This window comes from Magallana gigas, chromosome 1 (assembly GCF_963853765.1).
Source record: "Magallana gigas chromosome 1, xbMagGiga1.1, whole genome shotgun sequence".
Lineage (NCBI taxonomy): Eukaryota > Metazoa > Mollusca > Bivalvia > Ostreida > Ostreidae > Magallana > Magallana gigas.
Window position 1 is genome coordinate 38493860 of NC_088853.1, and position 72089 is coordinate 38565948.

The 72089-nt window shown below is 33.5% G+C and overlaps 3 protein-coding genes across 3 annotated transcripts; all 3 read right to left on the reverse strand.

Annotated features, from left to right (window-relative positions):
* Positions 1-2949: 2949 nt before the first annotated feature.
* LOC136270148 (multiple epidermal growth factor-like domains protein 10) lies at positions 2950-45896 on the reverse strand. The gene is made up of 10 exons (XM_066066815.1): positions 45654-45896; positions 44034-44168; positions 18235-18372; positions 11391-11528; positions 10881-11018; positions 9576-9713; positions 7495-7632; positions 7020-7151; positions 6738-6869; positions 2950-5432 (listed from the first exon to the last, which is right to left on the reverse strand). The coding sequence occupies exons 3-10, from the start codon at positions 18245-18247 to the stop codon at positions 5287-5289; spliced, it is 975 nt and encodes a 324-aa protein (XP_065922887.1). The 5' UTR covers positions 18248-18372; positions 44034-44168; positions 45654-45896; the 3' UTR covers positions 2950-5286.
* LOC117682698 (uncharacterized) lies at positions 20689-23942 on the reverse strand. Its single transcript, XM_066066732.1, has 2 exons — positions 23688-23942; positions 20689-23199 (listed from the first exon to the last, which is right to left on the reverse strand). Exons 1-2 carry the CDS (start codon positions 23796-23798, stop codon positions 22897-22899), a joined length of 414 nt encoding a protein of 137 aa, XP_065922804.1. The 5' UTR covers positions 23799-23942; the 3' UTR covers positions 20689-22896.
* On the reverse strand, positions 41192-43047 carry LOC105320616 (uncharacterized). The gene is made up of 3 exons (XM_066079114.1): positions 42541-43047; positions 41456-41523; positions 41192-41346 (listed from the first exon to the last, which is right to left on the reverse strand). Exons 1-3 carry the CDS (start codon positions 42756-42758, stop codon positions 41267-41269), a joined length of 366 nt encoding a protein of 121 aa, XP_065935186.1. The 5' UTR covers positions 42759-43047; the 3' UTR covers positions 41192-41266.
* Positions 45897-72089: the final 26193 nt, after the last annotated feature.

Sequence of the window (72089 nt, forward strand, 5' to 3'; positions counted from 1 at the left end):
TCGAAATAGACACTTGAAAATGTTTAAGAGTCTGCAATTAATTATCTTGTTAAACTTGGATGGTTTTTATCTGGTTGTAAGTGTACTTCATAAAATCAATCTAATTTGTTTTAAAAAAGTACTTGACTTAAACAATGTATCATATTGTGCTATATTTGGGGGGAAGTGCCAATTAATTTCAAACTTTGACTCATTAAACAATTGTTTTAAGGAAATTAGCATTTTTTTAATATGTAGGTTTAAGTTTGTGAATAAACTCCTCTAAATGGTTTTTGAAGTGTCCTCGAACTTTGAGTCTTAATTAAGGTTTGGTGCAATTTGTTTAAAAGACGCACATAAAAAATTGGCACTAATAAATAACGAAGTAAACCTAGTGAGTACATGTATATCGTATTAAAGGTATGAAATGGGTATATTCAAGAGTACCATCATCCACAAAACACATTAAATATCGAACAACCCTAGAACTGCAAAAAAAGCATGTCCGATAACTTCATTTCATTTTATTTAAAAAAAAAAGAAAGAAAGAAAAAGAAAAAAAAAGAACTTGTAAAATACGTTACTCTATAATTTAGCATCTAGTTATAAAAGTAATCTTTACATATTAAAGTTGTTCATCGACTGTTTGTTATCCTGTCAAATCCAGTCATAAACACATCGTCACAATTTTGTTTCCATCGTTTCTTTTAAAATCAAAGTTTTTTTTAGCTTCTAATAAAAAAAAAATGTCAACTCATCGTAAGAGCCTCGACCTTATCATTTTCTTATTAAGTAATCTTTATCCGAAATGTGTTTTCTACTGTTGTACATCTAACAGGCCTGAAGTTGTTTCTTATCAAAGTTTTAACTTGTTGAGCCTGTAGATCTCTTTCACATTAATAAGCCAGTTGATAATATACTCAACATTGCCTGACTGTATTTAAATTAACATATTTTGGATGAGGTTTATAATCCATTCATTTAGTAAGAGTTTTTTTTAAACATGAATAAAACTTACCAAAAAATGAATTGCATTAAATAAACTCATTGATTAGCAATAACGAGATACGATGCAGTAAAATGTAACATGAATAGAAATAACCTATGTCATGGTGTTGTCGTTTAACTTTTACACCTTATATAAACAAATCGACATATATGTATATAATTACATTCATTATCAAAAAATAAAACAACAATCACAGAGACAATGAAAATACAATGTAATATTATGACATATCACACTAATGTATATCATAAACAATATTCATTTCATATCCACAATTTTATTATTAATATGTACAATATCCATCTATTTTATTTTTTTAAGGAAGTAGCATGTTTCTGCAAGTCCACTAGACTGATTGTGAATTTCGATTTATTGACATCTACAAGTATTTAAGTAAATCATCTTAAGGTTTTGAAAATAAAAACAATATCCTTAAATTTGTTTTTTTTTTAAATACATGCAAACGCTTTCATAATTGCTTCTCTGTTAGATCCACTGTCTAAATATCTTTATATTTCACATATTTTTTTAATTCGATCAAAATACTGTTTTTTTTTCTATAAAGATAAAGATGTAGAATAGATAATGTGTGGATTTAAAAAAAAAAATGTGGAACACCATCCATCAATTGTTCCTAGGAGTAAGCATTCGTAAAACCATGCAGCTGCTTGATCAAGACTTGTTGAATTTCAGAAGAGATCACAGATCATTTTTAATACATGCATCGTGTGTTAATTGCGTGGACCTGAGGTCCACGCAGAAAATATATAAGCGAGGTTAAACCGGATGCTATGGAGAAAATTTAGCCTGCGCATGAGTTAGCCTGGTTCCTGTGCGTAATGGGTAGCTCAGGGAACCAGGTTAGCACACGTTTATCTGAATCGGGATCGGGATTCCGTGCCATATGCACACATAAGTTCAAAGGCACTGTGATCGTACAGTTGTCAGTAAACAGTACAGAAACAAAGTATTCCTTTAAAAAAATGATTGGCATGTGATATGAATTATCAGTATTATGAAATAAGTTAATGTTATGCCGAAACTACAACATGCATCAAATAGCATAATTTGCAATGTTTTGTTGTTTTCCGAATACACATGTAGCTTAACTTTACTTTAATAGTAGGCGGGGACTATAGAGAACTTCCCGATTAATGTTTCTTAAGCATTTAAGAATGATTGAATAATTATGTCACTGTATAAAAGTTTAAATCTCAAGAAAAATGCATCAAAATATGAAAGTTTTAATTTACAAAAAGCTGTCACTGCATAGAGTTAACAAAGTAGTGCGAATCGTAGTGTGTGCGCAAATAGTAGAATTCACCGAATGCCTGATACTATACATGCAAATTTTATTGATAGATAGATCATAATTATTTGAGAAGTATGAACCCTTTAAATTCTGAGATAAAAAGTCAGGACTATACATACATGTATACACAATAGAACGTACAAATGTAGTGGTTTAAAACAGAGGGCAAGAGTCGGTGTAATCTCTGATAATCTTAAGGCTTTCACGTTTTCGTTGGAAATACATGCAAATGGTCCATGTATTGTAGTCCTATTTTAAAGGACAGCAACTTGTTGTTTCCTTAAATGTCCCTTGTTCAACGCAGTATTTGGATATATCGCCAGTATGATTCTTTCTGCTCGGAGGATTTTTAAACCAGTCTTCCTCGGGTTTGCTTGAGGAATTGTGACTCTGGTCTTTCTATCTGCTTTGGACCTTTGTAAAAAAAAATATCATTAGAATAGTACCAATCGTACACTAATTAAACAAGAGAACAAAATACCCACATATACATTTAAAAACTATACAATTTACATGTATATCAATTTCTTCACAAAAGTTCCATATCATTTGTTATTTGCTATTTGCATTATTTTTTTCTATGTATATTATGTTTAATTTTCAGTTTTTAAGGAAACTTACTAAGGAAATCCTCTCGTTTTCTTTATATTGTAAGTTCTTCTGAGCATTCCTTTAAGCAAAGGTTACATATATTTAAATTTATAAGACACCTGGTCTCCCTGTAAGCAAATTGAAAGTTGTAAGTGAGGTAAGGAAGACGAAATGATCGCTGTTCATAAAACTACGTTAGATTAAATCATGATAATTGTTTTTAATTCCTGTTCATACTATATTACTGTTTATAATAAAATCAGAAGATTTCATTTTTGAAAATAGGCAATCACCATCCGAATCAAAGAATTTTTAGACCTATTCAATTGTTCAATTTGTTCTAATATCGATGCATATATTTTCTTCATGTTTAGCTCACCAAGCCTATTTGAGTACAAACATACTTTTTATAATTTTCAAGAGAAGAAACAAAACCTGGAAAAAGAGAAATTGATTAATATAAATGTAGAAAGATTTTTTATAAGTGCCACATTTGATCAAATACCTGCCATTGTCAACAAAGTCATCAGAGAAAAAAAATTAGATAACATTAATTTTAAGAATATACCGTTTTTGTCAAAATAATAATAAAGTTGTATTCAAACATAATATTACAAATATTAATACTTTACTTTGATGATTACACATGTAAATATTTATAAAAACTTGTTACTATGAACTTCTGCATCTAAAATGAATTAATTTTTTCTTTAAACGTTAATTTCGACTAACCTTTAGGGCGTTGCGTTTATCTGAAACAATATATATCATTTAAGCCATTGTTTATAATACTGGTAAATTGAAGTAAAAACAAAATGATATCAACGTCAAGGAAAGATGTTCTTAAACATCAACAAGTCACACTTGATATCACATTATATAGATAATCTAACTCTCCATTATATACAAAACGTATCAACTTTGGTTTCGTTTTGTTAGTTTTGACGACATACGTTTCAGTCGTAGACAGTACAGTGCGCAGAATGGTATTTGTTTACGTGTATCATTCATAATCCTCTTTAATCATCAAGATATTATATCTTTGCTTCCCAACTATCACTTTTATCTGATCATGCTAAGAAAAAAAAAATCACTTACCATACATTTCCCAAAACTGCCGTCATTACAATGATATCAGCTAATTTGTTGTTTATTGTTACATTGCGCATAACATGCACCATTAACGGTCTCATTCACTTTTTGTTATTTTTTAATTGTACACAAAATATACAAAACGGTTTGTCAAAACATCTCAAAATATCAAATACCGGAAGTTGAATTGATTCGTATATCAGCGATATATATTAAGATCGGATTAGAGATTGTAAACATTTATGTATATTATATACGTACTTACCTGCTTTGAGGACGAAAGCAAGTTTATATTTCCCCAACACAGAAACTCATTCATCTGGCGACGTTGCGAAGAATTATTGCTATCGAGGGGAACATTAACTTTCTATTGTCCGAATAGTCAGAAAATATATTGTTTTTTATTATGAAGAAAACTGTATTTGTCATCAATTAATGTTTTTATGTTTAACAAATTAGAGTAATCGAACTTTGAATTTAATTTGGCAACTTCAATTACACCATGCATTTTCCTATATTAAAATCGAGAGAAATCAATTCTATAGGCGTAAAGTTTCGATTATTATACACCATGGGTATTGAAACTTTTTCATGATTCTATCGAGTAGCAGTTTTTCCCTCGTAATTTTACATAAAGAACATTCACAAAAAATGAATTGAATATTAATAAGTCAAATAACTAAACCCTGTAATACAAATATTATTGATAAATTGTTGAAATTTAATATAAAAAAAAACACAGTATAAGTCGTTATAATCAAAATACGATAAAACAAATTCTGTGCAACTTACGTTGTTTAAATTTATTTTATTTTAGTAACCTTAAAAAAGGTATATTACTCAAAACAAACATGGTAGATATCTGGTAAATTTCCGTTTTATTGGACTTACTTTGATTTCTGTTCACTTTCTCTTCATTTTTGTATTGACAATTTCAAATTTACATCAGTATTAACAATGCAGTGTAAAACATATGAATAATCTATTTAAATATCCATCTATGCTTAATTTCAGAGATGGTCTATGTACTCACGTACGTTACACATTTCTCCTTGATACATATAACCTTTTATAACATTCAGTTAAGCATGCTCCATTGATATGGAAATACTGACTTATTACGTTACTACAATGTATGTTTGCCACAAATAACACGTAAATATGTTTATGTTATTACTACTACATTTGTAATCGCATCGTGTAATTAAAAAAATGTTTTTACAATATGTTTTTTCAGTATCACTTTTTAAGATATTCTTTTTATAATAATAAGTTGCTAGTTTCGTCTGTACTTGGTGTTTGTCTACTCACGTGATTTACATAAGTCCCCTTCATAACCAGCATCACACCCAGTCAAGCAAGAGCCATTGACATTGGAGCAATGTTTTACATCACGACAGTGTCCACATGTTTCATTACATTCAATACCATACGATCCTTTGTCACATTCTTAAACAGTAAAAAGGTATATAAAGATGTTAATTGTAATATTGTTTGTACAATGCATAGTGGCGCAAAAACAGTATTTTTGCTTTAATATTATGTATTATGATGTGGAATAATGAGGTAAAGAGGTATTATATTAAGCAGTTATCTTTTTAGATTATTCATATAATTGAATATAATTGAGGATTTAACCAACTTTTAAAAAATAAAAAAGCCCGTTTGCTTCTTTAATTTATTTTTTATCTTTTTTTTAGTGAACCATGAACATCAGATTGCGTTGACAGCTAAACTGTATATAATATATTTCTATGAATAAATGATAAAGGCATCAATGGTTACATTGCCTCCTGACGTTGCCTCCTGAGAAGGGGAAGGAGGGAGAGCTTGTATTATATTTACATATAGGAACATATTAAGGACAGTGTTAATTAGGAAGTGAATGCTCATTTTCGGATGTCGACGGTCCTTTGACACACCAAGCGGTGCATACCAAGTTAGCGTGGTATGATATATTGTCTGCATCGCTTAGTGTGTCATAGGACCGACGACATCCAACAATAAGCATGCAATGCTTATATTTTTATGTCCATTCTGATGTCTTTTTATGTATCGCCGCTATAAAGCCATTATTTACACTGTTGGTGAGGGATATGAAACATATACGGAACAGCCATATTAACATGTTATTTAGAAAGCTCCCGCGACAAATCTTTTTTTATTAGTGAGTAGATATATATTAATGTTTTTTTTTTTTTCAAAAGTACATATGAAATATGTTATGTATGAATGAAAGTCTCATTTAATCTTACAGAAATATATATAGTCAAAACATGTGAAGACATTTATTTTTGTACTCGTGGGACAGTGCAGCAAAGCGTATGCATAAAAATTAACGTCGCAGGTTTACAATGCAAACATTAGGGGAGATAAACGCTGAATTTAAACATAAATATTTGTGAAATTTAACGTATCTTTTTTTTCCTGTTTTTTGGGGGGAGTTTTTGTGTTTTTGTTTATTTTCTTCTTCTTTTTTTGGTGGGGGATACAGTTTTAGACTGAAATTTTTAATATCATTAAGATTATGAATAAACATTTGGAACTGTGCTGTAATTTTATGGGATGTTTTATTGTAAATCAACTTTCATTCGCGTGCGAAAAATTTTCGGGAGGTTTGCTAGGTCTTGTTTGTTTAAAACTAAAACGACGGGTACTGTTTTATTCTTTTTATTGATTCCATTTATTCGCGTTGTGGAGTTATCACTTGCTACAGCGATTTAACCTAATTCATGTTAATATAATGAGCAAAACCTTTATTGCAGAAGTATCCTATCCAGCCAGGTGTACGTCCAAAGTCACACAAACCATTGACATTATTACATCCACTACACGTGTCGACGCATTTCTTAGAACAATCTTGCCCAAAAAATCCAGGTTGGCAACCTGGTGAAAACGAATAAAAAGTTATATGTTTCTTGAAATTATGACATACCTATTACATTGTATCAATACATGGATACCTTTAAAAAAAAATGAACTTGTACATTTACACATTGATATATATTAAAAACGTATAGCTAAATTTGTACTCACGGGTTTGACACCGATTCCCAATATAACCAGCTAAACATCCAGTTAAGCATGTACCGTTTACATGGTCGCATATATCACGACAGTTTTCACATGTTTCGTTGCATGAGACACCATAAAATCCTGAATTGCACTCTAAAATGTATAAACCGTATTAAACTTTTCATGGTTTTTGTGAAGACAATGAATGTTTGTTGTTTTTAAATTATTCATAAGGTTTTTTTTAACGGCTTGTATAATATGGAACTATATATTTCTTTTAAATCGAAGTTTTCAATCAACGCCATATGAAGAAATTTTATAACGTTTTTAATAAAATGTTTAGAACTTGATATTTTCATATTAAATGCTATATAAACGCTACCTCAAAATGTACTTTTCTGAATATTACTACTACAATTACCTCTTCGTTACCAATCGAATGAGAAATTAATTAAACGATAGACAAGAAAAAGTGTTTTTCAAATGTGTTACCTACCAGTTTTACACAACTCCCCTTTATAACCAGCATCACATCCGGTTAAGCATGTCCCATTGATATGGAAACATTGGTTCACATCACGACAGTGTCCACAAGTTTCGGAACATCCTATACCATACAATCCTTTGTCACATTCTACAATGATGATATATAATATTGAAATGGCTTTCTTTTAATACCTTTATACACAATGCCGCATATTTTGGTTCTTTAATAGTATTATAATTTTGTCCACGCCAAACGTTCAAATGTGAATGTCCTTGTGATTTATGATTTTAGAAGCACTCTTTGTATTATGTATTATGTATACAATTTGATATGGATAATTTAATTTCCAAAAAACAATGCAGGTTAGTGGTTGCATTATTATAGATTGTAACATATTTCTTTTCTAAAACGCTATAGTATAGCTCAGCGTTTTATTGTCGTTAAACTTCTACTTCCGGTGCATGGAATTACTACCCCCTATGAAATATGTGAAATATATAATATTTATTTATAATATTTATAATAAATATTAATCATTTAAACTGTTTGTGGAACCAGTTCAAGGGGTTTAAGCACAAAACTGCACGGGCTGTTGTGAATCTAATGTGCATGGCTTACGTGCATCATCGCAGGGGCTGTTACGCAGAGATTAGTCAGCCCTTGGGCTGATTAATTAAGTTGTGATGAATCCTCAAATGCGCTTGCGTAAATTATAATTCTGGGAAGGAAGTACTTGACAGTCCGTGTTCGAGAAATACGAAGACGTTATGAAATTGGTGGGGTTTTTAGGTCAAACTGCGCATCGTCTCATTGCATACATGTACGTGTAAACTCCTACACATTTGTTTCCTCAAATACAGTTAAAAAATAAAAGTACATCCCCATGTTAATATTGAAACTATTTATATCTTGTATTTTTATAAATTGTGTAGTCTCTTGTAACCTGAAATTTATATTCCACTAGATGACTGTAATGGCTTTTTAAAAAGGCTAACCTTGTGAAGATATATAGTGCGTAAACAGAAGCTGAAATGTAGAAAATCAAAACGACTAGTAAATAGCCACATGTAGTTCTTGGTGTCTTGATCTCAGAACAACAATTATACTGGTTAATACAATACACTGATAAAGAAAATGCATGTATTAACAACAATTTAAAGTGCAAACATTAGACAAACGAACATATTTAACACGTCGCACACAAGGTCCAGATGTGAAATAAAGTGAAACAAAATCAAAGGTTTTTATAAATCATTATTCAGATAGGTGTCCATTTACAAGTCGTGATTACCTTTGATTTGAATTAACTTTAGATATATAATGATAAATTATAATATACATAAAAATATTTAAAGAAGATGTAATTTCGACAAAATTTTCTTAATTAAAATTGAATTGAATGAAACTTCAACCCCATTTTGACCCTTCTGGCATTGGATACTTTTAATGTATATTTAACAACATTGTTTAATAAGTCTCATTTCTACCTAAGCTTGCACAAAGTAAATTTCCCTAAAAACCATGCTAGGTTAGCGCTTTTAAGTACTTTCAGTACATTGATTTTATATAACAGTTGTGCCAAAAATGTTTGTACATGTAGCCTTATTAAACCATTAGCACTCTGATTGTAACCATAGATACAACCAAATTCATACAAACCATTTGTATCACGATACTCGTTAATGCAACATTGAATTGCTTATAACATTTATTTCCAAAATACACCCATATACTTGCTAGGGGACATGTAAGAAAAATATTGATACAAAAATATGCAGTTTAGAATTTTACGTATTTTACAATCATCTCTATGGTGACCTTTATCATAAACAGTTAAGAATTTTTAATTTGTGTCAAAGCCTTGGTCAATATCACGACAGTTTCCACAGTTTTTGTGTGTATTCAAAGCCCTATAACATGTTGTCACCAAAAAAAAAAAAGAAAAAAAAATGATCAACATCGGTGATATATACGGTTGACACATATACGTTTTGATGTTTTGAATAGCATGATTATTAAGATCGCGGTTTTCGAAAAAAAAACAAAAAACAGAGCGATCTCAACATTTGTGTCAATATCTGCATACTAACGTGTTGTACACAAGTCCCCTTCAAAACCAGCAGCACATCCTCCTATGCATGTTCCGTCGATGTTGGAACATTGGTTTACATCACGACAATATCCACATAATTTATTACATCCAGTACCATACGATCCTCTGTCACATTCTACAATGATTAAAAATAATAGTTGTATTTATTTTTATTGTACATGTACATAATGGCGCGCATTTTTCGTTTTTAACTTTACAATACCTATATCCACTCTCAAACTTCATATGTGTTTGTCCAAATCATTTATCTTTCAAAAACTAATTATGTACTATGCACAAAATTGTGTGTCGATGATTAAGTTTCCGTAACGTGTATGTGCATGTGTGTAGTTGCATCTACGAAGGGTGACGAATCTATTAACATTATCACACCCGATACATGTATCACTGCATTTCTTCTTAATACCTTTTTTTTTTTAGAAAAACTACTAAGACATGCTTATGGAAATATAAGATGAAATTAATCGATAGAAATGACGCAAGAATGTTTTTTTTTCTCTCTCTTAATAATTGCATTGCCTTTATTTGATTTCTACTTTTCAAAAAAAAAAATGGTTTGATAATCATTAACATGCACTAATAAATATCCAATGCTAATTTGTTGTGAATAAATAAAAATGCTTTTTGAATTGTGTAAGGATATTCATTGTTTATTTTAGGGTTTATATTCTAAACATTATAAATTATTTTAGGCCGGCATCTATATTATACCAGTGTTATTGATTTTGGAAAATAAAAGAAAACGACTGATTGGGTTCATCTTAAACAGAAACGGTTTGATAGAATGTGTTGTCATTCCTGTATCTCTAATATTCGATACTGAGTGCGCGGTCATCCCTGCTTAATTCCGCCTCATTACAGGAGTGCGGCCATTCCTGCTTGTGTTCGTGGTGGTTGCAGCGGAGTACTAGTGTGTGTGTGATTATCCTTGCTTATGGTCATACTATTGTGTCGCAAATATGCGGCACTCCCTGCTTGTGTTATGTTTGCGTTGTTGGCGAAAGTGTGCGATACTGTCTGCTTGCGTAAGCGCTGGTACCTGTTGAGTTGCGCATGCTGCAGTCATCACTGCCTGCATAACATAGAATCCCTATATAGGTGCAGGCGCGCGTATCTCGAGCACGGGCCTGCGAGGGAACACATGCAGCGACCCACTTACACGTTATACAAAACCATACAGTTTTATTTGATAAAGACAGCAATGACTCTACAAAGAATGTGTAACCATTTTATAATATTACAAGTACTTTTAAAATCTACCTGCATATTTACAAGCACTCACGTGTTTTACACAAGTCTCCTTGATAACCACCATCACAACCAGTTAAGCATGTTCCATTTGTATGAAAGCATTGGTCGATTTCCCGACAGTTTCCACATTTTTCTTTGCAATCAAATCCGTATGAACCGTTGTCGCAACCTCAATTATGAAAAATTATTCGGTTGAAAAATTATCAGCATATGTGATACATGAATATACATACATTCTAATGTTTTGAAAAATATGATAAAATATTTGATTGGACTACCATTGCATATATTTTAGACATCCTAAGACGCACTTAACAAACGTTTAAAATGTCACTATTGTTCTGTTATATAATGATCCGACACAGTGTTTTATGATTCTGATACAATTCAATGGTGTCTTGTAGCTGCATAACGAGGTTTAAATCAATCTTCATTTATACAACTATAGAATTTAGGTAATTTTTAGCAATCAAATGCCTTGATTTGACAAAAAACCGTTAAATTCCAAGCTTGGCTGGTACCTTTCCAATTTTCTACTCACGTGTTTCACATAATTCTCCATTAAAACCAGCGTCACAGCCAGTTAAGCAAGAGCCATTGACATTGGAGCATTGGTTGATATCACGACAGTGTCCGCATGTTTCTTTACATTCAAGACCATATGATCCTTTGTCACATCCTTAAACATTTATAAAGGCATAGTTAGGGTTTTGTGTCAAAAAGGTAAGGAAAGCCCAAATTAATCTTAGTGTTTTTTTTATATATACTCCTATACCAAGTATGTGTTTATTAATAATTAGGATATAAATTAGTGTGCAAATTGGGCTAATCTTCAACTCTATACACTAACTAGCTATACTTAAAAAGATTGCATAGCCGCCTCAGTAAAAAAAAAAAGAAAACAAATTTAGCTTCTAGAGAGATATCGATTTCTGAAAAGAAACCCACCCCATTAAAACAAAAAAAGACCAAACAAACAAACAAAAATAATAACCAACAATAACAAAAACAAAACAAACCAAAGAAACCATGATAATGTGTTTTTCTCCTTCTAGATGTACGTTTGCCAAATTAAACTATAATTAAAGTATACCGATAAAAAATTCAATGTAATCTGATTTCTTTGCTTATTTTGTCTTTTCATTTTTTATCAAAATAACAGAATTACATCTACATATGACTCATATTTTTTTAAAATGTAATAAATTGACGTCTGGCTACTTTTATTATTCATTATATTGTATAACAACATAACGCCGTGTTAATCATCAGTCATACTGGCACTGTACCAGTTATCGGCTAAAATTTAACGTTTTCTTTTCGTAATTCCTCATTAAGGTCTTCCGTTTCCAACGGAAGACCTTATTGTTTTCGTTCGGTTTCTTTTTCCCTATTATTATTATTTTTTTTCTTTTTTTTTCCAACCAATTTTGTGTACGCGATTTCTCTGAATCTACCCGACCGATTTACATGAAACTTTCAGGTCTGATGGATAATGATCTGAACCTTATTGGAAATTTTTTTTAATGATGACGTTACTTCCGGTTTTGAGTTATTTACAATTTAACGATTTTCAGAGGGTCGGCTTGTCCAGGGGTAAACTCCTAAACGATTTAAGATATTGAGTTTAAAATTGCAGGGATTGTAGACAAAAGGTTGTATATCTGACATGTGGTATATATATTTTCCTGTGACCAAAAGCGCCGAAGCTCGCCCGAGCTCGAAAATTACAGTTAAAAAAGCGTCGTGATTTTTCGTGGTTTTCTTTCAATATCTCTTTCCTCGATTGTATTTTGTTATAACATGTAGAACAAAAAATCTATATAAAGTCAAGAGCTTTGATGTGACATCAAGAAAAAGGGGCTGACCCTTCAAATAAGGGGCTGAGGGGGCTCTAAAGTCTTTAAATGATAACTTGTTACCGTGAAATATTTTGTGATACGTTATAGAAGCAATTATGTTTATTCTAACGTTATCCACCTACACATGGCAATTATTTACTCCTATGTTACGTAATTAGGGATTTTAAGGGGCCAAAAGTCCAAAACTTTCATCCTAAATATCTCAAAATGGAGGAAAATTTTGAAAAGCAATATTGAACAAAAGATGCTCAAAATATTAAGCTTAACAATAATTAACAATTATTTCTTTGTTATGCGGTCCCTAAAAGGAGTTACAGGGTCGGCCCCTAAAAAGACCCTCTCAAAATATCTCGAGAACGGTACAAAATTTGTAAACACATGTTGAACAAAATGTGTTTGAATTGATTAGAGCTTTCATTTAAAATCATGAAAAAGGGGCCGGCCCTTCAAATAAGGGGCTGAGGGGGCTCTAAAGTCTTTTAATGATCACTTTTTACTGTGAAATATTTTGTGATACGTTATAGAAGCAATTATGTTCATTCTAACGTTATCAACATATACATGGTAATCATTCCCTCCTATGTTACGTAATTAGGGATTCTAAGGGGCCAGCAGTCCAAAACTTTGATGCTCAATATCTCAAAATGGAGGAACATTTTGAAAAGCAATATTGAACAAAAGATGCTCAAAATATTGAGCTAAACAATAATCAACCATTATTTCTTTGTTATGTGGTCCTTTAAGGGAGTTAAGGGTCGGCTTCTAAAACGACCCTCTCAAGATATCTCAAGAATGGTACAAAATTTGTAATTACTTATTGAACAAAAAGTGTTTTAATTGATTAGAGTTTTTATTTGAAATCTTGAAAAACAGGCTGGCCCTTTAAATAAGGGGCTGAGGGGGCCTTAAGTCTTTTAATGATAACTTTTTACTGAGAGATATTTTGTGAAAGGTTATAGAAGCAAATATGTTTATCCCACAGTTATAATATATCCAAGCAATGTAATGATTTTTTCATGTGTTACGTAATTAAGGGTTTTTAGGGACCAAAATTCCAAAATTTTGGACACCCATATCTCAGAAAGGAAAAATATTTTGAAATGCAGTACAGAAGAATAGTTGTTCAGAATGATGTTCTTAACAATATGTAACCTTTAAAATTTCGTTAAAGGGCCCCTTTAAGGAGAAATGGGATCGGCCCCTAAAACCTCCTTTCTCATATATCTCCAAAACGGTAACGAATTTTTGAACATTTGTTGACAAAATGTGTTTAGATTTAAATGTCCTTTCATTTAATATCAAGAAAAAGGGGCTGGTCCCTTAAATTAGCGGATCAAAGGGCTCTAAAATCGTTTATCTGTAGCCCTTTCAAGAGAGCCATTTTGTGAAAGGTTACTAAAGATAGATTAGGTCTAATACGTTATTATATACATGTACTAACAATATAACGATTTTCTCTTGTGTAACCCAATTAGGGTTTTTAGAGACCAGAGGTAAAGAAGTTTTAATCTTTTTTATCTTAATTGGAAGAAATGCTAGTATTCAATAAAACAATGTAAGAGAACTTATAAAAAGCGGTACAAAAAAGCATTAGTACTTCACTCTTTTTTACCATATTATGTTTTGTTGTCGAAATTCAAAGTCGATGATGTCATATTTCCTTCAGAAAAATCGGACGGAAGACCTCCTCGTTGCTCGCAACGAGATCGTGTCTAGTTTCTTCATATTTTTGGATAAAACTTGACATACTTTAAAAAGTGAAATCCTTATTTATCAATCTGTTAGTTTATATCATTATTTAGAACCCAAAACATCTTGTTTTGTGCTTTTAAGCACGCCCCGAATTTGCCGAGATTTTACGATTTACTGTATCAGTTATCGGCTTCGTGATAATAACAAAGTAAAAATCCGTGTTCATGTTGATTTTATACTCTGCTGAATGTAGTTTGAATTATGCCCCTTTGCTAGATCAGACTAAAGTATTCGGGGTCATGATACATTATAAACAAAACTCATCAAATAATTCGTTTATTATCATACGATAATACACCAAATCGTATACTATTCAATACATAATTGTGCAATCAAGTGTCAATTGCGCTACGAATTTCTCGGAAATTCGTGAATTCCTTTTGTTTATACATGTTAAATGTATTGATGTTATATGTCAAATCAAAGAAGGGATATAATAACGTATCACAAAGAGGTAATATTCTATTGTTAACTTATTACGTCACTTCCCCCACTGCTGAAAGTGCAAAGATGTAAAATCAGCGGTAAACAATGATCGTTTAAGCTCATGTAAAAAACATATTCAAGAAAGCTTTCAAGCGAACTTACTTTTCTTTATTCGAAAAAGACGACTGAATTAAAAAATCTTGGATTGTCGCGTGCTATAAACCCGAACTCTCAGTTTAGACGATAACTGGTCTCAGCCGATAACTGGTACAGTACATTTGTACCAGTAGAGTTAAATATGTAAGGCATGTTGAATTAAATAAAATGTTACACATAAGGAAGATTTCTGAAAAAAGAGTGTTTCGGAAAAAAACAATAACAATCCGAATCCTTAATTATTATAATGGCACACACTATTTATGATCGCGGCAAAGGTACGATAAGGGTTAACACTCCGGACCGTTAATTATTCTAACAAGTTTCACAGGGTAACACACTCACGTCAATGTTATATTTATTCATTGACTTTCATGATTCCAATTGTTGTAGGAGAATTGTAATGAAATGATCAAACATGCCATTTATTAAAGTGAAACGTTTATGCTCTTGGAAGTATTCATGTATTTTGTATATTATGTGATGGACATGTATCACTGTATTGAACAGTACACCCTCTAATTAATATCTATTTTGAACAATCCCTTTATTGCAGACGTATTCTATCCAACCAGGCATGCATCTATAATTACACTAATTTTTGAAGTTTTTATATCCTGCACACTCATTTCAATGTATTCTTATACCATTCTTTTTTAAATAATCCAAGAATGTAGGCTAGATCAACAAACGATATTTACCTTTATGTTTTTATGGGTTTTTTTTAAAGAAATTATTATCAATTATTTTCCAATGACTGTTCATAACAAGAGGTCCATGAGCCACATTGCTCCCTTGAGCAAAAATTGACATAATAAGATCAACTTCATGAAGTCATATCCAAAATATCGGAAAAAAGATCCTGTATTAAACGATTTTCTTTTTTTTTCTTAGATGTCCTTATGTTGATCCTGTTTTGTAACTGGATAAATATCAGGTAGCAGGTATATCAGATATTGAGCATTGCCATTCTAAAAAAAAAGATCTTCAACAACTGTTTATATAAATATAAACCTACATCAAACTTTGAAGTTTTTGCCAAAGAATTATTTAGGGCCACAGTCTAATCAACTTAGAATCAACAAGTGTCAATATGCTTGTATATTAGTAATACTATTATACTATATATTTTTGAAATATTGAATATTGTTTCTTAAGAAAAAATTTAACCACCCCCCCCCTAAAGAAATAAGAGTGATGTCATCCTATTTTATATGGCATTTTAATATTTTCCCTATTTATAACCATACCTAAGAATGCTTTCAAACAAGTTATAGTTTTTCTGCTTAAGGATGACGTTTACTCAGAATGAAAAAAAAAAGCCACTGATGATAATGAAACCCCATCTATTGTATGTTATAGACCTTTGATTGTAGTTTTATGTTTCACTTTCAAAAAAGTAGGTCAATGAATGGCCATTGAATTTTTTTTGAAAAATCAAGAAAAATCCCATAAAATGTTACACTACAATTGAAATTTTCTTATTTGTAAATATATTTCAAATAATAAAGCACTTTAAAAAGTGTAATACATTTTATGAACGGCAGTGGCACTAAATAGGTACAAAACATTAAGATTTCGGCAACAATTTGAAAAAAATATTTCAGTCCGAATTTCCTCTATCAGTTTTCAAATTCCTACCCATTTTTGATCTAAGTTTACAAAAAATTGAATGATGATAATACAAAAACATTTATAGCATTGAACTACTTATATTGACCTTATTCTGTTGGTATAAAATTTTCATGAGGTAAATGATCAAAATTTTGAGATATGGTGTCTTTTATCGTTTTTAAGCATTTTTTAATATTTTCGCAATTCGTGCCATACACTTATTTTAATGAATAAGTGAGGTAAAACCAGCAGAAAATATGAAAAATTATATAGACTAAAATATAAAATCTTAACTTTCAATATTAGAATACTGCCAAAAATGTTTTAGCGGAAAACAAAATCCGCAAAATTTAGTCCGAATTTCCTCTGTTTGGCTAAAAGTCTATTTTTGTTTGAGCCTAATTACGTAATAAAGTAAAAATATTAAATGTTTTGTCAATAATAATTCATTTCATTAATACTTTTTTTGTTTAGAACAAATTTTACTCATTACATTGAACTTTATAACAATCCTAATTTGAGAACTCAAACCCTGAGTAAACAACACCCTTAATTGAAAAAACAAATTCTGTTTACATCCCGATGTACATGTAAATAGTCAACCCCCTCCGCCCCCCCCCCCCCCCATGGTGGTCTCATCCTGCTTCGTGGATCATGGTTTTAAGAAACGAGAACCTATACAAAATAATGATGCTTCCACACAAGTTACAGCTGTTCTAGCCGATTGCTTTTTAAAAAGGAAAATAATATTATAGATTTGACTCTTTATATTCCTATGAAAAAAGTCGACCCCCCCCCCCCCCCCCCCCCCCATTTTGGGCCCACTGTACCACTGGGGTCATGATTTGAACAAACTTAAATATACACTACCTCAGGGTGCTTTCACACAAATTACAACCTTTCTTGCCAATTGGTTTTTGATAAGATTTTTTAAAGATTGTTGTAACCTCCATTGTAGTCCCACCATACCCCAAAGGATCATGATTTGAACAAACTTAAATATACACTACCTCAGGGTGCTTTCACACAAATTACAACCTTTCTTGCCAATTGGTGTTTGATAAGATTTTTTAAAGATTGTTGTAACCTCCATCGTAGTCCCACCATACCCTAAAGGATCATGATTTGAACAAACTTTGATGTATACTAGCTGAGGATGCTTCCACACAAATTACAGCTTTTCTTGGCAGTTAATTTTTTAGAAAAACAAGTTTTAAGATACCAACAATTCTGTTTTTATATTTCCTAATGGTCACCCTAAAAAAAAAAGGTGTGTGTGTGTGTGTGTGTGTGGGGGGGGGGGGGGGGGGGGTAGTGAGACTATTTACTTTAGCAGACTTGACGCCACCTTACCTAAGAATGCTTTGTGTCAAGTCTGGTTCAAATTGATCCATTGGTTCGAAGAAGTCGAAAATGTAAATTGTTTACAGACAGAGAGACAGACGGACAGATAAACATACAGACGGACGCCGGACAAATAGTGATCAGCTCAGATGACCTTCAAAAGTAAGTCAAATTAGGCCATGCATATATATGTTAAATATTGTATTGGTTCCTATGTAAATGTCTACATACGTGTTTTACACATGCTTCCCTGATAACCAGCTTCACATCCTGTTAAACATGTACCATGTATATGGTGGCATCGGTATATTTCCAGACATCGTCCACATTTTTCATTGCAGTCAACACCAAAAAATCCTATGTTGCATGCTGCAAATATTTGAAATACATTTAAAAGAAGTTTTGTGTAAAGCGTATTCCTTAGCGTAGAAGAGTAAGTAGTACAACTAGGGACACCAAATAACACCCTCTTACGCCAATATGCTTATCGGAATATAATAACAAGAGCTGCTTCTTTGCGCTCATTAGTCACTGTTCATCATTTTGCATTTTATAGAAAAAAAGGTAATGAAAATCGTAGACAATCAAAACTATTTGAACTGCTTAAAATGCATTGCCAATGCTTTTATGATATCATAAAACTTACAGTAACACATGCATGTATTTCTCTGAAAAATGACGAAATATGTGCAAAGGAGAGCCAATATCTAAAATCTAATCTATGATTTGTGTAATCACGGCTACACAACTATCACTTCAATTATCAATTAATGCGATAGCAATGGAAAACAGTGAGGCCGCTATGAAATACAGATAAGAAAACAAAATATGTAGGGCTTTACATGTTACAACATAGTTAAACATTGTGCAACCACACCTATCTATGACCATCATAACTAGGCCCATGACGGATCGCAACTACACAATGTTGCACAGAAACGTTTGATTAAAACAAAACCTTAGGAGAACATAAGACTTTTTGCAGAAGAATCGACAACTTGCATTCTAACATTATGAAAACCAAATTAAAAAAAAAAACAACAAAAACAAGCATTCTGAGAGTATTGCATAATCAATACACGTCCCCTATTGGTTTGTAGAAATTTGTGTAAACGATGCACTGTTATGCAGAATATAATTTCTTACCGTCTTCTGTACCCCGAATCAACAGACCCACCCGATAACAAATCCGATTGTAATAATACAAAAACAAAACAAAAACTAAAAGAACAAAACCTGTCGATTATATTTACAACACAATGCTTGACACTATTTCACGTAACTTATTTGTTTGTTTTTTTTTATAAACAAAACATGGAATGGTCTAGCTGCAGGTCTGTAGCTCGGTCTAAAAAAAATCGGATGGACGACCTGGGAGCTACAGTGCCTACCATAGTAAAAAAAACTGCAATTTAATGCGCATCAAAAATTGTGCTAGTTTTGGACTAATAAACCGACCTCGGAAAAAAAAAAGTATATTATTTCACGTCATGATCGAGAGTCGCCATTTTTACATGTAAACAAACTGCACCACTTCATTTAACAGGGCTGGTGATCGTGTTTAAAAGAATATCAGAGGCAAGTGAAGTGACGATATCTGTAGTAAAATGTCCGAGAAATTTTTGGAATCAAATATTTGTATAGAATATGTTCGGAAATGAGATTAATAAGTCCAAAACTAGCGCAATTTTTGTACGCCGTAAATTGCAGTTTTTTTTTACTATGGGAGGCACTGTAGCTCCCAGGTCGTCAATCCGAATTTTTTCACACCAGGAGCTACAGACCTGCAGCTAGGAGTGGTCCAAGTAATGCACGATATTATTACTGACTACATACTTTCCTCGTTTATTCAATTCACAGCGAACCCGATAACGAACCCAAACATAAAAAAATGGAATATAAAAAAAAATAAAATAGTTCTCTCGAAAATATGTCAACAAAACGCTACAAAAGTGTAAACTTGATCTGTAGTTTGACATTTTGAAGCACTTCAGGAACTTATATATAATTCCGCAAACGCATAAAGAAAAAAGTGTAGAAAACTGAAGTAGGACAAACAGACGGACACACCGACAGACAGACAGACAGACGGGCGGACGGACTGACGGACGCAGAGGAAAGTTATAGTCCCCTCCGGTGAAAACCGGTAGGGGACTAAAAAGAAAAAAACAAACTGATTTGAGTTTTGTATAGACTGCTTTGTTCTTAATGAAACACGAATTACTTATTTCCGTTTAACTTAATGTGCTTAGTATAATAGACAAATTAAGTTTTTTATTTTTTTTTTATTTTAAAGGAATACGTTTTTACATGTAAACCTGTTCACTGCAAAATGTGTGTAAGTCGCGTGTATGATACATGCACCTCATGTATTGAAGTGTCTACTGGGTATCTTATCATAACCTCCAAAAAAACATCCAATATACTAATCAAAGTACTGAAAGTACTGAAAAGCGCTAATCTTGGATGGAAACTAATTTTATATGTAAAGCTTAAGAAATATTTTATAGATACAGCAAGTTCAGATGTGAAATCTGTAAGATCAGTATAAAATTGCTGCCAGGCATAGATTCATCCGTCAAATAGTCGTATACATGTATATGATTTACATTAATTATGACTGCTTGCTGGTTATGTGTTTTCGAACTTCAGTACAAAAAAAAACAACAACAAAGAATCAGACAATGTAGTTTGACACAGTTTTTAATTGAAATGCATAGAACATGAATAGGCATACTGCATTAAGTTTTGTACGTTAACAAAATTTAATAAAGATTACGGGTGTCATTTCGATAAAATGGTATAAAGTAAATTTTGGAATGAATGGTAACTGTGATTTGCGTTTTTGAATATATTACTGCAGTTTATATACATCAAGAATGTGACAAATTAAAATGAACATGAACCCAAGAAAGAGAAGTCACAATGAAATCTACACAAATGATTTGCAGATCCACTGACTACTTAAAGACTGAAATATGTACATCACTTACATGCAAAAAAACTTAAAAGACTATAGCAAATTAACTACTATATAAACTAAAAAAAATGTTACACAACATGTACATATTAGTGTCAAAATATTCCAGATACAATAATAGTGTTTGCCTTTGTTAAGGGATTTTAAGTACATGTTTTAAAGCCCAATGGAATTTCGAAAGTAAAAAAAAAATGAAAACTACACAGGAAAATCTGTTGAAAATTAAGAGTAGATTGCTTTTCAAATGATACAGCATTACTTTATTTACTTGTACACACTCATGGCAGTATATTTCAAGCATATTTACAGTACAAGTCATTGTCAGGGTTAATAAATCTTGATGCAAACATCAAGAAATTCAAAACGAGATTGCTGATATAAAATACAGTTGCAGGAGTAACAAAACAAAACTAACTATTCATAATACAGTTGCTTAACTTACAAAACAAAACTACCCGTAAAAAATACCTGTGCAAACATCAAGAAATTCAAAACAAGATTGCTGATATAAAATACAGTTGCAGGACTAACAAAACAAAACTAACTATTCAAAATACAGTTGCCTAACTTACAAAACAGAACTACCTGTAAAAAATACAACTGAATGACTTACAAATCAATTTACTTTTCTATATTTTTGATTACATACTCACGGAAGAATATTTCAAGCTTATTTACCGGTACAGTTTGAGTTATTGTGAAGGTTAATCAAAATATTGATGCAAACATTCAGAAAATCAAGAACAAAAGTACAGGTACAAAGTACAGTTGCATTTTTTCTGCATCCTTCAGAGAATCCAAAATAAAACTACCGGTACAAAATACTTTTGCATTTTTTACAACACAAAACTACATGTGAAACATACAGTTGCATGACTTACAAATCAATTAACTTTACTATATTTATGTTTACATACTCATGGCTGAATATTTCAAGCACATTTATAGTTTGAGTTATTGTGAGGGTTAATCAAAATCTTCATGCAAACATTTAGATTTTAGAAAATTCAAAACAAAAGTACAGGTACAAAATACAGTTGCAATTATTACAATACAAAACTACTTGTACAAAATACATTTGTATGACATAGATATCAAACAACATTACTATATTTACTTGTACATAATCATGGCAGAACATATCAAACACAATTAGAGTAAGAGTCATTGTGAGGGTTAACTAAAACATCAAGAAAATCTAAAACAAGACTGTTGGTATAAAATACACTTGCATGACTTACAAAACAAAACTACCCGTACAAAATGCAGTTGCATAACTCTCAAAACAAACATTACTTTATATACTTGTACATTCTCATGGCTAAATAGTTCACCCATATATACAGTAGGAGTCATTGTGAGAGTTAACAAAAATCTTGATGCAAACACCCAGAAAATCCAAAACAAAAGTACCGATAAAAAATACAGTTGATTGAGTTACAATATAGAACTACATATTTGTACAAAATAAAGTTGCATGATTTACAAATCCAACAGCATTTCTATATCTCTCGTGGAAAAATATTTCCATCATATTTACAGTATGGGTCATCTTAGGATTAATGAAAAATTCTAATGCAAAAATCCAGAAAATCCGAAATATAAGTACCCGTACAAAATACAGTTGCATTTTTTACAATACATAACTAACCATCCAAAATACAGCTGCATGACTTGCATATCAATATATGCAACATATATGCAATATATGTTGAATATTTAAAGTATGAGACATTGTGAATGTAAATCAAAATTTTGATACAAACAACCAGAAAATCCAAAACAAAAGGACAGGATCAAATGTTTTTCCCCCAAATTAATCAACACTACCTTACTATGTGTACATGGTCATGACAGAATATTTCAGTTACATTTTCAGTCTGAGAATGTGTTGAGTTATAATTGTAGGTTCTTTACTGTTCAGCATCATAGTCCATACATCCAGCTGGTTGTTCAATCAGGTGCATGTTTTGTAGATTCGATCCTTGAACAATTAGTTCAACTAGAATTGGTAGTTTCTGAAGGAGGTAGTTCTCCAGGTCTTCAACTCTTACTTGAAGAGTATCTGGGAATACACTTCTGATGATAGCCAAGTCAACAGAGAAGTCCTTATATTCTTCTTTGGAATTTTCTTTCAGGGCAATTTCCACTGCAATGTCATTGAGTGTTATGGAGTCGATGTTTCCTCTCACTGTTGTTGTTAGTGGTTGAATTATCTACAATTTTTTTTACAGTAATTTTAATGCAAAAACATGCCAAAAATTTACAGTAAATTATCTTTATGTCATGATGAGTATCAAGCAGTTTATGTTAGCTAAAACACTTTTTATGAAAAATGATAAATAGAGGGAAAGAGAGCAAGTTAATGTATATACATCACAATAACACAAGTATCGTCTCCATATCAGAAGTACTAATGTAGTTAACTTTGAAAGTGTTCAGTATCTTGAATTTGGCTATAACACTAATCAATGTAAGCAATAAAATAAACTTTCCTATATAATTACAAGAATATGAAAGTTAAATTTCAATTCTTTAAAACAAAATGTTCAATGCATGTACTGACAGTGACATTGATGAATTTTAAATGTTTATAAGCTGTAATTTCTGAAATAATGGTTTAAGAAAAATTATTGCATGAAGAAGTTCAAGAAAAAAAATTAGTTTTAATTTGATTATTGCTTAATGGCGGGATGTTGTTTACCTGAATCTTTGAATTACGTGTTGTGTTCAGACTTCTGTGTAGTTGCCATTCATTAAGCATGCAGTGTGAAATGGACAAATATTGCCCAATTTTCAAGTCTTCCTCCGCCATTTCCCGCCAAAGTGTGACATCGATTTTTTTCCCATTTTCTTCTATACTAATTGTTCTGATAACTGTGTCAGTTCCATTCACTTTCACAGTTTTAGTAGATTCAATCTAGTAAAAGAGAAGAATATCTTGAATTGTCTATGGCACAAGTGGCAGATCACATTAATATTCATCAGACATGTAGCAAAGGTTTGAGACAAATAACTAAAGACAGAACATGTTTTATGGGCCTAGAGTTGGTGAAACGTTTAATTATAAGAAGCATTATGTATATATTGACTCAAACTCATGTCAAAAATTTTACTTACATTAAAATTTCTGCTTATTTCAAGAATTGGTGTCCACAATTTATCACAATTTTCGTTGTACAAATGTGCATACTTAGTACGTGCTTTTGACCCAATTTGTTGGGTTTCGAATTTAACCCAAATTATGCTACATCGATTTGAGTTTAGTACTCTGAAATCTAATTTCTTAACTAAACAAGTAGTTCCATTAGTCAGACCATCTTCAACATCAATATTTAAACATATTTCAGCTGGTAGATCTTCAGCAATGTACAAGTTTCTAAATAACCCCATTGTTTTTGCAGGATCATCTGGTATTTTATCACTAATTTTTTTCTTAGTGTCTTCATTAACATCTCCATTTACAATGTCTATTGCTGGAATAAGACATTTATGCCCATCACATGCATTTTCAAAAGCCTGCATATTATGCAAATCTACATCAACATTTCTGGTGAACAAGTGAGGCAATGATGATATTGATGTATTATTTGCTGATGTCAACCTTTGATTTAACATTGCAATGTCACTGTCTGTGTGATTACCTTCTCGTAATCTGTTCAAAAGTTCGGCAAAACATTTGTCATCTTTTTGTCGCATGATATCTGTCAATTCAAAGATTTTGAAGAGTTCTTGCCACAGATTTGTTGCTAAGGGTTCATAACCATCTTTTAAATGTTGGAATATCCAATTATCAAACACTGGCTTCAATTGGAATAAATCACCAATAGCAATAATACTTACACCTCCAAATGGTTGCTCTGTTGCAAATATTTCCTGAAGTCTCAGATTTATATAATTGAACATTTTATTGCCAACCATTGATATTTCATCAATAAATATTACTTTCAGAGATCGGAATTTTACTCTGAATGTATCTAATTGTTGCACATCTAATGGTTTGTATTGCAAATTTTGGTTAGCAGGAATACAAAACAGTGAATGTATTGTATGACCACCAATATTGTGAGCTGCTTTTCCAGTAGGAGCACAAAGTACGGCTTTAATTTCATCAGGACACATTGATAAACACTTGGAATAATAACGTGTTATGGCTTGGTAGAGAGCTGTAGTGACAACACTTTTTCCAACACCTGCACCTCCTGTTAAAAAGCAGTAAAATGGCAAACTGTCATTTTTAACCTTGTGCAAAACATGATAGAAAAAAGTTCTTTGTTTTTCATTGAGATTTCTTACAAGACTCATGAATGCATTCTGATCCAGTGAATTTACTTGATATTCACAATCACTGATTTGTTTTCTTGTGATACCAATATCTAAGCCTAAGTCATAATCATATCCCATATCTTTCGGATTGAAACAACCATGGAAAACACCGGTACTTTGATTGCTTGATTGTTCATTTGAATCAATTTCTTCGTTATGTTGAACTTCAGCAGCCACAACATAATTATCACCATTGACTTCTTTCAAGTTATTTTCCAAAATCTCAGTTACACCATTGTCCATTTCATATTTCATTCGATTGACATTAATTACGTCAATTTTTTCATTGTAGTGATTCTCATAATTGTCAAATGCTCCAAGTAAATCTTCCTTCTCTTTTCTCCATGGGTAAAATAGCATTAGCTGTTCCCTGAAATAGTTTTCTGGATCTTGATCCTTGTTATATCTGACATAACGAAGTACCTTTGGTTGATTTCTCTTTTTAAGTATTGTGCCATCTGCCATAGGTATTTCTTCATCACTGATACTCATTTCTTCACTAGTATCATTTGATGTCATGACCTCATCATCTGACTCATTTTGCTCATTTTCTGGTAGAAATTCTTGCTCTGAATTTTGTTGTTTGCATTTCTTTGGAAATACAACATTATACTGACATACAAAATCTGCTAAACAACAATTTCTTAGGACTCTAGGTCTCCTTTCATACCTTTTTAAAGCATTGTCAGACTGAATATCAGTTGAATTTTCAGGCATGTCACACAGGACTTCATAGGGTTTCAATAGAAATGTCCTCTTGTCAGGTAATGAAGTATTGATAAATGCAAAAGATCTGGTACTTGAACGCAACGGCAATTGTAAAATCAAGTAAACTGCCTCCTGTGCACAAACTTCTACATGTGATAAGAATTTATTTCCAATGTGTCGTACTTGTTGCTGTAAATTCTTGTTACCATGTTGTGCTTCTTTGCATGATTCTTGCATTAAATTTGACATGCCCCTCTGTCCCTTTGAAATGTAGGAAACAATGTAAGCTGCACATGCATAAGCATCAAGAATGAATTGAACATCTAGATTAGCCTCCCAACATCTTATCATCAGATCATTGTAAGGATTTACACGAATTTCTGCCACATTTCTTTTAAGGAATAACTTGGGAGCTGTAAGAGATGATCTAACTGCAATAATGTAAAGATCTTCTGTCAGGTTCAATTTTTCCAGAAATTCAGAAAATGACATTTCTGTTGAATTTATCTTCAAATCTGTTAGCAAAGCACAAGCTCTTTCATAGACATTTGCAATATCTTGATACCCCTCTTTCTCTGATTCTGTGAGTGGTTCTAATACTTGAGTTCTTGACATGGGAGGAAGAGGAAAATTGAAACGGCATATTTTCTTTCCTTTCCTTCTGCATGTTTTGGCATGTCTATGAGTTTGAATATTTATCAGGTTAGGAATTTCATCATTTTTCTGGCATGTTGAGTGCTTATCTACAAAATCTGATATCTCTTGATTGCTATTTATTCCATATTTTGGTGCATTCTCTATCCACACAAGCATGTGAATGTGAGGAGAACCTCTCTGTTGAAACTCCACACGATAAAAGTAATCTACAATTTTTCCAAGTGGAGCCAACGATGACTTTAATACATCAGATATGAAAACTTGGACTCGATGGTTAAAATAACGAGTGCATGTCACAGGATCAGACTTTATCAGCTTGCATTTCTCCTGCCAGGTTAAATTCTCAATGTCATCATCAGTGTAATCTTTCTCATTGACCAATTTTCCTAGAATTTTCAGCAAGTCTGTCCATCTACTCTCAGCTGCTGACAAGGAGCAAAACCAGGTAGGAATGCCCAGTTGTCTTATCATAGCAAACAAGTCTTTCTTTGCACTTTCCCAATAAGCAGGTGATCCTCTTAAATTTCTCAATACTCGGTAGCCTTCATTTAGTCTAACAATGTTGTCAAAATCTCCAGGGTTTAGAACATTACCAACTGTAACTTTCTTTCCTTCAGTTTGACATTTTCTCATTGCCAGTGATACCTTATCTTGGATCTGTTTAACCTGAAGTTTCTTAAGTTTGAAAAAGATGTTTGGAACAGAACATGCAACTCGTCGGTCAACACTTCTCAACTCCCACTTACATACAGTGCTGTAATGCACTGGAGTTTGACGATCTTTATTTTCAGGACGTGTTTGACCACAAAATATTGCAGGGAAGGATAAATACTCAGCATTTTTGTCTTGGTATAAACCAAGAGGAATCTGTCCTTCACCTGGTGCAAATGACATTGTTTTACACAACGAGCGTACATCAATGGGATGTAGCAATGTATCTGTGTTACCTGTGAGTCTATTTTCAAAATTTTGATCTTCTGTCCATCCATCTGAACTTGCATCATCTGAAATGCATTGATTTTGAGTGACTTCAGGTTGAGATGCACCTGCAGAACCATCGTCTGTCTTGTCTTCTGTACGCAGTCCTAGCCAATCTGTCTGTTCAGTTTCAATTGACCAATCAGCATTGAGAGAAATACCTTCATTTTGAAACAGAACACTATTGTGTAGGAGCCATTGCAATGCTTTAATACATTTATTTGGCCTGATTGCTTCATGCAACACACTGTGTTTAAAACTGCGTTTTCTCTTAAATTTAACTTGTATTGTTTCAGAGTCTGCTAAAGTTCTTGGAAGCACTGTGACTGTGGAATTTACATCTGATGGTACATTTACCACATTTCCTCGTAAACTCTTTTGCCCTCCACGAGGTTTTTCAACAAGCTGCATGAAGGGTATTCTGGGACTGATCAATCTTTCTTCCAATTCTGTTATGTTTAAATCTGGAGGCTTTTCTGGAAATCCCATACCATTCACAACAGCAAACGAAGGAATTTTCCCTGCCTTTAAATTTCTGTGACATGTATGACAAATCCATTCAGTATCATTGACACTTTTGAAACCAGTCAAACAAGTTGAACCTATATTTGTTTTTCTTAATTGTTCTGCCTTTAGCACACCATCTCTAAACCATGTCTGAGTACAACAAGAACATACAAACATTGGACCTTTAGATACTTTTTGGTGAAAGCTCATCTTCAAGACATTTGCATCTGATTTTGTCAAATCTTTTTCCAAGGACAACTCTGTTATGCTTGATGAGGGCTTTGATTTCTCTAAATGTCTACTCATTTTGATTAACTGCTGAGTGTCAACAAAATGATCTGAATTCAAGACATAATCTAAATCAACCACATTTCTTTTCCGCTTTTTTCCAAAACTAATTTGAAATGAGCACATTTCATACTGCACTTGCTGAAGAGTTTGATTTCCACATAATGACAAACAAAGGTTTCTTAAAAAATAACACAGATCTTGTAAAGATACAAAACCAGATAACACAGCTTGTCCTTCGGGCTTACATAGCCCATCTAGTCCTCTACTATGAGAATCGAAGACAAAATATCTACCAGACTCATGATGAAACTTAATTGCAATAGAAGCAGAATGAAAAATAACCATGCATGCATTTTGCCGAGAAGCAACAAAAACTGCATTCAAGCTTGACTCTAGTGGCAAACCTAAACCATCTATTCCACCTTCTGTAGACATGCTTCCATATGTAACTTTATATTCTCTTATGGTAAAGCAATTGCCATGATACATAATAAATTGAGGCAAATCAGAAAACTGCAACAGCTCATTAGATTGACCATTTTTTGGTAATTTCTTGTACAATACATCACCCGCAATTAAAACCATGTTCATGTGTGTCCTCCCAATTGTTGTTACATCTGTTAGACATGATTCCATAATGAAAGTGATACAGTTGGTCATGCATTGTCTACCTCTTGAATAAATTGAAAAACGAGTATCACCCTGACAGAAATCAGCAAATACAGTAATTGATGGCCTAACCAATAAATCCCTCATTGGTATGTTTTGTTCCATATTCAGTGGTAAAATTTTAAAAAATTACTGACAACAGAAAAAAACTTGTACGCAATAAGCAAAAACAAAACTTATATGCTTTATGTACTCAAAGCATTTCAATTTACTTATTGACTGTTCTCAAGTTTTCAATTTTACATGTCATTTTTCAAGAAGGTTGTTGAAAATGTTTAAACTCTAATATGGAAATGAAATGTTTCATTTTTTTTTCTCAAATTGTTGTTTATATTTTATATATATTTATATACACAGTTAATTTCAAGTGCTAAACTTTTTAAACACAAACTCAATACTACAATTTGTCACTTTTCAAGTTTCACATTCAGTTATTCTCATTGTTTTCAGATATATATAGCAATGTTCAATGCATATTAAATTGTTATTCAAATTCACAAATTTATGACGTACACACAGTCTCATAAAAAAGTTTTCAAATCTCAATTTTTAATCATTGAAGTATCTCAAGATAATGTCAATACAAGTATTTCTCACTGCATCTCAAAAATTCACTCATTCTCATTTGTTATTGTCATGTAATCTCATTTCTCAAGTTTCTCATTTTGTTATTCTCATGCTTCTCATTTTTCAAACAGAACAATGTGTCTCATAAATTCTCAAATATTTGTCACATTGAATATCTTGTCAGTGGAAAAACGTTCTCAAGGTTCATATACCTTTCAATATTATGTCAAATAATATATCAATGTATCTCAAATTACTGGCTCTAAAATTTTCTCACCTGGCTGACTACGGATTGTATGAACAATTAAAGGAATTGTAAATTTTGTATATAGATCTATATATATATATATATATATATATATATGGTTACCATCCAGTAATACACATGTTCAATACAAATTAACCTCAGAGTGAAAAAAGAACTTCAACATGAAGTTAAGAAAAACCAGTGAACTAATCTTGACAATCAAATTCTAAGTTTTCTAACCGTTTTTAAATTAATATTAAACTATATTTCAATGGAATAAACAACGTAAGTACTATCTAATCTACTTATAGGCCTTGACAGTTAAAATTGTTTCAGATCAATATCATGAATAGCAACACTAAACACATTAAAGCTGTTCCTGCTTTGTGTCAACAATTCTAAAGAGTCACATTTCTAATTAGTCCTACTACCAATACAATGTATACTGTAATATATTGCAATAAAAAAACTACACAGTAGGCCCTACTGCTTTACTCGCTCGCTAGAACTACTTTACACTTCATCGACGCCGTTTCTTTTTTACTTATCTCATGAATGCGATTTTCTAATCAAATAACGACGGCTATATTCTTTGAAAACTTGCAATGTTATCTATAAATTTACCTGAGCTGTGAAGTCAAGTGTGAATTAGTCCCGCCTTCTTTGCTTCAATCTTGATGTCGTTGCGCTGTGTTTACAAAATGCCGACCCACGCTTTCCTTTGTAAATAGTGTATTACTACGCGGGTAAAGCTGCATATAATGTTGCAAGTTATATTTTAAGAAAAATTCATCAGTTTATTCACGTAATCGTATTTTAGGTAAATGTTTTAATAAACGATCTGATTAACAAAATGTGAAATCCACCGTGTATTGTCAGTTCTGTTCTAGGAATTATTTTGCCTTTTTACCGATATCACAGCCCGTGAACTTCTGTATGGAACCCCATTGCAACATGTTGTTTACAAAACTACGTAGGTCCTATTCTCTTTGACCTTAAAATTGCACTGTACTGATAAATATTCTTTTATTTTAAATCTTTGATGTTAAAGAAAAATATTATCGTGATTATTTGTGTGCTGATGCAAATAATTAGAAATATTTTGCCTTAAACACCGATACTACACAAATGCTACAGTCGAGTAGCCTACTTACTTCTTTGCATTCTATTATTAGACATCGAGTCATCAGATAATTTTAGATGATTATAGGTGGCACTTATTCGGAAGTGGCATCCCCGAAAAGCAATGCCAATAAGCGCTTTGCGTACTGCGTACGCTTAGCGCTTAAAAATGAGACCTTTAAGCACTGTGCTGGATAATTATGCCAGTACTAAATTCAAATATGGCATATAGGGGACCTAAACTTAAAGAGTTTACAACCACATTTGTTATCGTTTTATCTCACCTTGCAGGTGGGATATAATTTTTTAAAAATAAAATCATACGAGAGAATAATTCTTTACTAAAGGAAAAACAACATTCCTAAAAGAAATTGAAATTTCCTATCGGAATACAAAAACTTCCTATACATGGAGGAATTTCAATTTCGATAGGATGTGATTAAATCCGATAACGAATCTGTATTTCCTATAAGAAAACTACCTGTATGAATCAAATCCCTAAATGAAATGCTATTCTCCTATGGGAAATACACTTTTTATATGTACATGTATATCAAAAATCCTATGGGAATGTCAATATTTCTTGAAGGAGAATCATTTCTCTTATTGGAATTATCATTTTGTCATAGAATATTGATTTTTAAAGGTAAATGTATGAAGTATGTATGAATTTTTTTTTCAAAACTGCATCTTAAACGGGTGCAAACATGCCATCTTGGCACTGGCGAAATTAAACAGCATTATTGTTTAATCATCTTCGATAAAAAAAATCGCATTGAACGAACAAACCAGCATAGAACGCGGGTATGATAAGGCAACTCTGAGAGTTAAATTTCTCAGATGGATATGACGTCACAATAAGCACATGATGTCATATTTAATCAGTAACATGTCAATTTTTACTTTACATGTATATCTGGCCCCGGGGCCATAAAACTTAGCTAGCTCAGATCTGAGACCGAAATTTGAGACGGTCTCAAATTTCGGTCTAAGTCTCAGACTTAGTGTGCCATAAAAGATTCTCGTCTCGTTGTCAGTCTCACTTTCTTAGTTTGGTCTCACTTTTGAGCTCAGAAAGTTAGACAAGTAAATAGGTGTCTAACTTCTTAGTTTTTGCCCACTTTCAATATGGCTTCCGTGGGTGCGAGATTGAATTTATGCAACATCATTCAGCGAAGAAGAAAGACGTCCAAGAGTTTTTAAGGACAGAAGCAACCCACTGGAAGAACTCCCCGCAGATGAAGTTTTTAGGAAGTACCGTTTTAGGCCAGACACCATTCTATTTATAGTTGGTAGGTTCTTCGAAGACTTGGTTCATCCAACATTAAGAAATTCCCCTCTCCCTCCTTTGCTACAAGTTCTGGCTGCCCTGAGGTTTGTGGCGACGGGATCATTTTATAACTTAGTTGGAGAGTCCCTGGGTGTAGCCAAATCTACTACTGGCAGAGCCGCACGCTATGTCTGTCATCTTTTGGCAGGGAAAGCAGGGAATTACATAAAGTTTCCGAGGGATGTTTCGTCCTACAAGAGCAGATTTTTCAAAATAGCAGGTAAACTTTCATTACTTATCTTCTCGTTTATTCTCTTCGGACGCCCTGACTTCGTGGTCATAGGAGCGGATCGTCCAGCCTCCGTAATGTTTACATACATTTTACCCCAATCTTATCCCTCATATGAAAGACAGTCATGCAAAATTTTCCGCTTAAATTTCTGTCAAAGTTGGCATTTCGGTAGAAAAATACTTAATAAATAACTATTTAAAAAATCAGGAAAATTCATCGATAGGTAATGGAGATAGAATATTTTCTCCAACAAAATGGACTATAAAGATTAAAATAATATAAACACAATGTATCATTAAGTTAAAATATATAGGATGAGCCATGTGCGGATCCAGAAAAAAACATTCCGGGGTGGGGGGGGGGGGGGGGGGGGTCAATCCCAACCCTTTGGTTCTGTGCATGTGTGCATGCGTTCAAGATCATAGCTGCTACATTATAGGGCTATATATGTACGTTGCAGCCTCAGTGTTAAACAGTAAGCTAACCTACCCACTACATGTACGTTGATATTTGTAGCCTGAATATTTCATGCAATGAATATATTAATCAAATTCACGATGGCTATCTTAGATACCACTTCGTCACAGACATGAAACATGTATATTTAGTGATACTTTGTTCATCCTATAGGTTATGAAGAATTTTTGCACGTATATTTCAGCTTAAAATTAACCAATTATGTCCATGTTATTATAGTCTGTCCCAAATTATTGCTTCCATCATTTTTTGATTATTTTTAATAAAAATACAGATATGTGTGAAAGAAGTACAGTAAAAATCAATGAAATGAAAAATATCCAAGATATCTTCATAGACAAATTATCCCTTTTCACTCATAAAATTTCACAGGAACGAAAACAAATTTCAGATGGAAATTTATAATGGGAAATGTTTACACCTTTCTCCATTCTCCAAGTACTCGGGACACCTCGCCCAATTTTTCAATGTTATCACCCAAGCTTATAAATGGCTGATGCAATGCAAAATCCCTGTAGACTTTCTATTTTTGGATGTGTATTGAAACCTGAAGCGTAGGGGGCGTTTCAAAACAGATAATCAGGAAATTTTTCATATTAATAGATGAACGTAGTTTAAGCACAAAGGTATTTACTATTTATTATTATTCCAACTCCAAATCATAGACCTAGTGGCCCACCAAGCTGCTGTTCAATATACCTAGACATCTACGGCCTAGCCGCTAGGCTAGCTGCGATGATCTTGAGTGCAGCATCTTATCAAGATGGTTCCACATTTTTATTCATACCATATTATTCACCAAATTTCCCAATATATTGTTAAACTTTCTTAATTATTATCTAGCAGAATTTGCTAAACAGTATCTAGTTAATTACAACTATTTCATTGGACTCATTTTTTCAAAATATTGCAGATGGTATGTGGCCCTGATTTTTGCATCACAAATGTTGTCGCCAAATGGCCAAGATCTGTGCACGATTCTAGGATTTTTAAAGAATCTGTATTATGCAGAGAGTTTGAAAATGGTATGTTGTTTGGTATGTTCTACCATGTTGTTATTATATACCCTCACCATCTATCTGAAAAAAAAAATTATAATAATAAGAATTACTTAAATAATTAAAAGGGGGTAACAATTAAAGGCTTTGTTCTTTATAATTCCGATTTAAATTATTGCACCTTTATGACTGTGTATTCCATCAAATTGAAAACTGACTATTACAAATAAAATTTATGCAGGACACATACAAGGGATGCTGTTGGGTGACTCCGGATATTTGCTCAAGACTTACTTGATGACTCCATATTTAAACCCCACAGAGGCACACATGCAGCGATACAACACGGCACATTGCAGGACAAGGGTGCTAATAGAGCAGACTTTCGGGATTCTAAAAAGAAGTTTCTCGTGTTTGCACAGCGAACTGCGATTATCACCACAGAGGGCATGTGTTGCAGTAGTTGCCTGTTGTGTGTCAATCAACAGAGGAGACATCATCTCAAATTCCGATGACAATGATCTTAATGTCGCTGAAGATGTAATAGATGGTGTAGTTGACATGGGGGGCAATGCGAAAACTGTGAGGGATCATATTGCTCGTAATTATTTCTGAATTACCAGACAATTAATGACTTTGCATCTTTTAATTCTGGTAATTCATTTTTTTTTTATCAAATCAAATTGATAAACAGTTAATTGTAGAATAGAAAACTTGTAACCAATGTTATTTGAGACATACATGTAGTAATATTAAGGCAGATATTTTCAACATGCAAAGAACAAATTTCAATATTTTATAAATATACAAAGTTGATTTGATTTGATTTATGATAAAAAAAAATCTCACAAAGCAAGTTTCAGAGAGAGAGAGAGAGAGAGAGAGAGAGAGAGAGAGAGAGAGAGAGTATTGGTACATATGTATTCGACTACCGTATGTTTTTGTTGACACTTTTTACCATATCTTATTTTAACTGCCTTTACCATCTATACTTATAAATTAAGGCATTTTGCAAATAAACTATAAAACGCCTGCACCAGAGTACTTGCTTACACCTTTGGTATTTCAACACATGCGTGATGCTGTCCGTAAGGTATAATTGAATTTTAACTGATAAGTTATTATTGTGAAATTAATCAAAAACCTACTTTCATTTACGATAAACAAGCCCGAAATATCAAAAATGAGAGTAAGGTGGTGGACACGCTTTGGCGGATCCAAGTCAGGGACAGTTTGCATCAAAATATATAATTGCAATGAAATAATATTGAATGATAACGTAAAGAGTGAATATATTTACTGTGAGCCTATTTAGAGAATACATTAAAGTTAAGATTTGACAAACGTTGAATAAATAAAATGAGTAAATTCGTTTCTTTAGTGGGCGATTTTAGTTTTGATACCCATTCGCTTGAGAACTTTCCAGAACGGGGTAACCAAGAACGCGAATGGACTAATTGACGAAAAGTGTAGGACGGGTTCATTATGCATCGCGGGCAGATACCTTGGATCGGACTTCTATTAATACAAAAGTTAATAAATAAAATGGAACAATTAATGCTATTTTAATATTAATGAAAAGAACTTTCCAGAATAGGGTGCCCAGAAACGGGTTGACTAATTGACATCATGGCCCTATACATAGGGCGAGTTAACATGTCATCCAGATACTTTGAACCTGACAAGTTTGGTTAAAAAATGTATGCAAATGGATAATAATGCATAATCTAACGTGTTTTAATTTAATTTTATACTTTTTTGTATCACGACAGATGTAAACCTAAGACATAAATTTGTTGAAAAGATAATTGTATTCTACGTAAATGTTTAATAGGGATGCCCCCCCCCCCCCATGATTGTTTTTTAAAAACAGTCTTTTATCTGAAGTGCTGATTTTTTATCCCCGTCCGTTCCTCTAAATCTGCAATGCAGTTTGGTGGTTTTTTTCATTTCAATTTTAAAGAAAAATGGGACAAAGATAATACAAAAAGGAACAAAAATATGGTTCAACATATTAAGCATTATATGATAATAATGTGTAAAGTGTTAAATCCACCGATTGAGCGGGGTATCATCTAGTATTAATAAAATGAGCATGAATCTGGGAGATTGATATTACATGAATGGAATTAAAATATCTTATCAAATAACATGTTCCTTTTTAAAAAGCTATAAAACCATATGGTAATTTTAAATAAATGTATGATCAAACAAAAAAAAACCCCAAAAAACCACACACAAAAAAGGCAAAAATATCAATTACTAGCTATGAGGAAAGATTTTTTTCAAAATACTGGGTTAAAACTGCGTTAAACTTCTGAAAATGGAGAGAGAGACAAGTAGTTCAAAGTGCCATTTCTTAAAGAGTTTTTCTGCATCTCGATTAATTCCAGTTCTGCAGAAACCTTCTTCATTTTCAGCTTAATGTAATCAGTCTCCAATCTTAATTTGTCTTTCTCAGCTTCCAACACCTCCAAGTGTATCTCGCTGATGTCCCTACTTCTCTTTCTCTTGGGAGGATTCCCGTCAGCCATCTGCTGGACCGGTACACTTGTACTGGTACATGCAGTCCTGCATGAAGCTTCCTCTGATTCTGGAAGTTGGGGTTGATCTCCTGCAAGAAACATCCCAAATCAGTAATGAGAACTAGACACGATCTCGTTGCGAGCAACGAGGAGGTCTTCCGTTCGAATTTTAGAACGGATTTGACGTCATGGACTTAAATTTTGACAACAAAACATGATCTGGAAATAGTAGTTGAGTACTAATGCTTTCCTGTAATGCTTTATAAGTTCTTTTACGTTGCATTTTTAAATGCTTGCAATTCTTTCAATTGAGATAAAAAAAAAAGATTAAACGTTTTACCTCTGGCCCCTAAAATCCCTAATTAGGTAATGCATGAGAAGATCATTAAATTGTTAGGTTAAATAAAAAAAATTCAAACTGCGTAATTTTTCAAAGTGCGTTGCATACCTTATTTTGCTTTTGAAACCTATTGAAAACATCTCTCAGTAAATGACTATATAGATAAAAAGACTTTAGGCCCATCTTGATCCCTAATTTGAGGGGTCAGTCCCTTTTACTTGATATCAAATAGGTCTTTTAATTTGAAACATATTTTGTTCAACACGTGTTGTTTAGAAATTTGTTACCGTTCGTGAGATATACGGGAAAGAAAGTTTTAGGGACCAATTCATTATCACCTTATAGGGACCGTTTAACGACATTTTTTAAAGGTTGAATATTGTTTAGAACATCATTTTGAGCATCTTTTCATCTATACTGCATTTCAAAAGATATTTCATTTCTGATATATTGGTCTTTAAATGTTGAACATTTGACCTCTGAAAACCTCTGATTACGTAACGCATGATTAAATCATTACATTGCTTGGATACATAACGTAAGATAACATTTCTGCTTTTATGACCTTTCACAAAATATCTCTCAGTAAACAGCTATAGATAACAGACTTTAGAGCCCTCTGGTCCCTTAATTTGAGAGGCAAGCCCCCTTTTCTTGATATCGAATGAAATGTCAAATATCAAAAGATATATTGGTGATCAAAATTTCAACGTTTGACCCCTAAAAATCTAATTACCTCATTACGTAACACATGATTAAATCAATAGATTTCTTCGATACATAACAGTTAACAGTTGAGATCGACTCAAAGTTTTAAATTTTTTACCTCACGTAATTTTAAATGACAACAGCTGTAAAAAGAATTAGACATCACTTTGGAGAAATAAACAAGTATTGAAAATAATTCATGGCCAGGATCATGCACATGACAAATGAAGTGTCTTACACATGTAAATCTTAATATTAAAGCTGCTTGGTACGATTTTTTATAAAATATTTGTAAGCTTTTAAACGATGGTTATGCTAAGTATGTGTGTAATTATATACGTTGCAGTAGTTTTCCTTGTCAATGAAAAAATAATATACATGTTTATTATTAAAAAATGTTGTGCAATCCGGATCTTGTCTATTCCAGCCGCGATGTTTATAATTAGTGAGAGTTATCTCCCGTAGTCCGGTCACTTATCGATCGATTGGCCTTCTGCGAGTTAATTAATGCTCAATTATCCACAATTGTTTCTGTCGTAGCTATTGATTTAAACAACATTGAATATAGATCCAAACTAGCAGCTCATTTCAGTTTATACCGTAGAGTCTTGTTATAAATAAATACGCATTTTTTGCTAAAATTAGATAGGTAGATTAAGTTCACCCCATTTTTTCCGGCCGTGATTCGGATACCGCGGGAGTAAGACTGCCGATATCGTTTAATATCCCCGTTGTATGGGTACACGTACAAAGTTGCATATTATTCTGTCAAAATTCTCAATATTTTTTATATAAAATTCTAATTTATATATAAATATTAATCTATTGTTTCCTGCATAATAACAGTTCTCGCCCTTAGTTAGTTCAGCTTACTGTTGACTTGTTAATGTTTTTTAACAATTTCCGGTTAAGAATTTTCAGGTGAATCGGATGATTGAAAAATTATCAATTACGATGATTTGATTGAAAAAGCTTTTCCATCTTATGTATTCCGTTATGGACCCCCCCCCCCCCCCCAAAAAAAAAAATGAAAATAAAAATAGGTACATGTACCGTAAATAAGATCGATGTTATCTAATATATTTCAAAAGAATTTAAAATTTTGCAAGAATACACCTACTGCATTAAATACTATAATTATTTTGCAACAAATATCTTTAAAAGGAAGTTAGCCATTCCGGCCAAGGTTGTTATCCACCGAATTAGACAAGTTTTACCGTACAATGTACAAATTTATTTACAAAATAAACGACATAAAAGGGTTTCGCGTTATTTCGCCTCGTGTTTAAACTGGCCCCTTACGCCGAAGCTAGTATGATTGTATTACGATTTTGACAATAACAAATAAAATATACAGCATGACTATTTGATAAAAAAGTGTACATCTGTTCATTAATAATTTTCAAGTTTACGTTGTTTATAATTGATGCAAAATATGCAGGATGAATAAACCCGGTCATTCGAAGGATGAGACCAAACAGTTAACCGTCCTAAACTATCCCATGATGTATTTATGGGGGTTTTGTATGCCCAATTATACTTATTTACTTTGAATATTTCTAACGTTAAAAGGCTATCAATTCCGTGTAAATACGAGTATCAAATAATTTTCCATGCAAACCAAATGAATGATCTTACAAAGATGTAATGGCCAATCGGAACATGCAGCCTAATAAAAATTTCTCCACTTATTATACCTCGAAACGTTATTTCAAATCAGAATCTAACAATGAAGGGAAATTGAAATATTCGGCGGATCTAAATGTTCAAATATTCTTATGATAAAATTTTGTATTTATGGCAAACGTAGATTAATTATATATATTTTTATCTCCTACAAGATATAATCGCACTTGTGTTTTGTATCCATCATTTTTACACTCTTTGTAGCCAAATCTGTCAAAATTCGTGGTCGTTTAACCCTCTTGTTTTAAACCACGCTGAAATGTTCACAATCGATGCGCTGTAAAACGAAAGAACTATTTTATGACATAGACAAAATCACAAAGAACAATTATGTAACACCTTTTTTCAATGACAGTCATACTATCTTTTTTTAAATTACGACACCAAAACAGCATTCATTCGTAGGTTAAGGTATAATCTTTTGCAAAGAAATAAACTCATGTGTGCATTACGGCAAGGCGCAAATCTTGTGTATTGGATAACGGAATAACTAGGCCGCTCGCTAGTCCAACCGCGACCTATTTCCTCGGCCGGGATCGGATGCTTAAAATTGTTTACATACACAGCTCGGAATTTAGATAGATTTTTAAATGCGACTCAAATTCATTGCATAGAAACAGTTCTTTTATTCATAATGTGTTTTACTAGAAAAGTATTAAACTGTTTAAACACTTACCGCATGTAAGCTGGTTTACTGTCTATGGAAGTAGGTAAACCTTTAAAATTGGAATTTTTCTGTTTGAAGCTAAATAAATAAACCCATGGGTGCATTGCAGCAAGGCGTAAATTTTGTGTATCGGATAACGGTAGACCGCTCGCTAGTCCAGCCGTGACCTATTTCCTCGGCCGCGGGCAAGGGATCAGATACGTAATTGTTCACATACACAGCTCGGAATCCAGCTAGATTTTAAATGCGACTCAAATGCATTGCGTAGAAGAAGTTCTTTTATCCATAATGTGTTTCACCAGAAAATAAATAAAATGTTCTAACCATTCCCGTAATATAAACTGGTATCCTTTATGTCAGTTATACGCACTAATACCCCGTTTATTTGCCAAATAAAACACAAATACATGGTAACAAGTCTAGCTTTTTACACTTATATTACGCAATACCCGAACAAAATATTATTGTTATGACATTAATTAGATCATAATGAACAACTTTTGCAGCGACAGCTATATCGAAATCTTAACCGCTTTTGAGTTATACAGTGAAAATTTTAAAGGGTTCTAGGTCCCTAATTTTAGGGGCCAGTCCCTTTTTCTTGATGTCAAACAAAAGATCTTGTAAATATAAATCTTTTTTCTTCTACATGTCTTAACAAAATATTTACGAGAAAAGAGATAATCTAAGAAAACCAAGCAAAATTACAAAGCTTTTGTTATCTAAATTTTCGAGCCCTACCGAGCGCCGGCGTTTCTTGTGCTAGGAAAATATGAATGAGTTTGTTCAGAGAAGCAATCTTTTGTCTATCATCCCTGAAATTTTGAAATCGATATCTTTTGTAGTTTAGGAGAACACTCTTGGACAAACCAACCCCCTAAAAATCATTAAAAGGCCAATATCTCAAACACGGAAATGACGTCATCAACCAAAAAATTTTCCGATAAGGTTCACAACATAGTTAGTAAGATCTAAAAATTTCGTGCAAATCGGTTGATCCGTTTTTGAGATATCGCGTGCACAAAAAACCGTAAGAAAAAAAAAGAAGAAGAAGAAGAAAAAGAATCCGAAGAATAACAATAAGGTCTTCCGTTGGAAACGGAAGACCTTAATAATGAAAATAATTCAATTGAAAACATTCTAGATAAGATGATGTTTAATTACTTACCTGTAGCTGTACAAGCCGTTTCCAAACCCCCAACTATTCCATCCATTGAGGGCTTTCCTGCTAGGAAGGTCAACATGGCCTCATCCATGGGGGAGGGAGACGGGGGCTTTGGTCCACCACCTGTCCCTGGATATTTTGTTTGACTGTTGATTGTTTTGGGCTTAAAAAATGAAATGATTTACTGTAGATACAATGATTCATGCAAATGCACATGATATATCAATTTTGAAAAATCTCTTCAGAATTAAAAAAGTGATTATGTATGTTACCTCGCTGCTTCATATTTGACCATTGCTTCTTAACTTGCTTGACTGTTCTCTTTTTGACTGTTCCCTTTCTATATAAAGAAAAAGGAGACAAAATAAGTTTTATTAGTTAATGGTGACAATGAATGCTTTAAATTGTAATTGAATTATCCTTTTTTGTGTGTTTTATTTAAAGGAAACTATCAGTAGTATTCATTCCAGAATGAAATGTGCATCCTCGCCGAATATCTGTGTGGTCGAAATGACGCGACACCCACATTTGTTACTATAGTCTGTCCCAAGATATTTTTGCCGCATATTTTCTTAAATTATTCAATATTTATAAATACCTCTTGGTTCAGACGATGTTCATTCAATAGTATAAAAAAATCCCAAGATTTCCCCTTTAAAACGCCCCCTCTAGCTTGTCGGGTATCAGTACACGGCTAAAAATAAAAAGTCTACGAGGTTTTTCCATTGCTAAGGAGATGAAGACGCCCGGATGATAACGTTGAAAAATTGCGCGAGGTGTCCCGAGTATTTCCGAATGGAGAAAAGATGTCAACATTCCCCATTATAAATCTCCGTAGGAAATCTGTTTTTGTTCCTGTGAATTTTTACGAGGGAAAAATGATAATGTGTGAATGAAGTTATCTTGGGAATTTTCCTTTCATCGATTTTAATTGCACTTCAGTCACAGGTATGTGTATTTTTATTAAAAATCGTTCAAATATGCAGCATAAATATCTTGGGACAGACTATAGCTATGACGTAAAATGTAAACAGTCTGAGTCTCTATAAATAGTTCCTAACTAGGGAGTTCATGAGTCTTTTTTTAGGTGAAGGACTTTTTATTATTCGCCAGACTGTGTTGACAAAATGATATGGAAGAGTTGCTTTGCATTTATGAATATAGATTTTAACTCTTCCGTATACCCAACTATTTTTTTTATACGACACATTCACTGAAAAGCTGATCTTGTTATATTCACGATTGCACCGAGCTGCTGAACCAATAGAATATGCATATGAGAAAATTATTTTGAAAATAATTATTGTGATTATAACATTTTATTTTCAACATGTTTAAAAATAATTAAGCGACTTACGCATTAACAACGTCCGTTACTTCAAGCCAGGCTCGGTTTTTCTCGGCCTTGCCGCTACTCGTCCCTTTGAACTTTCCGTCAATGACTTCAATTCTTTTGCAAACTTCTGCAGAGAGAACTTTCCTCTCCAACGGAGTCCAGTATGGCTCGTTTTGAACCTGGTTCATCGTTTTTTCGACGTTTTTGCTTATGAGATAATCAATTTCCCGTTCACCCATATCGGCTGCTACGTTGATTGACGCTGATGACGTCAATTAACGTAAAATGACTTAACAATATGCATACGAACTAGGAAAAGATAACACTGAATAATAGTTACATTTATAAAATTTATTTTCATATTTTTTTTGTGCATATATTTTTATTGCGCAATATAGTGGGCGTGGCACTGCCATGTGTCAAACAAAGATCATCCACAATTCACTTGATATCCTGCTAAGTTTAGATCTCACTTTTTGTCTCAAATTAGACTTTCTTAAGTGAGCTTAAACTTCCTTTATGGCACACTCTAAGTGAGACGAACTAAGTTGAGATCAATTTCTGAGATTTTTTTTTCGGTCTCAGATCTGAGCTAGCTAAGTTTTATGGCCCCGGGGCCTGGTTTTAATTATAAAAACTACCGGCGTAAAGATGTCACTAGATACTCTTCTAACTGAATATATCTTCGGTTTCTCTGTATTACGTATAATTATCATTGATGACGTCACATGCATGTGTTTTAGAGAAGATCAATGTCTAGAGACAAATCATCGGAACGCATGTAAACAATGCCGAAATCAGACTGATTTCATACTGATAGAAAAGATTTAGATGAATGTCAGTTTGGATATAATCAGGATAATATGGGGATGGATATTTTGTTTTATTAGCGAGTGTTATACATGTAAGGTAAGCAGATATACATTTATGTGGCTTGACGATCATTCCTCTGTCAGCGTGTACAAAAAAGGTTAAAGTGTAACTCTACCCCAAATAATATTAATGTTGCATTTGGCAAATATCAAAAGCATATTACCTAAACTACTTGAAATGTGCTGCTAGAATCCTGTGCTTCGTTGTTGTAAATAAGATATACGTATTATTTTAAATGAAACTGAAGAAGTCGACGGGGTTTCCAATAAATAATGACAATATTTATTTTATGCGATTAACGATAGGATTCTAGCAGTAATAATAATAAACATGAACAAATTGCCGATCGAATTATTGTATAATACATACAAATGAACTTCGATGTAGTTTTACACTTTTTGATTTTTTATTAAGGTAAAAAAGTGATCTATTTTTAACTGTCACGTGATACTATGACTTGCATCTGAAGTAGACAAATAATATCATTGCAAACACATCCACTTGATATTAATACTCGGCATAAAAATAGACAATGTTTTAATTGATCATAATATCGAAGGTTATTAAACTCGTAGTTGCCTTAACTTACCCGAGAAATTATCAACAGATAAAGAAAAAAATGGATCTTTAGCTTGTCTTACCTAATTCACAGTGATGGCCTCGGTACCCAGGTTTACATCCCTGACAGGTGCCCGTCTCTATGTGACAGTACTGACAGTTGACATCAGGACAGAAAATGGAGCACTTAGATCCGTAAAACCCTGTTGCTGGACATCCTGTATATCAAATGTTATTAATTACATATTTTTTGTTTTCATTACATTTAAAATATTCTTAATAAAATAGGATACACAAGGCGTTCATTTACGTGACTGTATTTAATTGTATCCATGAACGTTTTCGAAGCATTTTCCAAATCAATCAGAAACATATTTTAACATTTAGAGCAAAAGAATTTGACCCCTGAAGCTATGTTGCTGGACAACGTTTGAACTAATGCTAATTTATTTAAATTATATTTCTTGCAGTAGTCATACATTTCAACTGAGTATCATGCAATTTGTTTATATTTATAGTTAGTATAGGAGTATATCTCTGAATTTGTAAAAAAAAAAAGAAGTGTAAGGAAATTTTATGTGACTTTGTGACTTTTGAGACAACAAGAGAGGATCAATGGGTTCAACTGTGATTCTTTATGACTGTTAGTAAGTTTACCATTTAAAATAGTCATTTAATAGATAATGTTTCAATTTATTGACAATAAGGACAACAGTTTGGACAATTGTTTAAGAAAAAGCATCCATGTACTTGACAACATCGGGTATGGTTAACTATAGGTTTACATAATGACATTAAAAAGATCATGTAACTTGAGAACAGTATAATTAAGCATGAGTTAAAAGTATATTGCAACATTTTTTTTTTCATTTTCTTGGCTAGTAGTAGTATAACATATTAAAAACCAAGGCACATTTGTGATTTATGTGTAATATAAATACAGACATCCCCATAATAATTTGATGCTAAAAAAACCAATGCCTATCCACAACATGACACAACTCTGTCTCTCATATTGAAGATATCTGACCTCAGAGTCATGAATTGTCTGATATGATACAGATACTGTCGTCAGCCATGTATTAAACTATGCAAAACACTTTTTGGCCTCCCTATATTAAGTATTACAATACAGGGTATTTATGGAAAAAATACACACACCAAATAACCCAACCTACCGACTACGAAAATATAAAAAAAAATCATATAAACTAACTTACAAATGTTAATGGTGCGATCTGTTCAGTTAGTCTATCTCGCCACTTTAACCTTACCCTAACATAAATGTAACAGCCATGACCCTTACAAGAAGAGAATTTAGTTAATTTAATGCTAAATAAAATGTTTCTGAATATTTCATTCCTGTCTTTCAGTCATCTTTAAACGGATTAAAAAGCAAAAGTTATCTTTCTGCATATTTTTAATAATTCAGATCGATATTAGAATTGCTAAGCATGACATCTTAACATATTTCCAGGGAAGAGGGGGAGAAAGCAAACTCTTCCAAGCAAAAAAATAGACACTAAAACGATTGAACATAATTCGAAAGATTCATTTAAATGGTCAACACTTTGTCTTATTACTGACTTAATCCACAGGGTCTACACACTGGTTTATTGTTTTATGTTTAGTAGATATGTGACCAAATATGAAAAATATTAAAACATTTTTCAAAGGTTGTTAAAATTATAAAGAACACTAACCATACACCTCTACTTCACAGAGGTTAGTCCCTACGAAACTTTCATAATTTTCAGGGTAGACAACTCCAGGTAGTCTCTCGTTGTAGTAGATGACATATTGTCCATGAACAAAACAATTTGTTGTAAAGACAGGAGGTAATGTGTTTATTGTGAAGTTCTCGTCCTTGAAACACACCGTTCCCTGTGATCTATCCGTGGTATTGGAGGCATAGACGGAGAATCCAAGAACATAGCCTGCTAGGTACGTCCAACCTGTGGAAGACGTTAACGGTACATTGAAAGACAAATTTATTCTATCTCAAAATTTGCAATTTCAATCTAACATCGTCAAGAAAAATTTCTAAGTTAATCCTTTCTTTATCGCAGAATAATGATTAACACGTATTTTAGCTTAAGGTCAGACGACACGTTCCTCGAGAATCTTTTTTGTATCTCCTTGTAATAAAGAGTTCCAATAAAAATATTAATTTTATAATTACTTTAAAAATGATCAAAATTTACTTGAATTTGGTTATATGTGTACATGGTCGAGTGGTTAGAACCGTGGCCGTTCTCTGCCAAAAGCGTATAGGTTCTAGAGGTCGTGAGTTCAAAGCCCCGCCCCGGCGGAGATATAGTTCTAATTTAGTGAATTTTGCTGTGCTGTAGATGTATTTATTTTATATCAGCAATTCAAGTGTATTTTCAAGAAGATTATAAAGGAAATTGCATAGACTAGTATTTTGCAGAAATGCCTGGTCAGGTACCCTAATTTTTTGCAAGAAAGCTTGTCAAAGTAGTAGTAAACCATTAACAAATTCCTGGAAAAAGTTATCTAATATTGAGGAACGTGTCGTCTGACCTTAAAGCCAAAAAGTTAAGAAGTTAGGTACATATTCACACATTTTGATTGCACGTTAAATTCCATTTTATTTATCAACAAATAGCCTTTACGCGAAGCCACGCAATGCGATTAACAAATTCTTTTGATGTCCTCTTGACTCAATTAGTGTCAGGTCATCGGATTAAGTTTCTTTGTTAGACCTGCTCTTTTAGGTATCTTTTCTGTGAGAGGCCCCCGATAGGTAATTTGGGTATATGTATCTGTATATGTTTTTGTTGTTCTGATAATTCCCCCTTTGTTGAACCCTACCTCGACCAGGCTGATTTTTGTATCCAGTGCCCAGCGCGTCACTTTTTGCTGGACACTCAAGAATAAACTACGTAAACTTTATTAAAGAAGCCTTGGTCATTATTTCAGGTAGGAAACTATATTTTTATTTTTATGTATACCATTTATAAATATGCAACTTACAATTTTATATTTTGATTTATTTGTGTTTATTTTGTTCCTTGCACTTTGTACAATATTTTCAAAGAAAGCATGAATATACATTGTTTACTCAGGTTGCTTAATTTGTCACAAAATGTTAGTAAGGTCTTTGTTAAAATGCATTCAACGATTCATTTTAACTATCATTAACAAAATTACTTGTGATTCGGTAAATCTATTTTATTCTGTTAATTTCAAAATTAGTAAGTTAAAATATTAATTTATTTTCTTTGTTAATTTTATTTCCAGAAAAACGCGCATGGCGTGATAAGTCTTAAATTAACTAACTAATCATTTTAAATGATAATTCAAGGATAGGATATTGATTATTATTCAATTACAACTCTTGTGTCTTTTTGAGATTCAGAAAGCTAATTTACTCAACATTTGTAAAATTGCTATTTCACATTCCGGATATTGTCACGTGACCGGTTTAGAGTTTATATGATGTGTTTATGTTTCCACACAAATGGAAAGTTGTACGCTGACAGGATATTTTCCTCGAGATATGTGTTTTTCAATTATTTGCATTGACCGATTGTTCCCAGAACAATGTGTAAGTGTTGATATGTCTTTTCATACTATGTTTTAGCAATTTTTGTAGCAATCGTTGTAGTTTTGTTTGTTTTTATAGTCAGGTACATGTGCACTTATGTCTTTGACTACTGAAACTTGTATACTTCTAGGTGTTATTTGCATAGATAGGTTTTCTATTTCCTTAGTCCCATTCCATGATTATTACAAGGCTCCAACAGATAATTATTCTCATTATTAAGGATCTAGATTGCTTATTTGTTCATGTTGATTGGTACTAATCAAATGTTTGTCAAAACACCTTAGCTTTGTTCTTCATAAATAGTGTACCTCATCATGGTCAAGCGAGTTCTCCATTTAAATTAATTTCCCCCATTTTTGTAGTGATTGTTTAGTGTATTGAAACATCTATTGTCATTTGATATTATGTGCTCATGTGAATCATAGGTTCTAGTTGATGTGGTCAGTAAATATCTTAACTTTAAGATTTTGTTGCATATTGTTTTCAGTGCAAAGACTCATTGTTTTACTACTTATGTTTTTATATGTCTTATAATAACTTATGACTTTTTGCTGGACACTCAAGAATAAACTACGTAAACTTTATTAAAGAAGCCTTGGTCATTATTTCAGTTGTCACCAGATAAGCAAAGAAAATCCCGGGTGACAAAAGAGTACGTGGCGAAAAGGGCGGTCAGAGTGCTCTCTTAAAAACCAAGCACCTTTATTTCAAACAGTAAAGAACAGGCAAAAAATAGGTGAAAAGGCACCTAACAACTTCCTGTTTAACGCGATATCACTTGAAACCCAATAACAATCATAAGGTACATCAGTGAAGATAATATCATTGATAACCATGGTGGGTAGATACCATGAAACATTTCTCAAGTTATATAAAATACCAAATCCTTTTAATATCTGACACTGGAAAAACTTTATATGATTTAGAGGCGCTATACATACGAAGGTTTCTTTATCGTGCTAGCTCCTACTTTAACACAATATCTTATATTGAGAATCATTGGTTTGTTTTAATAAACACCAGGATATTTGTGTCATACAGATCATTTTCAAGAATAACCTATACCTAATTGTCGCTCAGTATTCGAAAAAAATATATGTTATTAACAGAGGGTTAAACTCAAATCTGACCATTCAAGTGTCACTCTAAAACACGTCAAGAAGTATATCGTGATTGTAAGAAACCTCTTTATATACAGAAGTGCAGCTGGTCTCCATGTTAGTCATGCATAGATTGTTTGTGTTAATCTGCATTTAGAGGGTTAAAGTATACTTAAATACAATCTGGAAAAAAGGTTAACACAAAGATTATCATTTGATTACTATGTTGTCTACCTGCTATGATTCGATAAATTGCGGTTTTAGATGGGAGACAAGTCTGCTTTGTTACAACTTTGCGCGAACTGTTGTCGTATAATTTTGAGAGCATTGCACATTTTCGTTATTACACAATCTTTATTTATGAAAACCCCCATGTCGTTCATACCTTTACTATTTTATTTTAGGTCATGCGTTGATGTATTTTCTTAAATGGAGGAATGACAAAATCGTCAAATAAGATTCAGAACCCTAAGGTCAGATTTTTGGCATAAAGTTTTTTGGTATTTTACTAAAGCTACATCCCATTCAGTTCACTATACTTACGTCTGTTATAAACATTAAATGATTTTGTCGGTCGAGTTTTATAACTACAGAAGGACAAAGTTCATAGGTTTATACTGTCGTGTTAAGAAAATATAAATAATTTCGTGAACAAATATTTACATTTTGTATGTGGTTATTATAAGTGTTATTTATACCTAAAATTTTAATTTAAAAATTGTAAATGTGTTTGATCTTTTGTTTTAGTTACATGTACTGTTCATGTTCATTGCAGCCGTTGAAACAGCTTAATTTTCTTCAGTGTTTATTACACTTAAACCAATAATTTTCTGTTCGGTATTGCGTCTTTCAAACTAACAGGGATAATCATATGACGATTTAGTAATCTGATAAAATGTAACGGTATTTTAAAATTATATTATTCTTCTGTTTTAATTATTACGTAAGTTATTTATCATTGCTCTCCGCGAGCAATGTCAATACGTAATTGACCCCGTTTAGAAAGATTGCTCCTCGCGAGCAATGCATATTATGTATATATAGGACGGGTACAAATTACGGGGGGTCTTACTATTTTTCTATTGCGGGAGATACATGTGCAGTTCAGCCAGTGATGTTTTGATATTTTATTTGTGAAACTTTGGATTTTTATCGTAATGTGAATAAACTGTAAATAATTCTACTTTGTGTTTCTATTAAACTAAAGCGTATGCTTTAGAGGTTGGAGCATTATCATCTCAAGGAATTAGTTAAAATGTGAGTTAATTACCTGTGGATTTCATAGTATAGAGCCGTTTACCGCTCGACGGCGCTACAACTGGTGGCAGCGGTGGGATCATTATACTTTTTACGGGTTACGGATATTAATTGTGAACTTTTGTGAACTATTCTATGCTGGATATTAAAATTTTGTGACAATGGAATTAAATCCGGGAAATTCTGTGCAAAGACAGCGGTTTGTTAATGTGATTGATTTTGATGAAAATGGACATCGTGTGGTTGTGGGACAAATGGACCTATTTGCTCACAAAGAGTGTCCAAGTTGTTATTTAATGTTTAACCGTAAGGACAATTTCAACTGCGCCAAGCGAGGAAATAAAGATATTTTCTTCTACCGGTGCCCGTGCTGCAAATGCAGAGTGAAAACATTTCCGGAGGAAATCGTAAACTATTAATTATCAAACTGGATCCGTTTGTGACATTTGTGTTTTTAGTGCATTGTGCTCTTTTTCTAAAGATATTTCAAGGTGGTGACCGCACTATATATTCTCCAGCTAAGATGGATTTCACGAATAGTACGCCTACTAATGTACCACAAACTACGCCAAGACCAAGAACTTCTGTAAGACGGAATCTGATACAGGATTTTGAAAATGAATTACCGACTCCTGTTGTCACCAATTCGCCCCCTGTTCAGGAGATATTTGCGAACAGAGAGAACTGCACTGAGGTGGAGCATGAGAGTTCATGGTATTCAGGACTTATGTATTGGACATGTGGAATATCTGCATTAGTATTGACTGTGTTAAGCGTGTTTCGTTATTCTCCGCAAAAACTGTTGTTACGTTTGACTCATGAAGCGCTAGGAAATATATCGATAATATTTTTGGGCATAATTGTGTGTGCAATTTTGTGGAAATTGTATCAGTCTACAAAGAGAAGGACTGCCCGGATACCTAATATGATGCAAAATACTTTAACTGGAAGAACTTCAGATCAGGATACCGCGAGTTATAATGAGGAGGTTGGATTGACAGGATCAGGATTAAACCTTCACGTCAAGCGCACGTTTAAAGGAGAAGGAACAGAAGTGTGGAGTGAATTTGTGCGATATTTTGAGAATGTTGCGACATTAAATAACTGGTCTATTGATATGAGGCGCAGAGTTCTCATCACTACTTTCCGTGGACAAGCGGAAGCGTTCGCATACGGATTACCGGACAGTATTTTACAGGATTATAACCAGCTAAAACTGCAGATGGACACTAGATTCGGACATACTGCGATGAAAGAGAGTTACATAGTTGAGGCAAAAATGCGAAGGAAGCTGCCTACAGAATCGTTCAGGGACTTTGCCCAAGCTATTGCTGACTTATATAGAAGAGCTCATCCCGGAAATCGCGACTATGTGGAAGAAGCTAGCCTTAAAACTTTTATGGACAACTGTAATGCTGATAACGATTTCCGGTTGGCTGTAAAGCGCACTAGACCAAAGAGCTTACAGGAAGCGGTGACTGCGGCAATGCAGGAGGAGTGCATTCGAATGACGGAGAATAGGAATTTAAGAAGCAAAGAAAACAACCTTATTAGACCAGTTTACGGAGTTAGTGAATTCCCCAGGAATGCCGAAGTTCCAGTTACTAAGAAACCATACCGCGCGGAGTCAGAAGAAAAGAGAAGGATAGCGAAAAAGTGCTACGGATGTAATTCTGTTATGCATTTGTACAAAGACTGTCCAAAGCGGAAAATCACTAATGAGAAATCTTTAAATGTAAGGGTGTCGAGGCAGTAGGCCATGTGTCGGCACAGCATTTAGTGAAGCGGCCTAGTACAGGAGAATTACAACATCGTGATGATAGCAGTGAAGAAATATCTGCAGTGTCAACGCAAACAGATGTTGAAAATTTGCACTTGAATTATGATTCTAACTATGAAAAATGTCAAATTATTGAAATCAGAGGAAAGCCGGGAATGAGGTTAGATGGCTTAGTGGAAGGCACATCGTTAGAGTGGAGATTTGACACGGGTGCAATGAACACGTTCATAACAGAAGATGTTTATAGGAGCATTCTTCCAGAACATAGACCTGTGCTGGAGCGCGCTAAAAAGCAGTTTACTACAGCCGACGGAAGAAAACTTAAAGTCATTGGAACTGCAAAAATGTTGTTATCCTTTCCAGAATTTCAAGTAATATTTCGTGTGTTTGTGGCAGACGTAAAATCAAATTTACTTGGCCAAGATTTTATTAGCAAATTTCACTGTCAATGGGATTATTGTTTTAATGTGTGCCACCTTAAAGCAGATGCTGATGGAGTATTGCGGGGATATTCTATTGTTAGCGTGGAGGATAATGTCGTACCAGCGCATCATGAGAGTGTTTTAAAAGCTACATTTAACAGTAGTGTAGATACTAGTGATGGGATTTTGTTACCTCTAAAAACATTTGTACTTAACCATGGATTAGCGGTTGCACGAGAAGTAGTGAAATCTACATGTGGTGAAAATCATATATATGTGCGTGTATTTAATCCATGTGATCGTGACGTGTATGTACAGAAACGTACTGAGATATCAGTGTTTGATCCTGTGGAAAATGTATCAACTGTGGAGATTCCGGAAGTATATAGCGTAATGTCAGGAGGCGCCGATATACCAGAGCATCTTGAGCAGATTTATAAGGAAGCATGTGAAAATTTAACTGAAGAGCAAGCGGCAAAGTTTAAAGACTTTCTCTTAGCTCGTGTGGATGCATTTGCGGATCCAAACAAACTAGTGGAGCGTGCAACGATTGGTGAGCATCGTATTAAGCTGAAGGAGGAGATACCTTTTAAGGAAGCAGTCCGCCGAGTTCCTATTTTTAAGAGGGAGATAATGGACAAGGAGATCAAGAAGTTAGAGGAACAAGGATTAATTGAGAAATCCAACAGTCCCTGGTCAGCTCCTATCGTGTTGGTGCAGAAAAAGGACAAAAGCTGGAGGCTTTGTGTTGATTATCGGAAATTAAATGCGAATACCATCAAAGATGCATATCCGATACCTCGGGTGGCAGATGATCTCGATGCCCTCTCTGGATCAACATGGTTTTCGTCATTAGATCTCAATATGGCATACCATCAAATTCCTATGAGTGAGAAGGATAAAGAGAAAACAGCGTTTGCTACACCACGTGGTGGACTTTACCATTATACAGTAATGCCGTTCGGATTATGTAACGCACCAGCGACATTTCAAAGAGTGATAGAACATGCGTTGAACGGATTACAATGGAATATAACAGTGCTATATTTGGATGACATTATTGTGTACAGCCGTACTTTTGATGAACACTTAGAGAATCTTAGTTTAGTATTAGATAGATTACAGAGTGTAAACCTGAAACTTAAAGCAAAGAAATGCAACTTTTTCCGGCGAGAAGTAAGTTTTCTTGGACACATCGTTTCAAAGGAGGGTATTAAAACGGATCCTTCAAAAATTGAAGCTGTTAAGAATTGGAGAACGCCGGATAATGTGACAGAGCTTAGAAGTTTTCTGGGACTAGCAGCCTACTACCGGAGATTCATAAAAGACTTTGCTAAAATAGCAAAATGCCTACATATCCTTACTGGGAAAAATCAAGAATGGAATTGGACGCATGAATGTGATGCAGCATTTTGAAACTTTGAAACAGAAATTAATATCTGCACCTATTCTTGGATATCCCGATGTGACTGCTGGTGACTTCATACTAGATACTGATGCTAGTAATGACGCTATAGGCGCTGTGCTATCGCAAATTCAAAATGGAAGAGAAGTTGTGATTTCTTACGGAAGCCGTGTGTTGAATAATTCTGAAAGAAATTATTGTGTAACTCGGAAAGAAATGCTGGCTGTTGTGTATTTCGTTCAACATTTTAAACACTACCTACTTGGACGAGAGTTTTTGCTAAGAACAGACCATGGATCATTAGTATGGCTCCATAAATTCCGAGAACCGGATGGACAAATTGCGCGATGGCTTCAGAGACTTGGACCGTACATATTTAAGATTGAACACAGAGCCGGAAAACGACATGGAAATGCAGATGCATTGTCACGTGTTTCTTGTGAGGTGAACTGCAGACAGTGTAAACGTGAGAAAAATGAAGGAACTGAAAATCAGAAAAATACACACGTTTCTGAACTAAGAAATACCAGTACATATAATTCAACAGAAGTTGACAATCACGTGTTTAATATAAGTGCATTGTTTAACGACAGCATAGATTCAGAAAAAGTATCGGAATGTGCAATTATTTCCCCTCTTAAGAAGAATCGGACAAACAGACCAATGAGAGCGAAGATTCGAAAACAGCCGGACGAACCCCTAAACCGAGCAAATATTCGTGAGAAACAACAAAATGACCCTGGAATGTGTGTTATTTTACGTTGGATGGAAAAGAATGAAAAACCACCATTATCTACTGTGTCTGGTGAAAACTTTGAGTGCAAATTTTGGTATTCGAGATGGGATTTATTGTGTATTGATAAAGGTGTTATGTGTATTCGCTGGATTTCAAACAATAGTGAAGAACTTAAGATATGCCTACCACGGAATCTGCGTCCAGTTGTGTTATGGCACCTTCACGACTCCAGAGTTGGAGGTCATATGGGCGTCAAAAAGACTTTGGAAAAAGTTAGAAATTCCGATTATTATTGGCCTAGGATGCGTCAAACTGTTCACGACTATGTATTTGCGTGTGATGTGTGTGAAGAAAGGAAAAATCCGCCACGGAAAAAGAGATCACGTATGAAAACCTTCCTAAGTGGTGAAACATTTCAAAGAATAGCACTGGATTTAGCAGGACCATTCCCGAAGTCAGAAAATAGATATTCTTACATTCTTGTCGTGATGGATTATTTTACAAAATTTGCCGAGATATTTCCGCTTATGAACATTGAAGCTGAAACGGTAGCTAACTTTCTGTTTAAAGGATGGATAAAGCGATACGGATGTCCTGGATCTATTCATTCGGACCAAGGAAAACAATTCGAAAGTAGGCTATTCCAGGAAATGTGTCGACTATTTCAAATTGACAAAACTCGAACTACACCATATCATCCCCAGTCAGACGGAATGGTAGAGAGGATGAATCGAACAATAAAGGACATGCTATCTAAATACATTAATGCAAACCAAACCGACTGGGATCGTTTTGTGGACGGAATTGTTCTTGCGTATAACACCACTCCGCATGAAACTACACGGATTTCGCCATATAGACTAGTTTTTGGGAAAGAGGCTAAACTACCAATAAATGTTCTAACTGAAAATGAGAACTTTACAAACTCTGAGAAAGAGGCAAACAAAGCAGTTTATGTGCGTGATTTAGAAGAAAAACTTTCCACAATTCATGAACAAGCAAGGGAAATTACAAAAGAAGCATCTCAAAGACAGAAAATTTATTTTGATCGGAATGTACGGGAGACTAACTATGAAGTTGGGGAATTAGTACGAAGAAGTCAGCCAAAAGTCGGTAAAGGAGAAAAATTAAAACTATCAAGGAAAGGGACTGGACCGTGGATAATAATTAAAAGACTAAGTGATGTGCTTTTTCAAATTCAGTATTCAAGACAATCAAAACCGGTTATAGTTCACGCCGACAACATCAAACCGTACCGAGGAGAAAGACAGCAGCCCCAATATACAACTGGCGAGACAGCGGAACTAACAAGACCAGCTACTGGATCCGAATATACAACTGGCGAGACACCAGATGGTCAACGACGGCACGCGCCGAACTCTGGCCGGCGGCGTTTGAAGTTACCGCTAGCTCCACCCCCGAAAACAGACGACTCAGATGTTGACCAATCAGAACCAAGCTTAAAAGCAGAAGACTCAGATCTTGACCAATCAGAACCAAGTTTGAGAATGACCCGTAGGGGACGACCTGTAAGGAAGCCCATTCGGTACAGAGAATAGTCGTTATCAAATGTTGTGCGAGGATTGTGGAAAAACGTTTACATCATCTAGTAATTTTCATCAGCATCGTAGGGAGCAACACAGTGACAGTGTAAACAGCTTAAACTGTAGTTTTTGCCAACGACTTTTTGTAAGGAAATTCAATTTAAAGAGACATTTAATATCAGTACATGGACTTCATGGTGAACAGTTAAGTGAAGCAATGAGTTCTAAAAGGAAGCTTGTCGACCGGGAGATGTTTATGCAAGCAAAGAAGCCAGTGTACGTACTTAGTGACTTCTACGAGAACATCTCATCAGATGAAGAAGAAACCTTGGACAAAACGAACACTGCTGAAGATGACCTCGAGCATCTCTCCATTAGTTCTTGCGAGTTCGCGGAGCTGAGTAGTGTGGACGAGGCGTTCGTCGAAGAAATCTTAGGTGAAGGCAACATTGATGAGCAGCAAGTGCATAATGAAGAAGACGGGGACAAACGAGTGCGTAACGAAACTGATGTGATTAGCGACAGTCCTAGCGACGATTACAGTGACGTAAGTGATGAAAGTAAAAGGACTGATGAAAACAACAACGTCACAATCCGAGAACGATCGACAATATGCCTAACATTAAACAAAACGGTGATACGCAAACCGGACGGTACGGAAGAAGAAATTAGAGACTCTAAAATCGTATATTCCAAAGACTTAAATCCAGAGGACATCGATTTCAGAGATGTGGTCAGTGAAATATTACGCAAAATTCCCAAACATTTCGAGCACGGCAACGTAAGAATTGTCAGAGGGGATCTGTCTGTGTAATAAAACATTGGTTAAACTGACTTGTATATATATCATGAACTGTATATATGAACTGCGATGTACAATTTTGTTTAATGTTTTATTTATTTATTTTTGTTGTGAGTTGAATTATCTGGCTGCATTTTACATATTTATGAGTTATCGATACCCTGCTTAATGGGTAAAGAGTAATATTTTGTATAATTATCCTAAGTTAGATATTGTTTAATTGCAGATTTAATTATTATTATTCATTTTGAACGGAGTCAAAACCTAAGTAGGGGGAGGTGTAACGGTATTTTAAAATTATATTATTCTTCTGTTTTAATTATTACGTAAGTTATTTATCATTGCTCTCCGCGAGCAATGTCATTACGTAATTGACCCCGTTTAGAAAGATTGCTCCTCGCGAGCAATGCATATTATGTATATATAGGACGGGTACAAATTACGGGGGGTCTTACTATTTTTCTATTGCGGGAGATACATGTGCAGTTCAGCCAGTGATGTTTTGATATTTTATTTGTGAAACTTTGGATTTTTATCGTAATGTGAATAAACTGTAAATAATTCTACTTTGTGTTTCTATTAAACTAAAGCGTATGCTTTAGAGGTTGGAGCATTATCATCTCAAGGAATTAGTTAAAATGTGAGTTAATTACCTGTGGATTTCATAGTATAGAGCAGTTTACCGCTCGACGGCGCTACAAAAAGCCAAATGGTATCATGTAAATAAAAAAACGTATATGCGTGATGACTGGTTTACACTACAGAATATATCATTTCCAAGATACATAATGACTGAGACTCTACCTAAGTTGTCCGTTCTGAAGTATATAGTGATGTGATGGATGCTGTGGACGCTGGTAAGGTTCACCCACCAGGTGGCGGTTTGTTTGTAATATGATACAGCACATTGACCCCTGTTCCATCTCAGGTCAGATTTACGTCCGTCCACAGCGTTACTGGCGTCATATCTGTCGTTACCTGGACTGAATGGATCCTGCTGGTATGCTGGCTTATTGAGGGCAACGTTAACTGTCAACAAACACACGACCAAATATAAACAACATTATTTACATTTACAAACTTGAGTGGGCTCATTTAAACTAGGATTTACTTATGAACGATCTTCATAAATATAAACGATTAAAGTGGGAATTTATTTGATTTGTCCGAACAGTTTTTGTCATTTCATGTTTAAAAAAGTCTAATGTTATAAATGATTTTTTAAAATAAAAACCTGAATGTATCAAAAACATTATTCTTTACGTATAACTCTACCGAACCATAATTAATGATGTTATTTTTTATCCTAATATATTTTTAAAGCAATAAATTTCGGTAATAAAATGTAAATATGGTTTGGATAAATACCAAACAAACAGTATTAAGGAAATAAGTGAATCAATAATGCAACTTATATAACATACTAGTGATGAACACTACAGGTAGATAACCGCCTCAATTAGAATGTTGTTTATGTAACATATATTATATTACATTTTATACTAGGTTTTAAATTAAATTTCAAATGACAACTACATTATATGCGTGTAAACTCACCATAAGCCCGTGAAATCGCAAACACTACTATCAATAAGAACATGGACAACATATCTATAGGTAAAAACATCTAGGGAATTTTAATTATACTCTACAACGTATATGATTATGCCGGAATATATTTCACAGTTACTCTTTTATGCGGAAATTAATAAAAACAATTACCGGATACAAAAACTTCATATAATATATAATTAGCATTATAAAAGGATTGGCGAGGATATAAAAATGTTTGAAGAGATTGGCAAAGGCACCACTGGTCTCCAATGACTTAAACTCAAACGTTATATACAAGTACCCTTGAATATGAAAACATTACTTGCGAAAGCTTGTTAGCCAAACACGTTCATTGAATCTCTCAAAAACTTATTTCAATGTGAAGGTTTTTTTTAGATATGATTTACGTTCTATACAAATAATAAACGTTCACAATCACCATTCCTAGCACATGATCTATGGCTAAAGATAACAAAAGCTTCGTAATCAGTGACCCAGTAAAAATGTAGGTCGACATAAGACAAAACTGTCATACAATAATCAACCACAGACGAGCACGATATGCCCTAAGTGAAATCTATTTAAATGAAAAGATCAAACTAAATGATTTGCAGTCATGCAAATCAATCTTTAGAAAATTATATAGTCTATCTCAGAGGGAATTCTGGCAATGAAGAAAAAAAACCAATACGGAAATCGAGTGAGTACGACTTGCACATATCAAATGAAGATTTCGTTGATATTCATGTGTACATGATTCGAAATATAAAGAGAGGGGTATCACAGAACAAAAAAAAGCGAATCAAATTAGAAAGTTATGGGAAAAAGTAATGTGATGATCCCAGGATAAACCAATGAGCAATTTACATTGTATATATCATAAAAAGAATTATGTTTAGCTCCTCTCAGAACATTTAGGGTTTATATTAGACATAATTAGGTGTGTATCATCTGAATGCAACATTGTTATGCTAACTAGAACAAAAATGAGAAGATGGACGACGTGTTGAAGGAGATCGGGCTTTGTCGGAAAGGTTTAAGGCTGAAAGAGTGGATGTTTCTATGATTGTTCACTCTCCGACGAAGAACTTGCAGGGTTGGTAGTTGACACAATCAGGGACAGACATATGCTGAGGAGGCTGTGTACTAAAAAAAAGTACAGTGCATGACTCTGCTACTCATGTCAGAATAAGGAAACGTGACATATTTCAAATTTGGCCTCAATAATTAGCTATTTAAAAAGTTTCAGATACATTTAATTGATATGTTAGTTTATTTTTTAAAGAGTTGACTGAATTAGATATATGTTTAACATATCTGTTTGACACCTACCTATGTTTTTATTTGCACTCACAAGCAGTATGGTGCATGACGTAAGAAGTGACGCTATTTGTATAACGCAATCAACATCAGTCAAATATTATTATTTTTAGGTCACCCGAGTAGAATTTTTAACTTCTTCTTAAAAGCTTCAAGGCTAATTGCTACCATTTTTGGTGTGAGGTATCTCTATGGAAAGTGGAATCTAAATTGTGAAATTCGTGGCTCTACCACCCCAGTGGCACCAAAGCCAAATTTTAAAAAAATCGTCTCTATTCCCACACATGTAGGTACAAAACTAGTTGCATGGTTATAATGTCCATGATACTCTCTACCAAAATTGTGAAATTTACGGCCCCTGTGTCAGGGGATCAGGCTCAAGGGTGGGGCAAATAATGCCATATAGTAAAAATGTATTAAATCTTAGAAAATCTTTTTCTCTACTCACATATATATATATATATATATATATATATATATATATATGTTTAAAACTAATTGCATGAATATGACGTCCATGAAGCCCATTACCAAAATTGTGAAATTCATGGCCTCTGGGTCAGGGGTTCAATATGGGTGGTCCAATATGGACATATAGTAAAAATGTGTTAAATCTTAGAAAATCTTCTACTCTCCTTCCATATATATTTAAAAATTAAATGCATGATTATGATGTCCATTAAGCCCTCTACCAAAATTGTGAAAGTAAAGACCTCTGTGTCAGGGTGTCGGGCTCTAGGGTGGGGCCAATACGGCCTTATAGTAAAAATGTATTACACATTATAAAAAAAGTCTTCTTTACTCCCAAACATGTGGGCACAAAACTGAATACATGGTTATAATGTTCACTTCCTTACTCCTATACCTAGATTGTGGGATTCATTGCCCCTGGATCAGGGGTTCAGGACATTGGGGGGGGGGGGGGGCAATATGGGAATATAGTGTAAATGCATATAATGTTTCAAAATCTTCTCTATTCTTACACATATGTATGAAAAACTGACTTCATAATTATATTTACCAGGAGGTCCTCTTCTAAAATTTTGAATTCCATGTCCCCTGGAGTACGGGTTTGACCTAAGGCAGGGCCAAAATGGAAGTATAGGTGTTAATGCATACAATGTTTCAACATTATCTTCTTTAAAGATTTCAGGCAGGGAGGTGGTCGTCATTACAAATGCATTTTTTTCTACTCCAGAATGAAACCCAATGAAATGAATATATGAGACTCCTCGACAAGTTTGTGTATGGGTTATATGCTACTCAGGTGACCGTTAAGGCCTATTGACCTCTTGTTCTTATCTTTTTTTTCGAATGGGAAGCATATAGCGACACTTTGAACAAGAAACTGTTGTGTCCATTATTAGTCTTGGATAATGTATCTTTCATGAAAATAATTGGTTTGTTAAACACGCATGTGCCTTGTTTTCTGAGAGAAAAACTCAAACTTTGGACAGGTTGAAAAAAAATCTTCCCAGTAAAGGGGAAGCTGATTGGCACTCTTGATAACATTGTATATTTTCTTCCTCTTTTTCCACAGGATTTTTGCATAATCTAAGCAAAAAATCACTATAATTTAATTAGTGGTTTATGCTAAAAATGGAAACAAAATATAATTTTAATTGATTTTCTTTTTTTTTAAACTCAGCAAACGTAACCCCCAATTAATGAATTCCCTGTGATCGCTAGGCTTTGTAACCAATCAGATTACTTTGTTTTATTTAATCGGCTAAAGCCACGAAGCGTCAAAATCGGCCTAGTCTCCGAATTTCACGATATTTCCAGGAAACAATCTCTGGTCAATTGTTTCACAAAAACAAAAGTCTTGGTTTGGTTTGGTCCCTATCCATGCTGAACGACGCATGGAAAGAGCAGTTGTTTAATGCTTAATTACAAACGTTCAATGACGTGACTGACGTCACATTTTTAACAACATGTCAGAGTTGTTTGCGAATATCAATAGTACTACAATTAACATCAATATAACAATACCACTTTTGCATCAAATTCAACAAACTACAAACCATTCAACAATTATATACATTGCATGCGGTATAACTAATAAATAAATACATCATTAAGATCATATACCCGTTTATCTCAAGGATATCCAATGCATCACACTTTAAAATGTCCATCTTTTCAAGAGAAACATATACTAGTATATTTAAATATATTCGGGCTTTATCGGATTTGATCACACCCCGACCGAAATTATCACCTCATAATACTCAAAGAATGATTCCTTATATAAATTGGGGGGAAAATGTTGCTTCAATAGTTGAACAGCTATTATGAGAAAACTGTGAGACCACGTTACCTATACTAAGTATGTGCAAAAGTAAATTTTAAAATAATCATTCTTCTATGGTGCTGTCCTCGCTGTCAGATGTGTCTAATGGTTCAGGAACGTTAGCTGCGTCTTCAACATAGACCCGCCAGTTCCTAACCCCAATATTCCAAGAGTCCTGTATGTGTCTGGCATACCCGAGATACCACAGGACGGAAGCAACGTGTGCACACACACCGACCACTCTCGCCCCAGTCTTACACAGACAATACTAGCCATAACCTGAATCAAAGGGAAAAACAAACAGTCAATAGGTTATTAAACTTTTTTGATTCTAATTACTTTACTATCAAATAAACAGCTCACACCATACCTCAACTTCGTCGTACGATATCCATAAGACATGTGCTTTTGAAGACACATGTCTGTTCTGCATCTTAACTTTAAGAAATTGTGGATCTTCTCTATGAACGAGGATGTCGTGGTTTCCGTCAAGAGGCTTTTGGATGTAGCACCTTGAGAGTTTAAGCTGGTAGGAGCCACACGTCATCTAACGTAACTGTACCTCGGTCATTTTCGAGAAATCATCGATGTTTGAAGCATCTCTTTACATTGAGGATGTCCTACTGTGCAAGCTCTCTGCCTCCACTCGCTCTTTCAGCCGATTGACCTGACGACTAATGTGCAACAATTTAACCGCCACTGCAACATCGTCGTCATGGGCTATTTAGAAACAATAAAAATAATATAACTAATATGTCACTTTATAACAACGGTGGAAAAGTTCATGTCAAAAGCTGTATGCATTTGCGCAAAACCAGAAATTGTTCCCGGGAAGGGGGGGTGGGTGGGCGGGGGACATTACCAATTTTCACGTTACATGTACTTTATTGTGTGAATTGAACAAGTCTGAATTGATACAAGGCAATTATAGTTACGCGCCGCGCATAATGCATATGACTGCCGTCATGAGAAAAGGGCCCTTATCTTTTGACTCACAATGCTCAGAAAACAACGTCAAAGTTGCGGCTTCGTAAACGCAGTTTTTTAATTTTCTGTTTCAATTTTTTTTCTGCGTCTATGTTGTGTTTTCTGAATAACTAGAGTCTGGCCTTGTTTTAATACCGCGATCAATATTTTTGCAGTCAAATATTACCTGTTGATTTAAAAAATAAATATTTGATAAATGAAATATACACATGTAACGTCAATATATACACATTTCGAACGCGTAAATATTGCACAAAAGTTGATGCTGAGACGTCATAAAATTGCTGCTTTTGCATCCGCTATGAAACTTAAACACAACATTTTACATTCTAGTGTGTGATGAAAATATTCTTTAATTGGGAAATCGCTTTTTTATAAATCACTGTTAAAAACCAAAAACCCGTCTCGCATACGCTGTTAACTGAATGCGCAACTGGTCGCGGATTTCCGATGATGATTTATAAAGTATTCTGAGTAAAATTACACAACATTAGTTAGCATGAGCAATACATGTATGATTTAATAAAGTAAAAAAAAAAACTACACTGCACACTCGTTGTTGATAAGAGGTGTTGAAGGCTGAGACATACCGAATCGATGCAGAGCAGTATTGTTCAAATCTAACAGTTATCTGTGCAGTAATTACTGTGAAACAATACAAGTCAAATATTTCAAATCATAAGTTTGGAAGTTCACCTCACGGGAGACGATTCTGCACTTTTTGAATTAGTAGGAAGGAATACGAGAGAAGCGGCTATGTCTCAGTTATAGTGCCACTGCCAACATACAAAATAAATTCTCGCATATTCTATTACAATTTAAGAATTTGCAATCAAATATTGAAATTATTTAACGAATTAAAAAGCTATAATTAACGGATTTGAAGAGTTTGAGAAATATTCTGACAGCGTAAAAATCTACTCTGATGTATCGCATTTGATTTAATGGGAAGACCTGATTCTTAGTGACATTTTCATGTAAAGTGCCTTTAATGAAACAACATAAAAATATGTTTACATATATACGAATGAAAAAGTTGTTTATTATTTGAGCGCAACATATTTTGTTTTCTTGTGCAATTTAACAACCCAAATCCATATGTTGTGTGTACTTTTTTAGCTAACTTACATGAAAAAAATCAGTCATATAATGCCTGAAAACTCACCACATTTTCATGGATTTATAGCATTTTATACGATTATATTCATCTCAAGTCAGTTACGTACATGATTCAAAATTAAACAGGTTTGTAAACGCAATCATTATACTTCTATAATACGTTTCATATCAAGTCGATAAAATTGCCGTTTTATAAATTAATTCATGTTTATCGATAAATATAAACACTAAATGTGCGACATTACAATTAATAACATGCATGGCCGTACAATTCACCTTCATAGATAATGGTTTCTCATCTTTTCTTTTTTATGCAAGATACACATTTCGATGATAGTCAATGTGTATAAATGTGTGTTTGTTACAATGTACAGCAATAAAAATAATCCGAGAATCGCGATATTTCTTTAAACTTCGGAATACCGTATGCAACTTGCATCATTTAATTTGTCATTTTGTTTAAAATCGATAATCACTTGGCCGATATTTGTATTCAATGAGAGAGAGAGAGAGAGAGAGAGAGAGATTCATTAATCGTGTAACATCGATAATAAGAAAATTAAATTTAGTCAATATGTAAAAATGTTCTTGCAGAGTATAAGCTATGTCTATCGGCACTGTACAATCAATTAGTGCAAACGAATAGACATAATTAATGCAGAAGTCTTATTGAAATTTACTTGCAATCTTACATTTTGAAAAAAAAAAGTGAAAATGCTTACATATTTCAACGATGATGGTTTAAAAAAATCGCTTCACAAAAATACAACGGTATGCGTGAACTTACAAAGCGATTGAATAGAAGTGTAGATTCAGCACGTGGGGTGCCTTTTGTATTTTGTTGGTCTGCCGTATTTGATACACTTAATTAGGTGTGTACTAGTATATTTAAACAATAAACCCCAAAAAAAAGTAGCGATGTAACCCGCGTTATGAAATGTAACTATCTTTATAGCCATAACCCGCATGTATCACCGAAGACCGAAGAAAGTATTTTATTGTTTATATATACATCTTTTATTTAGTAAATTAATGAATTGAATTGATCGTAAAAAGTAAGCAAAGATCATTAAATTATTGTTAATGTACACCAGAACGATAGATGAAAGCTGTAGCCAACGCGTCTGATATGGGAATTTGAGTTTGGCATCATCATGATTATATACCATATATCAGTTTTTTCCGCGTGTATCCAACTTCCGCTTTGTTCGCGACGATTTCCGAATCGCAGAAAATATATCAGCGTAAATTATACAAAGTTTTGTTCTCATAAATTAGTTCTTTCTTTTCTTATGAAGTAAACAGGTATGTTAAAGTACAATGAACTGTGATCAGTAAGTTTAGAGGTAGAAATTGCGGGATCGGCGTACAAGCGCCAGATAACAAGTATGTAGGCCTCGTAATTTCTTTAATAATCCATTGACAAGCTTATTAAAATGGTCGCTTTTCTTGCGTAAACCGATGTCTTATTATACCTGAGCTACTGGTATCTGTAACGGTACATGATCTATTTATTTATGACTGTTTGCGTCTCTGAAAATAGTTATCGGTAATTATTTAACATTAAGGAAATCGAGTAAATGGTTTTATTGTCGATTTTTTTTTTCATTATTAAGAGCGGCAATTTAGATACTTTTACCCTCCTTCCTCACAAGTTTAAACAATCTTGAATATTATAATATTTCCACTATGCCTTTGAAATAGTAAAAAATGTTAAATACAGGTTTAAGTTCTGAATCGCGGAAAAAAACATGACGCGGAAAAAAAAAATGATATACGGTAGTTCGTGAAATCAGTGATTTTTCTCAGGTTTCTTTAGATTTCGACCGATCGGTAAATAGCATGGTTAGGACTGGACCGAGTTGATTTCAGACCTGTCTTTTTCTATACAGCTGTGAATTACAATCAATTTTCGTAAGAAATAGAGGGAATCATACTTAGTGGATGTAAATTTTAATCTATAAATATAAAATGCCATTTTTGTTAAAATCTTTTTTCTCAAATCAACTGTCTACATTCTTGTAGTTGTAATTACTTTTCAGTGAGACAGTCAAAGCCGATTTTTTCCATCGGTAATTTTATAAGAATTAAGTGTTGATAACGTATAAAAAAGAAGAGAAATCATGACAATAATTGAACACTATACCATCCGAGTTTCAAAAACAGCTATAATTGATTTTAACTTGCTTCAGAACTATGAAGATACTTAAAAAGTAATATCAGTAAATATGCATTAAAATTTCCGTGCCAAAGGTTAATGAAAAAGAATAAATATTTCTCTTTTTGAAAATAAATTCGTGTATGCAATTTTACAATGCCATGAAATTGGGAAACATAGGCATCGAATTTAACAATCTTTTTGTTTGTTACATGTTTGCTTATTTAATTTGCTTCTCGGCAGCTTAAATAACTTTGATTTATTTCAAGGTTGGGAAGAAGTTTGATATTTTTTTTCCTTAGATATCCTTTATCTATTTATCTTATGTGTGTGTGTGGGGGGGGGGGGGGGGGGGTGGTGGTTAGTGTGCAGAACTTTAGCTATATCCGGATATTTAAAATGTTTTGATCTCTTTTGCTAAAATTGTAAAAACTCTAGAGTGGTAGAAAATTATAAATTAATTCTACTTCATTTCAAACAATTCAAGACGATGAAAGGGAGTATAGAAGAAAAATATCAATGCCAAAAAAAAATTTGACGTTCGTGACGTCGTGACGTTTTCGACGAGCTACGTCAAAGTCGTGTTAACATCTCTTACTAAAATTGTCATAAAATGCTTAAAACACACAAGATCTTGGATATCTTAGTATATTTGTATTCAGAAAGAGTTGACTTATCAGAATTGACAAAAAAGTGAGTTTGTGAAATTTTGACCTTAAGGGCCCTTTTCTCGTGACGGCAGTCATATGTTATTTTAAATACCTGGTGATAGTGGACGTAAGAATTTGTTAGAAATGGCGCAAATAATCTGTATGTAGTCTTCAATGTAAGGGACTGTGTTTGTTGGGAGGACTTTGTCAAGGTACTTCCACCTCTTTATTCGGGCATTCGCCGACTCAACTTCCCATCGCTCCTTTAATTGAAAATACAAACAATATTACAATATAACTGTTTAATAATTATGATCATACATTTTAACAGTTTTAATTAAATATGTTATTCATTAACATAAAATAGCCTCATGATTTTAAGAACCACAATCTACCAGAGCTGAATTTTGATACTAGTACAATCTAATCTTAGCAAATTTAAACATAAAAAACTTAAGTTACCTTCGTAACCAAACGACTAACATTAGCATCTTCTGTCGACAGTTGCTTATCCCCTCGTTTCATGAAACATGGCCTTTCTGATTTGATCCCATATCCTTCAGTACACGTATCAAATACCGATACATGTAGATGTCATCATTTCGCAAATATTTAGGGGCCAAGTATGAACAATAAAATCAGTATTATTCATCGATAAAATATCAACTTTAAGATTTTACATCTGCGACACATAGTATATTAAATTACATCTAACTATTCTTATGTTTCATCATTACAGAATCAATTCTGGATAATCACAAAACATTGTGTAACATTTTTAGCTTTATATTAGGACAGGCTTACACTGTCGGTAAAGGTAATTAAACTGATTATCATTATATCAAATAGAGTGAGTGGTTTATTAGTTTTCTGCTTGTAATTTTATTCATGTTTGTCAGATATGTCATCTTGTTTTTGAAGAGGCAAACTTTTTGACAAGAAATTAAGGATTCAAATTAATAAAAAAAAAAACACTGATCAACAAAATCCGAATCACCGAAGTGGGGAGGGGGGGGGGGTGGTGGTTGCAATACTTGTACGTTCATAAAACATCAAATGTATTGATGCATGCGCGTATCTAGAGTTGGTGGATCCAGACCCTCCCCTGGAAATTCAAATGTATTGATTTCACTAAAGGGAAATTATCAAAAATAGGTTTCAGACCCCTTCCACCCCAATCGCGGAAAACAAAGATATCTCCAGAAAAAAAAATCTGGATTCAGGTAATTTTACTTTCATCACCTTTAGTACAATTATCAAAGTATTGGGGGCACCTTTAAAAATAATTTTACAATATATAAATTTAAAAATAAATATTAACTGCGTGAGAAAGAGGGAAATCATCGTCCCCGCCACTAGCCTGTTATACAATCATATGAATTTTATTTCAATGAGTTTATTTTCACTTTAATTATATCATAATAGATTTGTAGTTTTGTTTAATCCGTTTCGTTGGTTTCGTTTTGTTTCGTTCCGATTTTTGTCTTTGTTTCGTTTATTTTATTACAGGTACATGTAGCCATTTGACATTACCCGGATGTTATATATCGGATATCGGCATTGCTGGGAATTGTGGGGCCAATATGTATACCTTCTGTCAATCAACACCTCGTCTACAATGGACACAAATGTTGCATAGTAATTCAAATCCGATATAATACCAAACTTGTTGATTGCCAATGTGTATGACACAAAAGAGTCAGATCGTCGTGATTGCGCTATGTTGAGAACTAGAAAACTGACTGGAGTGTTTAAATCCAGGCCACCTATGCCTAGATACAATCACACTAAGGATGTAGATAGTGTACTTAAATATATAATTTCCTTAAGGCTTTGCAAAAATATATTGAGACATGTAATTAAATACATATTAATTACCTCATAGTTTTTTGTTTTTGTTTTTTTCTTCTTTTTTTTTTATCAATTTTAAGAATGAAAACATTTATAAACAGCATCGAGATACACTTATATACACGGTAATACATTTGAACGTTTGCTTTCAATTTGACCACCATTTCTTGATTTTGCTATAATATTTCAAGACACGTAATTTTGAATGAACAATAAATTCAACCAGTATCATTAAGTTCAAGTTTTATTCGGAAGTTAACTTTTCCCAAGTAATTGTTTATTCAATATCTTTATCATTGTGTATTACACATTATGTATACGGGTTCATAGCTGAACATAATTAGGCCTTTACGCAATGTCTAAGGTACTTTGAAATACCGTATAAACATATGAAACATTTTTAGACATGTTTTTATTGCAACAACACAAACCGATCTCAAACAGGTATGCCAACGACACATTATTATAAGACACCTTTTCTTCATCCTCTAACTAAAAAAAATAAATTAGGTGTAATCTAAAATTGATTTAAGAAATGTTCACAAATTATATTTTTAGAATGTATTTGAATACATTCAATTTATTGTTATTAAAGGCAAAATCAATTACCATGTAGTATCAATTATATCAAAAAATGTATTATTTATGCTTAATTAGTTTGTTTTTCAAGTACATGTAACCCATCCCTGATATATACGTCAATATTTCCTTATTTTTATTTCAAAAACATTTCACATACTTCACATATTGAAATTGTTTACTTCTAATACACGATAAACAAGGAAACACTTTAAGTTTATGGAAAACAGAAAAGAGAAAACCCTCCGGAAATATATGTATAATTTATAATGTTTCCATACAAATTACAGCAGGAAATTGTTCTATTTAGTTATTGCAAGCAATTTGATCATAGCTTGACCTTTATACATCACGGAATTTAATAATTAAGTGGTTGCAATTGTTTCATAAGTAATTAATCTCTCTCTCTCTCTCTATCTCTCTCTCTCTCTTGCTTGCAGACCTTCTAAATATATTCTATTGTTAAGTTTAGTGCGATATCTAATTCTCTCTCTCTCTTTCTCTCTCTCTCTCTCTCTCTCTGCTTGCAGACCTTCTCAATATATTCTATTGTTAAGTTTAGTGCGATATCCAATTCTCTCTCTCTCTCTTTCTCTCTCTCTCTCTCTCTGCTTGCAGACCTTCTAAATATATTCTATTGTTAAGTTTAGTGCGATATCTAATTCTCTCTCTCTCTCTCTCTCTCTCTCTCTCTCTCTCTCTCTCTCTCTCTCTCTCTGACCTTCTCAATATATTCTATTGTTAAGTTTAGTGCGATATCTAATTCTCTCTCTCTCTCTCTCTCTCTCTCTCTCTCTCTCTCTCTCTCTGCTTGCAGGCCTTCTAAATATATTCTATTGTTAAGAATACCAAAACTATTACCCCTTTATCCCTTTAATTTTTATAGAGGAAGAAATAAATAATATTGCATCTTCTATCTAATAGTTCTAATTATTTTTTTTTCACGTATGGACCTTATGTGCGACATGTTACATGTAAATACGTTTGTTTGTCTAATGTTTGCACTTTTATATTTTGTTATACGTGCATTATCTTTATAAATGTATTGTATTGACCATTATAATTGATGTTCTCAATCCATATGTACTGCATTAAGCTGGTAAATTGTTGCGTCTAAGTAACAAATGAAAACGACGTAAAATTAACGTCCACACAGATGAAATCTACTGTGCAAACTTATATATCTGCTGTGAGGAGAGCGGCGAACATCAAGAACTACATGTCGCTATTTACAGAATCGTTTTGATTTTTCTGTTTACGCACTATATTTCCAAGGTAAGCATTTTAAAAGCTAAGAAAATCAGCCAGTGGAATATAAATTTCATGTTACAAGAGACTAGTACAGTACACAATCTATAAAAATACAAAAATATAAATCCTGTCAATAATAATATGCAAATGTACCTATATATTTATAACTGTATGTGAGGAGACAAGTGTGTAGCAGTGAACACGTATACAATGGGACGGTGCGCAGTTTGTCTTAAAAAAACTGACCGGTTTCATAATTTTTTTTAACTTCTCTAACACGGATTGTCTAGTAATTCCTTCCCAGAATTCCAATTTATGCAATCGCATTTGAGGATTCTGGACAATTTAATGAATCAGCCCGCATTGTGTAGCAGACATTGCAATGATGTACGTAAGCTCTGTACATTAGATTCACAATAGCCCGTGCAGTCATGTGCGTAAACCCCCGAAAATGGTTCCCCAACGAGTTCAATAATTATATTTCTGCTCATAAGGGACAGTTTTTCGATGCACCGGGAGAGAAGCCTAACGACAATAAAGCGCTGAGCTATGCTTAGCGCTTTAAAAAACTCACACACAAAAACACAACAACAAATGAACAAAACAAAAACATACCAAACAAACAAACCAACCAACAAAGAACGGTTCTTAAAACTAATGTGCAGGTAACTGCATGTTTACCTACAGGATTTCGGGTCAGACTATATGATTTGACCTTATATGTATTCATAGCTTAGTTTGATCAAAACTGATAATTCTTTGAAGATGATGGTAACCCAACACCAATTATTACTTGTATCTTACCGTAATAGACAATATTTACTTTCACTTCTTTTCCCCAATTAAATTGCATTGACTAATTTGAGAGATATTTACGCATAACAGAGAAGACCCAATAACCAAAAGTAGCTTCATCAAATTACATTATGAAAATATAATTGTGTTTTTAGAATAATATGTAGACCGTTGGACCGAGCGCCGATTTAACACAGTGCAGTTGGAATGTTGAAGAACAAACTTTATTTGAAACGCACACTGTAGGATCCGCCTAGTTGCCTACTCAAATCATTAGCCAAAGTTTAACTAAACGTCGCGTGCTCAGTTAACATCCTGACGTCATGATTCAAACGTAAAACATACACGTTTTGTCTTCGGAAATAGCCGAAGAGAGTAACGTTATTCCGAATTTTTTTTTTATTTCTTCTTTCTTTCTTTATCAATTTAATTCATATAAATGCTGCGGTAATAAAATTGAATACTTTATTCAGTATTGAAATTATCAGTTACTTGATGTTATTTTTCTTTTTCCATCTGATAATTTGATAAAACATACATACAATTAGTCGAGTTTTTTGATTGAAGCACTGTTGGCACTTATCTGGTGTCCTCTTTTATTTCTTTAAATTCAAATTACCTTCTATTGAAACACTGGAACATTTTAATCGATTTTAGGGGCAATAAACATCGATAAGTACCAGTCAATCAATGATCGAACTAACTTTTAAAAAACAAAATGGCTGCCAATATGGCGGCCCCCAGGGATGGAAGATTTTTTTTTGGCCTCAGTACCCCTGATTCAACTTTCATTTTTCATTAATGTTCTTACATATATGTGTTACCATTGATCCTTGCTTTGCGAGGCGGGCTTTGCCTGCCTCTCGATGCGCTGGTTATAAAACGCTGTGCACTATTTTTGTTAACATAATTCGACTGTTCCAATGGTTCTTCCGTTAATTGTGCAATACTCGTTGAATAAGGCT

What these genes read in the sequence shown, in the direction of transcription:
- LOC105320616 (XM_066079114.1), bottom strand. Translation starts at nt 42,758, where the DNA reads ATGGGTGAACGGGAAATTGATTATCTCATAAGCAAAAACGTCGAAAAA. An exon ending in GTAACGGACGTTGTTAATGC is followed by an intron (nt 41,524 to 42,540) that starts GTAAGTCGCTTA and finishes TTCTTTATATAG; the next exon opens with AAAGGGAACAGTCAAAAAGA. An exon ending in GTCAAATATGAAGCAGCGAG is followed by an intron (nt 41,347 to 41,455) that starts GTAACATACATA and finishes TCATTTTTTAAG; the next exon opens with CCCAAAACAATCAACAGTCA.
- LOC136270148 (XM_066066815.1), bottom strand. An exon ending in AGGGGACTTGTGTACAACAC is followed by an intron (nt 7,633 to 9,575) that starts GTTAGTATGCAG and finishes TCATCATTGTAG; the next exon opens with AATGTGACAAAGGATTGTAT. An exon ending in AGGATACTTCTGCAATAAAG is followed by an intron (nt 5,433 to 6,737) that starts GTTTTGCTCATT and finishes TTACTGTTTAAG; the next exon opens with AATGTGACAAAGGATCGTAT.
- LOC117682698 (XM_066066732.1), bottom strand. Translation starts at nt 23,798, where the DNA reads ATGGCGGAGGAAGACTTGAAAATTGGGCAATATTTGTCCATTTCACAC. An exon ending in CACGTAATTCAAAGATTCAG is followed by an intron (nt 23,200 to 23,687) that starts GTAAACAACATC and finishes AAAAAATTGTAG; the next exon opens with ATAATTCAACCACTAACAAC.